This window comes from Motacilla alba, chromosome 1A, assembly GCF_015832195.1.
Source record: "Motacilla alba alba isolate MOTALB_02 chromosome 1A, Motacilla_alba_V1.0_pri, whole genome shotgun sequence".
Classification (NCBI taxonomy): Eukaryota; Metazoa; Chordata; class Aves; order Passeriformes; family Motacillidae; genus Motacilla; species Motacilla alba.
In genome coordinates this window covers 25,698,055-25,770,143 of record NC_052031.1, presented here as the reverse complement: position 1 = coordinate 25,770,143, position 72,089 = coordinate 25,698,055, and the positions used below count along the sequence as shown (strand labels likewise).

Here is a 72,089-nt window from a genome sequence, read left to right as displayed (position 1 = left end):
TAAGCATTGCTAAGTTTTATAGAAAATACCATCTTGAATGTCAGAAATTTAGTCTGCAAAACAGAGAAATTGTTGATGAAGGATATATGGGGCTGCAGTCCCTGAAACTTCTTATGACTGCCAGGCAGAAATAAATGACAAGAATATACCTCAAGTGCAAAGAGCTAACAAGCCAAATTTTAGAGGAAAAAAGAGGAATATAAACTAATTCATGAAGTGTAGCATAGCTTAATCAAAAGAACCATTTTAAATTTAATAGCCAGACATAACCAAAAAAGCCAATACATCTTTTAGCAAAAAAACCCCATCTCTGTATTAACAATCATGCTGTTCCTGAGAGGGCTGCATTGGTGAGCAGTTGCTGAGAGCATAGGCACTGAAATAACCTTGCATACCTTTGGCTAGGGAGTTCCAGCAACCTGGAGATGGGCAAGAGCAGGGATGGGCATGAGTTGTGGTCAGGCCAGAATGTTGGGGAGGGTGAAAGTTTGACAAGAAAGTCTCACAGATATGTATGCTTAGCAGAAAGATTTTTACATGTAGATTTTGAAGAAGGAATAGAGATGGAAGCAAGTTTTGATATAGAAGAAAAGAATTGCTGAGCCAGTCTTACTGGACAACCAAGAAAGGAAAGGGTGTGTTAGTTAGAAGGGGTTTTTATGACTTAGAGCAAAGGATAAACCCAGCTCAAACAAGAAGATGTTTTTACCAAGCAGAAAGATATCACAGGCAAAAAATAAGCAGATGTTGTAAGTAGAAAAAAGGTCTCAGAATTTTCCACTGCAAGAAAACTGAAAAACAACTTCTAGCCTAAACTGTAATGTACTAACTTTTAGTGATTGGAGAATAGTAACATGAATATGGTAATTATAGTAGTTATGATAGGCTATAGGTAAAAGTTAAGGTATAGACTAGTTCTTCTGTTTTAAGATGCTCTGCAAAGAAAAGTATGTAATTCATTTGTAACCTGAACTCAGGGTCTCCAGGCCTGCCTGCAGCTGGAACTGACAGCTGTAGGCACAGGCTCTGTCACCCACGACCCTGGACTGCTGTAACATCTTGGATGTTATAAACAGCATTTTGAAGAGCCGCCTGGAGTCCTGCATTTCTCATTCAGGCTCTTACACCAGAAGACCTGTTATGTTTGTCACACCCCAGGCCACAGCAGCCAAGCTGCCCTCCTGCCCCAGACCTTTGATTTCCACTGACCACATGGTTGTAGGGAAGGAAAGCCTTGACCTTTGGCGACAGGAGGGGAATGTAAGTGTTCTCGCATTTTTGCAATAGAACAGGGAGTTGCAGAGAGAACTCCTTTCCATTTGACATTTTCTGAAAAAAATAAATGGTTGTGAAGCTCTGTGAGGTTTGTGTGGGGCACCAGCAGGCAGTCACTAACACTGTATGAGAAGCTTTTTCCTAGGGAAACCAATATGAATGTCACACCTGCTGGTGGCCACACGGCAGCCCATCTCATGGAAAGGTCAAGCTATGCTACTCCCCTGCTGTGGCAGCCTCTGAAATGCCTTCAGCTGCACCCTACCTACAGCAATATCACCTGATGGAATGCAATCCTCAAAAAATGGAAATGTTTACATTCTTGGCATGGTGGCGGTCAAGGAAAACCACACCTTTGTCCGAAAGACAAAGAAAGCCTTATCAGCCTACCTTTTTGAATGGAAGGATGAACACACAACTTCACTTTTACCAGTAATATGACTATTCCCAGCAGGGGACAGTATGTGCTAAAATACAGCAGCAGGTGCCTAATTATACAATTACACCCACACACCCCTGTCACCCACTCTTTGCCATTTTCTTCTGAGAAGACAAGCAGAGTTTAAATACAGCATTTTTTGGTTCTGGGTGTAAAACCTCTTGCACAGCCCATTTCCTTAGGATCCAAGTTTGTATGTGTGCAAACACAGCCCAAAACCTCAGGTGAGCCCTAATATACACTACAATATTAAATGCATACTTCTCTTACTGCATCAATAGGGCATGCAGTGACCACGTGAATCCTTGAGGCTGGACATTGCTACCAGAGATGAAATATCATAGACAAACAAGTTTTATAAGTGAAGGATACATCCTTCATAAGTGGATCATAAAAAGAGCTGTGGAAATTGCCTGAAAGAAGTTGGTGTTAGGATGTGACTGTAAAACATCAGGTGAGGAAAAAAAAATATGCAAGGGAAAAAAAGAATGCATGACTAATACAAAGTGTAAATATGTATAAGTGGTGAGATAAAATTATATTTTCTTTTTATTCATTGTTCCACTATGAAAACATATCTTACTAATTTGAGAAGAACTAATATTTATTAAAACAGGAAGACTATTTTTATATGTACTTACATTGCTTCAGTCATACCACTATACCAGCTTCTTAGCTTGTATCTGTGTTCCAGGATATATTGTAGACTTTAATACAATCTGCCTATTCTGGAGAGCCAGATGTCATTTTCTGCAGGGTCTCCTTGGATCATGCCTGTTTCTGAATTTATGTGAACCACAACTTCATTGAATATGTTGAAAATATTTAGCCGTGCAAAGCTACACAGGGAAGTTACACACTGGTAAACTTACTAGGTTTGGACCAAGACTGGATCCAAGCCCATATCAATTGTGAAAACATGACAATATAATTTGCTGACTATGTAAATCTAAAGTTATAAGTGTCACAGAAGATGTATTTAGTGAAGTAGCTATTGGACAGATTTTGCATTTCCTTGTGAGGCAGATGTTGGTGCTGCAGAAGCAAGTAAAGCTTCTGTACCTCTTTCTTTTAGGCTCCAAGACTGTTGGACTGTGAAGGGCAGTCAGAGTACTCTTTTTTTTTCCTGCTGATAATTTAAACCTCATACTTGTAACTCTCTCTTCAAAGGTGAGAGTGTATGCTAGGGAATGTTAAGAATATTTGGTTTATCTATGCTTTTTTACCCAGATTGCTATGCATGAAAAAGGTTAGAGCCTACCAAAATTACTGTTTCAAGGACATTGAGCACAGGTTGTCTACTTCACAAGTAAGGCAGCAAAAGCATTTTGACATTAGGTTCAAATGCCAACAACAGCACGCTTCAGATTTCAAATTTCTTTGCATGATTTATAAGGAGCAACAGATAGGATAAAATAGAATCCTCACCAATGAAAACTAAAAATGAAAACACTTCTGTATCCCAGCCCACAGGCTGAATCTCTCTCTCTCTCTCTAATCCAAAGTATGCTACTTATTTCTTCATAGCTGAACACAGTAAAGGTAGTGGGGTCCTTGCATCCACCAGAACATAAGATCCAAGATCAGGATCCTGCTATGCACATCTGGACATGAAAAGAAATATGAAAATGGTCCCGTATACTGCCATAGCTGCTAAATGTGATACTCTCGCTTGCGGTACCTTATTTGAAATGTGGTGGCTGACTCCACGTGTGTGTTCCTAGAGGTCTGCAAAGCAAAACTAATTTCCTTGAAACATATTTTTAAGCCTCCATGAAAGAGTTACTCTGAGGAAAAAAATGCTTTTCTCACCATGGAAATTTAGCAGGACTGTTCCTGGGGCCTCAGATGCTTGGCTATTTGGGTCTCATTTCATTTTGGAGATGTATCTTGTAGACATTCTAGGCCTAGCTATGGGCCAGAGGCCAAGGAAAAGAACAATCCTATGTGGCTGACCTAAGCAAAAGGAGCTAAAAAGCATTCAAGTGAGCACATGGATTCAAACTCCAAAGTCAAATAAATGCATAGTGGGGCAACTCTGGAAAACAAGCCAGCCAATTACTAAAGGTTCATAACCACAGAAAATTTTGTGACTGTTTTTTGGAAAATATTTCATTATTTCTTGTCACAAGAAGAATTTTCCAAACACTGTATTCTTGTTACTTAATATGTTCAGAAGATCCCAGTTGAATACATGCCGATCACAGATTTTTAGTTGAATATAGTACTTTTTTTAATCTTGGCTTTCTAGAAAAATCAAATTTTGTAGACCTTTAATCTAAGCACACTTTTCCCAAACACCATACATTTGTCATAAATATTCTGATTCTGTACAGTTGAAATCAGAGGGAACTTTTACACAAACTCAGGCAAGTGGTGGGTCATCCTACTGCCAACAAGACCTAGAGCCACTTTTGCATTTTGTATCTGAAAGGTAATAACCAAAATGAGCACTTCAGGAATATCAGTTTGACACATCAAAATTGTGTTAGTCACAATTTTTTTGAGACTGAAGTAATGCAAAAGAGCACAGTAAATACCAGCTTTTTTTTCTTCTTGTGCCCTCACCACATGCACACAGTTGTTGGGTATGAAACTCCAGCAAATAATCTGACAACACAAACATGAACTCTTTAAATGTTCCAAATATCCTGATTACAACAGTATTAAATGTGTCCCTTTACTTGGGAACTCTGGTCTTGACAGTAACTAAAATTACTTTAAACCTCTTCTCTTTTTCAGACAGAATTTCCTCGCTCCTGCTGTGTGGCATCTACCACTAATCTGACATGCCAGAACAGTGGCAGAACAAAGAGGAAACCATTGTAAATGTATTTATTTTTTAAATCTGCATAAAATGACTGTTTCAGGGATGCACTATTCAACCTCTGACTGCAAAGTTTAGTCACCCCTAATCAGTCTTCAGTGTAGAATTTTATCAGCAAATGCAGAAAGGAGTGGTATAATTTTGTAGCTGCATCTGGAGGCAATGAAGTGTGGGTCTGTCTGTAAGGGGAAGTTACAACAAAATATGTCAGGGCATGAATTTCATGCACAATAACTGCTATGCTGTAAGTCTCTCTGTAGATGCTCTGCAACACTAAGACTTTGGGGGTTTATTCCAGTTTAGCTTAATCCATTTTCACAGTGGACTCCTACAGAGGAATTAGTGTCCACAGAGAGAACTATTTCTTAAAGGAATTCTGAGATATTTTCCAACTAGACAAGCACTAATTGTTAATATATTTTAAAATATATATTTCCCTATAGTAATAAAATAACAAACCTGAGTACTTTTTCAGAGGAAATTAGAGATCCTCAGAGACTAAATCACCCCCATCTGCTGTTTTGCAACCCGTGTTCTATGGCAGCCTCTCCTACTTACACATGCTAAAACAGTGCACGAACAAAGAGAAACTCTGGCACATGCATACATTTTCCAAATTTACATAAAATTAGAATTTCCAGAATGCATAATGTGCCAGCCATCTCGAAGTATTGTTAGTCTGACTTGTCTTTGAACTGGGTTGGTACAGTATCGATTATATATGAAATAGGGGGTTACTTTCCCTGTAGTACAGGCTGTGTTGCAGCAAATGTCACTAAAATATAAAAAAAAAGTGCCAGACTGCTCATATAAAGTGGCATGCAGAAAGCATGCATGTTCTTTTTTTTTTTCTTTTTTTTTCTCTTTTTTTTCTTTTTTTTTTCTCTTTTAATTTTTTTTTTTTTACTGAGGATTTAACTTTTTCATCAAGGTTTTGGCTTTCCATGCCTGAAAAATGTAAAATGTAAGCAACCAGACACATTTCCTGAAACTGAGTTACCTGTTTCACTGATCAGAAAGTCTTATGAGTTGTCCATCAAGATGGGCATCAGCCTGTGAATCACATCACTTCTAGCTGGGACCTTTCAGATACAAATATTATGATGCTAATGTGAGTGTTACTTAGTGTCAGAATTTTAGATTGATTTTCAATATCTAGAAATTTAATCCTCAGTCTGAATTGCTTCAGGTCTGCCCTAATGAATGTTACTGGCATATCACATCTTTATTGATGTTATTTTTGAGACAGATATGTGAGAAGAGGGACTACACAGAGACAGCATCTCCCTCCATTAAGAGTGCAGCAAGCCAGCCCAAACAATATCCTGTCTGCTGAGGCTATGATGTGAAATTTATTATGAAAGTTTTCTCTGCCTTTCAAGCTTAAACAACATTATCAAACTACCATAGTTTTTTGGGTTTATTTAGGACCCAAGTTGAGGGAAAACAACGTATTAATGCAGTGGAAATTGTTTGAAAATATATTAATATTACTGATATTATTAGTAAAAGGAAAAACTTAGTTGAGCAAAAATTGCCCCAGCATGTATTAAAAGGGTACCATAACATTTTCTAGAATGCATAGAACAATAAAATATGGCACATCAGCAGTATTTAAAACTGTGTTTTCCAAAAGAATCTCAATTCTTGTTGAATATTTTCTTGCTCTAAATTGTGCCAAAAATTCTAATTCATCTCTTGATATTCCATTTTTATTCTAATAAAAGATTATGAATATGAGTAATAGTTGTTTCATGTAACAGTTTTCAGGGTATAAAAATGTCATGGAATAGAAATTAATAGAAAAAAATCAAGATTTCCTGAGTTTTATTTAAATATTCCCACTGCACTTATTGGGAGAGAATAAATTTCATATGTTATGTGTTAATCAGATGAGAGCAAATCAATGGAGGGTCTCACAGCATCTCCTTATTTGTGAACTGAACATTTGTGTTATTGATATTTAGCAGCCTCTACTAAGCAGAGTTAGAGGACAACTGAGAGAGGTTTCAACAGCCTCCAACTCTTCTGAGGAACTTCTTTGCCTTTATCTTGTTCTTCAGTTCCATAGTAATAGTAGATCTATCCATTTGTTGGGTTTTACTGATTGCAAAATGGTTCTTAGCAGACATAAATTAGATGTTTATTTCAGTTTTTTTCCACGTAATGACACTGTAGATTCAGACCCTGGCCTTACTGCCATAAATGCCTGTTTTGAAGTTGAGAACATGATGCTGGAAAAGCTGCAGACATTATGCAGACATGTTGCTTTTGTACTTACCAAGTAATTTCTAAAATCGGCATGACTTTCACTATGTTTATCTTCCGAACATTAAAAGAGTTTGAAGTTTAAGGATTTTTTTTGTTTTGATTGGTTTTCTTACTTTTGCATTGACACACTTTCATTTTAGTGAAAAGAACTCATGCAATCAAAAAAATTGAAGTTCTAGAATTTTCATGTCCCCTCTATTCATGTATCGTACTGTTTCACCTGTACATACTGCATTTACATTTTGTGGTACAGTTTCTATTTTGTTGCACTATGACTTCATATATTCTGAAGGCCTTTTGGATGCAGAAAATACGTCATGGTAAAACTCCTAATAGCCTAATTAAGACAATCATCTAATGTGAAGAAGCCTCTCAAACAGGAAAAATCCCCAAACCAGCACCATACATTTATTTTACTTTCCTTTTCTAAAATATCCCAGAGACATAATGCAAACCCCAGTTTGGTTGATGGTAAAATGTGTCATGGCACTTCTTAAATGCTGATGGAATAACACTCTGTGCAGTTGTAAACTGGTTTTAGACAAGTAGTTTTCTATAACATAAAATTTTATTTTATTTTTGGTACACCATTTTTCATTAAGTTCTAGCTACAGTGATGCAGATATTTGATAAGGAACAACTTCAGTATTTTTATTCAGTCTAAAGCAGCACAATTTTCATGCAAACCTGCTGGAATAATGTAACATTTTGGCATGAGCTTCAGATGGTATTTCCACACAGAAAATAACAACCATAAAGGATCAAGAAATTTTATCTGTCTTTTGACCCACTGCTGTTTCAAAGGCAGAAAATAGGTCTGAGCACAAATATTGCACTTGAAACTGTATTTCTCCTTATCTTGGGAACAGTGATGTACTTTTCCACCATATCTGAATTTGTTTTACCCAGTACTATACTAACTTTTCCTTACAAAGAGCAATACAGTGCTAAACTAAACATCTGACTCGATAAAAGCTGGAATTACCTTCGAAGCCACACCCCATGAGCTGTGTTTCCAATTTAAAGATCATGTTGTCAGTACCTTGATGCCTGGGTGAAATGTTCCTGAAACGGGTGAAACCTGTGTTAGAGAATCCAAGACTACTTGAACACACCATCAGCACAGCACTACAAACCTGTCTCTAGAGTCTTGCAAACTCTGAGTTGCTGCCTGAGTGGCCACAACAAGGAGCACTTACTGCAGTTTCCAAAGACAGCAGGGAGTAAATAAAGGCAAATCCCAAGCAGCCAAAGATGAACGATAACAAGCTTTCTGAGAGGTCACAGCAAGTCACATTCCTGAAGAGGAGGCACCTATATTTACACAGGGAAAATTCTAAGGAGATATGAAATTGTGCTCTCTGTCACACACACAGCACCTAAAACTAGAAAACACAAGATTGAGACAAACAGACCATGCAACTATACCTGAAGTACTTTGAACTCATCAGGATACAAAAGATAAGAGAGAACTTAATAAATTATGATTTTTAAAATTGTTTTGAGGTGTTTTTATCCATGATGATAGAATTTGGCTATGGATTGTCTGTGCCCCAGATGCAGGTGACAGTGGTCCAGCAGGCCTGAGGGAGCATCCCTTTCTGGCCTTGGCATGCGGCTTTGGGAAGGTTTTGACTACTCTCCATATGTCTTGGAGATAGAATAAAGAAGTCTAGTTGGCTCCATGGAGAACAAGGTCATGCAAACCTGCAAGACACTTTCAGATCTGGAAATACTCACAAACATCACAGCAACACTCAGCTGATCCCCTGGAATCAAGCTGGCTCCTTCCACGACTGTTTGCTCAGGACATGTAGGATCTGAACAGGTTCCATGTATGTCCATTAATTTTCGCATACTCCACAGTACTTTCTACTTGCCCTGCAAGGACACTTTTAATTTGGGCCCAGTACTATTAGGTCGCACAAACCATCTCAGGCCCAGAAGACTGCCCAGCCTGGCAGGTTTTGGCAGATGCACAGAGCTCCTTCCTAGCTCTGTGGGAGCCAGAGAAAGTCCAGAAACATGAAGAAAACCAGTAAACCCAGCTGGACTCATCTGTCTTGGACAGATAACACAGTGCCTGAAGTCTCTTCAGCTATTTCATCTGTTTTCATACAACCTCAAGCACCGGTTGCCCATTATTTCAGAGGTGGGAAGCCATTACTTCTCCAGGATGCTTTTGTGTGGAATTAATGATTCTGTGGTTTTAAAAGACTGGCAAATGGTTAAACTGCCCTGCAATGCCTTCAAGGAGAGAAGGATTCAAGTGCAGAAACAGCTTGGTTTGCCAAGGTGATGCAGTGAATTGGTGCCAGAAGGATTAGACTGGAAGATGAAAATTTCAGAGGTTCCACAAAATTGAAGGGCTGGTTGAAGACTGAGGAGTAAAGAACTGAGGCACTGCAGTTGTGAAAAAGCCTGCATGTATTTGTTGTTTCTAAAATGAGTGCTGGGCTGTCTAAATAAGAACAGAAATACAGAATTGGACATCAGACATGTCCCCAGCCAGCAGCCACCATCTGCCTGCAGCAGTGCTGTGTCTTCATGCTGCAACAGCTCATGACTGCAAAATTAATGGGTCTACAAAGAGTTTAAAAGTATAAGTAGAACCCATTTCAAAGAACGGTAGTCCCAGAATATCTCTCAGGATGTCAAAACCATCAAGGTACCTGAGATCTGTGAGATCCTTTCCTCTCAGCCACCACAACTGACTCTTCCTAGCTATTTCAGTCCACACAGTTTTCTGACTAAAATCAAAATACTGTGTAGCACTTCCTAGTTCTCCAACCTGGCTGAAATTTGTTTGTTTGGTTTTTTTTGTTTTGGTTTGGTTTTTTTTTTTTTTTTTTTTTTTTTGTTTTTTTTTGCTTCAACTGGGACAAGAGCTGCAATCTCTCTTGGTCTCTTGTATGGATAAGGAATTTGGGTACCTCTCAGGGCACTGATAGGTCACATCCCACACAGAGACAGTCAGGGTAGGGAGGCCCCAGATGTGCCATTCAGGGTTGATTTTCAGGCATGTATATAACCATTCTTTCAACACACAGTGGATTAAACCAGCTCATTGTACTTCCATGTATAAACATTTTTTACTCTTACTCTACAATAAATGTAGGGGTGGTTGTAATATCGACTTGAAATAAGGAATTATCATCTTTAAAAGACTGAGGAAGACTGACCTAGAACACAAAGAGGTTATTAATGCTTTTGAAAATATACCACCTGGGCTTGAGTCAATAGGTAGTGAGGCAATTAATAAAGAGCAAGACTAACAATATATTTGTATTCTCTTTGTGCACAAAATGTAACTGAATAGACATAAAATCCATCCTGTTATTGTCTTTCTCTTCTTGTGGTTGTGATGGAAAGAAGATGAATGTATTTAAGAGTGGTTTCCTATACACTGTAGTCTTGTACAGTATCCCATTAACATTACAGAATAGGGTTGGTACTGCAATGAATTATTGGGACAAGAAGCTCTATACATACTTCTCTATCACTCAGTAGGGTATGTGACTTGACTTTCCTACAAATTCACCAACTTTCCACAGAAATAAAATGCAAATTATGGCTCCTCTGGTAGATTCTCTCTCTAGAAAAGCTGGAATCCTAAGTTTTAAAAATACCAGTTTGATGGAAATTAAAATACTTTTTCCTTAAGCCTTTCTGTCCATTTATTTTTAAATGCTTAGTTTATAATGTTACATTGTACTAAACCTTTTACTTTATATGAGATTGCAGGGTGCATGCTGACAGCTGGTTTTAGAGTGAATTGCTGCTGGAAGGACAGGTTGCCTTTTCCCCACAGTCCCAGCTTCACGTTTCCTTCCTCTCTTCATAATGGAGTATCTTTCTGTGCAGTCAGTTGAGTCCAGTTAGCAAATTATTTATTTTTCTGGCATTCCAGGTAGACCCTGGTATGAGTGCCAATTGCTTTTACATCTGAGTAGATGGGTGCAAACCAAATCAAGTTTGTAAAATCAATTTGTATTCCAAGGTAGGTTATTAGCTCAGGCACATTCAGTTACCCTGTTCCAAAGCAGAGCTGTATTCCAGCCCAGGTCTGTATATGTTTGTGCATACCTTGAGTGGTCCACTCCCAAGCAAGTTTGAAAGTTGTTTTAAAGTACCAAACATTACCTCTAGAGGTTTTTTTGCCAAAATAAACACTAAATCAAACAGAAGCAGACCTTCCTGATAGCCAATCTGTACAGTTCTGTTCAAACAGCTGGAACACCTACTCCTGTGAGTCCCAGTGCTGCAAGCCTGGGTGGGAAATCATAAATGAATTGCAATCTGTTTCACAAGGTTACAAGTGATGAAAGTTGCCACAGTTGCTCAATTCTTTGATGTTTAGAGGATCTTAGTGCTCTGAAAGGGTTTATTGAATTTGGTCTGATGCATTGAGCAGTCCTTTGTCTATATTCAAAGTTTATTATTTCAAAAATGGTGTTAAATGCTATATACATTCAAGTATGCACTTTTTTTTTTTTTTTTTTGACTGTGAAGCAACACAAATTCTTGGGGAAAAAAATGAGCACAGAGAGAAATCAGGTCCCTGAGCAAAAAATTTCCAGGCTACAAGTGCTACAAGTGACCCAGCCACAGATTATATAAAGACTTGCTCGATGAGCTCTCGTTTTTCTGCATATAAACACTCAGTTAATCTTCCATCAACCTCTTTTTGGTATAACTCCCACTTTCCACAAACTAAATTTTGCATGCTTAAAGGTGATGACAAAGAAAAGAAAATAATATTTTGAATCTCTATGAGCAGGATTAATGAGTGGGTTAAACTCAGTCCCTTTGAATGGGAATTTATTGATTCGCACAGTAACGCAAAGAAGAGAATGATGGAGAATTCACTTACTCACTTTGTCTAACTCTCTTTGGTGTGGTGAACTATAAAGAACTGGAGGTAATGGTTGTGAGATTGTGAAAGGAATATATTAGACCTCAGAAACTTGCATCATTTACCATTCCACCAATTCTTAGTTTCCTCTTACATTCTTTTATTGTTGGCAGCTTTAGGTGCACATATGCTATTTTAAATTCAGAATTTGAATAAATTCACAAAAGAAAATTATGTGCTCACTTTACAAGGTCAAAAGCAATTTTTTTTTCACTGACAACTCAGCCTGATTGTATTGGACATTTAAAATTCAATTTGTGTTATTTCTGCCAAATCTAGTACATAAGCATTAGCAATTATGATTTGGAAGCCACATTTAGCTGGTTTAGCTGTAATTCCTAATGTGACCATAACTATAGCATCTAAGTGGAGTACTGATAGCCTTGTTAAAGATTCATGCAGTGCCCAGGACACAGCTCTATTCTATAGCTACTTCAGTGCTGCTGGACTGACAAATATAGCATTGTTTTTCTCACTGTCTTGTGACTCACAAAAACCTCTCACCATAACAAGATAATACTTTTATAAAATAAGTTTTCTGAGCACAGCAGCATGGGACAATAATTTGTGAAATAAAAATAACAATAAATGAAAAATTAGCATTTAAAAAAAAACTGTCTGTAAATCTCATTCTCATTTAGCTTATTTTGGACTTAGCAAATGTGATATCTAATATCAAACTGCTTTTAAAACAGTGATGCAAACTTCAATTTCTGCTGTCATGTAAGTGCAAACTGTAATAACTCAAGAATTTTGCAATTACTATTCACTACATGATCTTATTTGTTTCTCATTTTATACAAGTCAACATCTTAAATCTTGGGAAAGCTATTGATATGCATAGGTGTGAGAACAGCACATCTGTGGATCCTTCTGTGCAGACACTGCAGGTGCAAATTCTGTGCTATGTCATGACCCACGCTGCCCTGCTGGCTATGATGTGACTTCAGCACGTATGAGACATTGCAGATACTATTTCTAAAAGCAGCTCCTGTGTCCATCTAAGATATCTGGCCCATATTCTGCTTCAGTTGAGCACCCCAAATCACAAGGCACATTCACAAATGTGCCAAATGTTATGCGTCTTTCCTGACATTTCACTTGTGAGCTGCCCTATCACTTCTTCCCACTGGGCAGCTTAAAGTCACATTTTGACTTCCAGCTTGCTGGAAGACCTTGTGCTGCAGCAGACCTAAGCTGCTACAGGAGTTTAAGAAACTAAGGAAATACTTCTAAACAAGTAGATTTTGGCTTCCTGTTCTGCTGGCTTTTTCTCTGCTGCTTCTTGTGCAACAGTAAGGAAAGAGGTGAGCAGTGCAAATTACATTTAGTCCAAACTACACGTCCTATATGTCCAGAACACTTTTTAACCCTGAGAGGCAGATTCTGCTACATTCTGCTGTCTTCTCAGATGCTTCAAGCTCTCCTTGCTAATAATGCATGTGAAACACAGAGGAAATACACAGTGTGATATGCTTGGATATACACTGGAGGACATAAGGCTGGGCTTTGGTGAGAGAAGTCATAATAATAAAGACATCAAACAGCATGCCAAACTTCCTCATTTCCCCAGCTGCACCTGTGGAAGGCAGACCCTGAGGCCATAGGGCTGTGCTCCCATGCCATGCCACTGCCACCAGATGTGCTTCCCATCATGCTACTCCAGCTGTGTGCAGGCTCTAGCCTGAGCCACCACCACCACCATCACAGCCGCCCCTGGCTGATCTTCATGGCTCCTTCTGGCCTTCAGCACTGGCCTGTTCTGCTGCTGTCTTTGCCCTGGAGCTGCTGCCAGGGGCTGTGTGTGCTGTGTGCCAGCAGCAGCAGCGGCACTGCCGGGAACTCGCAGAGCACACTCCCACACAGCCAAAGAAGAGCTGGAAGAGCATGAATGAGGGGAAAGGGCATCATGGGCCATGGAGAGGTGGGTCAGGCACATACTCTGCATCCAGTGTAGCAACAGCACATGGGTCTCAATTGTTACAACTTAATTTTTCATTTTTATTCTTCGATAAGTGAGACTCTGAAACTAGCTTCATATTTGGGATTGGTTCAGAATGTTTTATCTCACACAGTGCAGTCCCATTAGGATTGGAAAACATGTAGCCTCATAGCAGTTAAGCTGGTAATGAACTACTACCTTAAAGTATTTTTCCCAATTAAAAATAAAATCTATATTTTTATACAAATAAAAATGTCTTACAACTTTACATCTTAATTATAGTTTAAAAGTGCCAAATTCTTTGAAAAATCATTACAAGCCAGCCAAAGGGAGAGTGGAAAACAGTTTTATCATAATTACACAATTGTGAAGTTTTACAATAAAGAAGTTTCTTAGAATTTCTGTTTGTCTGAAGTGCCTTGTAGATTTCTTTACAGTGTTTTAATTGCACAATCAAAAGAAAACACCTGTTTGAAATTAGCATACATCCAAATAAAGAACAAAGACATGCATTTTTGACAATGAGAATAATTAACCACTGGAAGAGACTATCAAAGGATACAAAGCATTCTCATTCACTCTCCTTAAATCAAGAGTAAGTCTGTTTTAAAAGACACTGTCTCTTATTCTGGGATCATTTATTTGAAGTTCCATGATCCGTGCTATGCAAGAGATTGTAATAATGATGGTAATTTTTTGCTAGAGATGTCAGAGAATATTTTGGCTCCTGGGACAGTCACATAGCATATCCCTGAGCTCTGGCTCCTGTCAACTGCCATCAGCTTGCAATCCCTCTTTCCTGCAGATGAAACAGTCAGCAAGTTTTAGAGATATTTATCCCTATTTGGTCTGTAGCTTTCACATTGCCCCTAGTACAACCTTCGACCTCGAAACCTCTTTACTTGTTAGAATTAAAGTTATATAGTAGTTGCTCTGAGAGTATTTTGCAAAAGGAAAAAAAAATTGCATACATTTAATCAAACTCTAAGAGCCCAATTCAGAAGTGTTTTATGCATCTTTCATTGATTTCACTATCCCTATCTTTAAAAACATAGCTGTTACTTCTTAGACTTAAATGTTTGCACCTTGGTGTTCCAAGATATGTTCAAGCTCTGAATTAAATGTGGTCCTAAGCATGAACAGCTTACATATGTGCTGCAAAGCAGTGAACCAAATTCCACTCCAGTTTACTGCCTTTATACCCTAAATATTTCTCATCCCTGCTGGTCTGGCTGGGAGTGGAGACTCCACCTGCTTGTGACTTAAATAACTAGGGGATGTGCCTGCACTCAATAAAGGACAGAGCCAGTTGCCTCGGCATCTGTCACCCAAATCCAGCCCACCTGTGTTATATCCTCCAGGCTCTGCAGGAGGATAGATCCTGAATGGGAAAGCTATTGCTGGCCCAAGTAGTACTTACAAGCCAGGTAGGGATTTCTGCTAGGGAACCCACTCAGGTACAGTGGGATTATGCTGAGATAGTTCCTTTCTGCTATTTCTCTGTTCTGTCTTTTCCTTTCCTCTCAATTCTTTGATCTGCTCCTTGTAAACAGAGTGGATCTCCTGAGAGAAGCAGTGATTCACAGCCTTCTTGGCCACAGTGGCCACAAACCAATTGAATTTAAAACTCTGTTGACAGGAGCAAAAAAGCAAAACTCCAGCTTCTGGACATGATGAGGGCAGACTTCAGGTTGCTCTGGGAATTGGTAAGTATGGTCCCCTGGGAAAATGTTTTTGCAGGTGTTGAAGTCAATCGGTGCTGATCACTTTTTAAACATCACTCCCTAAGGGCACAAAAACAGGCAATTCCCAAATGTTGGAAGTCATGCAGGTGAGGCAGAAAGTCAGGTCAGCTGAGTTTGATTTCTTCTCTTGGAAATAAGGCAAATTAAGAAGGTGTATGCACAGTGGAAGCAAGGTTGGGCAACATGGGACAAATACAGAGATGCTGTTTGCCATTATAGGGAGAAAACTTGTGGAACCAAAGCTCAACTGGAGTTGAAGCTGCCAGAACTGTGGGGGACAATAAAAGCAATTTTTTCAGATATAATAATGGCAATTGGCCAGGTGTAAAATTAACATTGACCATTATAGGATGAGGACGGTTGCCTCACAAACAGGGACATGGACAAGGCAGAGGTGTTTCACATGTTCTTTGCCTCAGTCTTCAACAGGGATGATGGACCAAGGGGGTCTCAGTGCCCTGATTTAGAGAACCATGGCTGTGAGACTGTGCAGGATCTGCTTCTCCAGCTGGAGCCCTAAAATTCTATGGAGCATAATGGGATTCATCCAAGAATCCTCAAAAAGCTGCGGATATGAAACCTCTCTTGATGATTTTTAAGCAGTCTAGGGAATCCGGAAAGGTCCCAGATGACTGGAACCCTGCAAACATTGTCCCGATCTTCAAGGACAAGAAGGAGAACCCCAGACTACAGGGGTAGTCTGTTGACTGTCAGTCTCACTTTGGTGCCTGGTAAAGTTATGGAGAAAGTTATTTTGGGAGGTATTGAAAAAAACCTGAAAGACATTGTTTACAGCCAGCAAGAGGAAAGTCTTGCTTATCAAACCTGATTTCCTTTCATGACAAGGTAACCCACCCAGCTGACCAAGGGAAGCCAGTTGATGTAATCCCTTTGGATTTCAGCACAGCTTTTGATACCGTCTGTCACAGGATCCTCCTGGACAAAATGTCCAGCACTCAGCTGGATAAACACTTTATGTGATGGGTGAGCAGTGGGCTCATGGGTCAGGCACAAAGGCTTACAGTGAATGGGGTGACATCAGACTGGTGACCTGTCACTAGTGGGGCTCCTCAGGGCTCCATCCTTGGCCCTGTGCTCTTCAACAACCTCATACACGACTTGGACATTGTACAGGAGGGGATACTGGGCAAGTTTGCAGACGATACAAAACTGGGAGGAGCTGTTGGCTCCTTCAGCAGCAGGGAGGGCCTGTAGAGAGACCCCGACAACACAGAGAACAGGGCAATCACCAAAGGTATGAAATTCAACATTGGAAAGTGCCAGATTCTGCACCTGGGATGGGGCAACCCTGGATGTACAGACAGACTGGGGAATGGGATACTGGAAAGCAAAACCACAGAAAAGGACCTGGGGTCCTGGTTGATGGCCAGTTGAATGTGAGTCAGCAGTGCCCTGGCAGCCAGGAGGGCCAACCCTGTCCTGGGGTGCATCAGGCACAGCATTGCAGCTGGGCAAGGCGGGGGATTGTCCTGCTCTGCTCTGGGGAAGCCTCACCTCGAGTGCTGGGGGCAATTTTGGGTGCAACAATATAAGAAAGATATAAAGCTATGAGAGTGTCCAAAGGAGGGCAATCAAGATGGTGAAGGGCCTTGAGGGGAAGCCTCCTTTTGAGGAGTGGCTGGCATCACCTGGTCTGTTCAGCCTGGAGAAGAGGAGACTGAGGAGAGACCTCACTGCATTTACAACTTCCTCATGAAAGAAAGAGGAAGGGCAGGTAGCGATCTCTTCCCTGTGGTGACCAGAGACAGGACACGAGGGAGTGGCTTAAAGCTGTCAGGGGAGGTTTAGCTTGGATGTTAGAAAAAGCATGTTTGAGCAACAGATTCCCCGGGAAAGTGGTCACAGCACCAAGCCAAGAGTTCTTGATACACTTGGACAGTACTCAGGCACATGGTGTGACTCTTGGGCAGAGTGGAGAGTTGGACTCAATGATCCTCATGGGTCCCTCCAAACTTAGCTTTTTCTATGATTCTGTGAAATCATAGCTCAGGGGAGGCTTCTGCTGCACCTAGGCAGCAGGCAGGCACCTCAGAAAATATCCTTGTTGTATTTGTCATTTTATTCAGTGTTTTTAATTTACACTCATTTACAAGAGATGATTGTGTAGCTGCAGCCATAAGAATTTTGATATGGGAAAATATTCAGCCCAAAATATACAGTCTTCATAATACAGAGCACAAGAAATAACAGCAAGGAGAGGCTGTTAATAAGGTATAACAAAATGCTTTATTACTGTAACCTATTAAAAAAACTATAGCCAAACTTACCAAAAGCCTCTTACAGTGCAATTTGTTAGACCTTCCATTCACTCTCAGGTAAGATAAAACTGCTCCACAGGTTGTGTCCTAGGCATGTGGTTTTTAAATAAGATTTTTTTTTTTCATCACTGCTGTCCAATCCTCAAATTTTTACTGGAAGGATGTACCACTATGAATTTGAGTGAATCAATTGAAAGCATCACTATGAAATTTTCATCAATTTCTTGAAACTTCATTTGTGACATTGCAAAATTACACAATGAAACTTAAATTATGCACATTTAAAAATTTATATGAAATCATTTAAGGTTTTATGAACAAATCTATGTGAAAAATTTGTTTAAAGTTTATGTATTTCAGACTCAGATTTGTGGAATAATTTGGCTGGCTTGACTTTGTCCATCCACCTTCAGCTCTTCAGCACCTTCACCATTACCCAGTTTATGTACGTATTTATGTCTTTGTTTCCTTCCTTCAAGCAGATGTGGGCTCACATCACTTTTAAAGATACAGTCAAAAAGAATATGGAGTGAATACCCGATGAGGGGTGATCATACCTTGGAGGTGGGTAACTTTGGGATGCAGGTGTGTGTTAAGATTACAGTTAGGGTATAATCTGAGGAGAGTGATTTTGCCACAGTTGTTGGCTCAATAGCAAGACATCTCCTATCTCCCCTGGCTGACAGGTGTTACGCAGCTTGTCAGCTGCAAATCACCTCCTTGCAAGGATTCCAACAGAGCCTGGCCACAGTCTCTCCATTCTGCTCCACCCTCTATTCCATCCCACCCTCTATTCCATCCCCCTTAGCAGGTGCTGTGGTTGCAGATTGTGGTGTGGGCAATCATCATGGAATAGGTTTTGAGTATGCCAACTTCATTCCATCCAGGGATCAGCAAATGTACTTTATAATTTCTATACCATTATAATTTACATTAGGATGTCAATAAAACTTGGCTTCCTCTAATTGTATCCCCAACCATCTTTCACCAAGATGGACATCTGGAAAGGAAGTTGTCTTAATTATAGCTGTAATGTCAGACAAGAGGCAAATAAGGTCAAGAAAGAGACAAGTTAGGTATTGAAAGGTAGATGAAAGTTTTTGTTACTAACCTAATTTAGATTACCATTAAATTTTCTTTCAAAATACTGTCTTTTCTCATGCACTGAGGCCAAATAATGCTTATCTAAATATGATTAAGGTCTCAAATGCTTAAAAGAAGAACCAAGTGGATCTGAGTAATGTAAAGCCATGGTCATAATCCAGTGAATCATGTAAGGCAGGATCCACAGAGTGCCCCATGTTATGGTCTTCTGGTCACCCTAATCAGGAAACTTGGCATATACTGATGTAATTTCTTCTCAACTACCCCAGAGAAGGAAATGAAGGTGTTCAGAGGAGTGATGGGGCAGCCCAGTCATCCCCAACCTGGAGCAGGAAGCTCTCTAGGGCTAAGACTCCCCAGAGTATTGGCACATGAGCCACACTGTGTATACTGGACTGCAGCTTCTACCTAATTCTGAATTTATTTAAACTCACTGAGCACCTTTTTGTTCAAAAGTGGGATGAGTCCACATCCAGTGGGTTTCTGATATGTCACTCTGGAACAGCTCATTTTCTATTGCGTTGCATAGTGAGCACAGAAATGTTATTCAGGGCTCTGGCTTGCACTTTCAGCTGATGGGCACCTGAGCTGTCCATTGCTTCAAGCCCTGTGGACTGTTCTGAAGAAAACTTGCCCACAACACCATGACTGGCCTAAATATCTCATGGAACAAACAAACATGAAAATTGTGACGCCTAGTGCATAGCAGAAAATGTAGCTTTGTATCCACACAATTGAACACAGCTCAGCATTGGTTTATTAAAAATATAATTAATGAGATTACAGTTGTCATTAATCTAATTTATAATAATTTTTTTATTTATTAAATGTATAAATTCTTGACTTTTGCAGAATTAAAAGGAAAGCACATGGCAAGTCATGCTATTGCCTTATGAAATATCAGACAACACACTTTATAAAAAACACCATGTTTGCTTCTCATTTGATATGTCTACCTTACAGGATGATGTACAGCTACAGGTGTAAGTGTTCAGATTAGTTAATCTAAAAGGTCACGACTGCACTTGATCGTGTTGAGTTTCCTACATGGTATGTCTTCCAATGTTTGAGAATTTCAAGATAATAACAGTTTATTTAAACATTTCTTTATACCAAATTATATACCATGTAGTGAATAGCACAGTGAATTGCTGTACATGCAGTTTACCATGCACACGAGCATAAGATTGAAGGCAAGGACGCAGGTAGCTCAAGTGGTTGCTGATGAGCACATGAGTGGGTGTTTGTGAAACACACAGAGCTGAGTCCCAGCAAAGCAGACTGTGAGCACGTCCTGGCCACGCCACCCAAACACTGCCTGTACGGCAGCCTGCCCACCTCACCTGCAAGGTTAACAGAGGCATTGCCTCTGCCCCCAGGAACAAAGCCTTTATTAACTGGCTTTCTAATACTGATTATTTTTTTTTGTTGTTGTTATTAACTTACAAGGAGGGAAATGAAAAGATTTGTCTATGTTTGTGTCCTTTTCTGGAGTGTAGCATGGCTTATAGAACAGGGATGTGGCAATCACAAATTCAACCTGAACTTAGAAAAAGATAATTTTCCCATTTATAAATCTCTTGTCTGCTATGGAACAGTGCAGGCACATGACATGCTTGCTTGCTTGCTTGCTTTCCTCCTCTCTTTTCCAGCAATTTTTGTCTTCCATTCTTTTCTCTATTCTATAAGTTTTATTAGTAATTCTGCCATAATTCTACAAAAATGCTGCATTATATAGAGGGATTATACACTAAAATTATATCACAAAATTGTATAAAACTGCTTGATAAACCAGAAGTTTATCAAATAGTATTTGTCTTTCATACCTAATCTTATAAAGCTCTTATAAAAGCCTGATTTCTGTCTCCCAAAACATGAATTTAAATGGGTACAAGCCAAGACCCTTTGTGACTGCTGAGACACTTCCCATAGGCATTGCTAAGTGCGTCTAACTGCCCCAAGCCATTCAACAGCCTAGACCATTCAAGGAGGTATGAAACCTGCACAAGAGGCCTCCTGCTCTTGTCCTTTATCAGTCATGGATCTTGGCTCATTCATAGCACACAGGAACAGACAGGCACATAGCTTGTATGAATAAATAAGGAGTTTCTGAGGAGCTTAATCAGGACATTCCCCCAAGTCAGTCATTGTTTTTTTGTCTTTAAAGCATGCAGGCCTCTCCTAATTGTCCATGGTTGCCCTAAAAGCAGAAAGGATTCCTCCCTAATAAAGGGGACTTACTTAATAAGGTAGTTTTTGTCTTTTTCTCAGCAGTTCTCATTTCCCCTTCAGAGACCCTGGAAATTTTGCAGTATGGAGCTGCCTTCTGTCCTCCACTGGAGAAGGTAGTGCCAGGAGCACAAGCAGCTGGCAGCCCCAGAAAGATCACTGATAGAGAGGATCAGGAATTTCCACATAGATACAGCTTGTAGAGTGGCTTAAATGAGCCTGTATGCTCTATGATCTCCCTCTCATCACATATACACAAGACAGGCTCATGCCCTGTGGTCCTGAGGAATCTAAATGTCCTCCTGCAGCCATGCATACTGTTAGAAAATCAAAGAAGCTCCTACATGGCTCTGCACCATACCAGACAACACAGCGATTGTGGGAGTTGAACTATTTACCGACAGTTTTATATTTCTGTACTAATAAGCACAGGCTGACACATACTCTTGTTTTCTCCTGACACACATAGCTTCATGTCCTTGGGGACTGACCTGCATAAACAGCCATGAGGCAGGTTTGTGGCTCCAGCCTGAGGCTGTCCCCCCCTGGAGGATTATAACATCCTGAGAAGGAGGCTGTCTTTCTAGTCCTCAGAGCAATGCTCTAATCTTGAATCACTGGATATTAAGGTCAAGGGCAAGATATTCTCCACTATAATTGCATTAAGTGGCAGTTGATAAGTTGCAAAAAGAAGTTAGCGTGTATTTCAATTTTTATACTTTATATAGCTAATAACGTATTTGTGTTATCTGCCCAACCTACTCAGAACTTATTAAACTTTCACGTCTCTAGAGAAAGCTGTTCAGAAACTTTCCAATTAGACATTCTGTTTACTATTTCTTTTCCATTCTTGTCTGGAATCTAGTTCTCACCTTTTCATTCCCTTTTTCTAGAGCCACCCATACACACATGAACACACAATATCTCGTATGTACCACCAAATCACACATATCACACTTGTTGGATATCTCAGCTCACCTAGTTCATGTTCACTCTAAATGCAGAAATTATCTGTTCCCTTCACTCTTCCCATGTTTTTGACAAACACTGTCCTCACTCAGGCATGTGTAGTTTTGGTCAAAAAATCTCCCCTGACACCTACCTGAATTCTGAGTCCTCAGCAGCATCAAGACCTCCTAGATCAGAAAAACATCCTGAGTCCTGCCGTTATCCATATAGCTCTAAGGTCTCCTTTGCAGACAGTGCTCTCAGAAGAGCTGTGAGTGTTAAGAAGCTCTGCTGGGAGTCACAAAAGGGCATGATTGCCTGAAGTGGAACTGTGCTGGGATTGAAGCACTTCTGTAGGTCTAGGAGAGAAATTCACAGTTCATGGCTAGAACAATTCTCCAGTCCTGGTTTATGAGGCACTGATGTAGGCCTGGAAAAGTACATTTGTAGTCTAAGGAAGAAGTAGACCTCACTGAAGATATGTAAAGGTCTTGGTATTGGTTTTGTACTTTATCTAAATAGAATTTCACATAAAATGCATGAGTTATTCTTGGAACAAAGTTTATATCCAAATATCCCTCCAATCTATGGTTTAAGGAGTTAAACTTTCTCTTTCTCCAGTCCCAAAACTCTGGGTTTGTTTTCTGCAAAGGGTCCTGTTTCTGAAGGCAGCTGTTTAGGTACCTCAGTGCACGAGACGGCTGCAGAATATGGAACCTGACCTGAAAAAAGCATGTCCCTGCCATCCAGCAACTAGATCCCACTGGCAGGGCAAGAGTGTAAGACCCAACTCAGCTATCAGGGTTTTTTATTAGAAAATTTTGGCAGTTCCATATTTAACACATTGTCTGTTTTGACTCTCATTCATATGTTCAGTGACTAGAGAGTTTAGGTGTTTTATTCAGGGGTGTAGATACCACTGGGCACATAAAATTTAGTATAGTGACTCAGAACATTTTCATATTAACCTTCCTTTATGGATCTAGTTCATACTCTGTCCTCTTTATTCTTTCATTTCCAGTACTAAGTAGGCCTTTAAAGGCTGCAGCTTGTTTCAGAGCCTATCCTCTGTCGAGCCAAAAGTCACTGAATGATAAGAACCAGCAAGCAATTAGCAACAACAAGTACTTAGGTCATTAATGATGTAGCTTGTTCTGACTACCTCCTAGCAAGATATCTGAATGCAGAAATTCTTCTCTCTCCTCTCTCTTCTGCCCTGAATTTATATTTAAGCCAATTCAACAGATTAGACAGGCCACAATATGGAAATTAATTTATTTGTTACATGTGCAGTTTGGATAATAGCCATGGGACATACCTCCCATGATATGGAATGTAGATACACCTCATATACCTTGCAATAATGTAAGAAGCCTTTTGCAATTAGATTTTTTTTGATCACTATATTTTACTGGAGTTGAACCCTTTGTGAGCACAGGATTACCCTACCATATAGGATCACACCTTTCTGTTCCATAGCTTGAAGAAATAACTGGAATCTACTAGAAATTAAAGTATTAACTAGAAATATGTTACTGCGACCTTGTAGGGAAGCTAATTATGAACCATTGCAAGAGCACAACACACCACTTATTCCCTGAAGTAAGTAAAACCCAATATTTTGCCAATGTTATAAAGGTGTTTCTTCCATACTAGAAACAAAAGTAAGAGGATTTTTAAAGGATAGCTTATCAAATGATAAATAAAAAAAGATAAAATTACTTGCTTTGTTGTTTTAAGCACATACATACTTTAAAGTTCGGGCACCTGTGCTCACAGTCTAGAGTCCTGTTTTGCAATCATAAGGTATGATATACTGATTAAATATTTTAAATATAGAACATAAAATCCCAATCCAAATCTGAGAAATGCTAACAGTGTTCCACTTGTGTGTAGATGAAATATGCTTACTCTAACACTCAAATATTTACCCTAAATTCAAACTCTGAATGACTGTGCGTGTTAAAATGGCAAACCCTAATGTTTAACCTGTTGGATACAGGAATACAGCTGTTTAAAGCACACTTTCTGTAGAGATTGAAGTAATTTAGCCAAATGTTAGCTGATATTTAGGAATTGTTTAAAATATATTGTGACACATATTAAAAGCCCACTAATTTTTAATGAATGTCTGTATTAACAGACATTAATTCCTCTCTATTTATCCCTTGCATTTTTTTTTCAGGTCATATTGTTCCTCCTGAGCTCTCTGTAACATTTTTCTGCCACTGTCCAGAGACCGATTCAATTCATTGACTGTCCTACACCCGTGATCCTGGCCCCATCAATCATCCCTAACCCCTTTCCTTGCTCTCCAATCAGCTGAACTGAGCCTTTGACAATGAAACAAATATTTTGGGTTGAAATGCATGAGAAACAAAATTTTCACCTTGCAGATTACATACAGACAACTACCACATAAATGTATGGTTCTACTATGGTTCAAGGATATCTATGCTTCCATGTGAAGGAGAAAAAGGATCCTTAAAACACATGCTGCTTAGAATCCCCATGATTCAATAAAAAACCACAACCAGGCTTTTCTACCTCCATGCTGACTGAATTGTTCAGCTCTGCTTAAAATAAGGCATGTGTCCAAGACATTTAAAGTTCTTTAGCTCTGTCAGTGCTCAGGGATTTAGACCGTGTCAGATTAAGACCTCTCTAAAAAATGGACAGTACAAGTTCTGGGAAAAGAAAACTCCTCTGTGATGGGAGTATCAAATGATTCTCTAGCCCCAAATGTAAAAAAAAAAAAGGCCTATTCTTCTGTTCAGTTTAAGTCAGTTGAGAAAATAGGAACTAATCTATGTACAGTGGTGCTTCCAAACCCTGGTGACCACAGTCCTCCTCACAATAATATTCCTCCAATGGTTAAACTAAATTCTGCTGGATGAAAGGCCCAGGTTTGGTAAAGCTGAAGATATTCAAACATGGGTTTGAATACTGTGGCTTAGTGTGTAGAGCTTTTACATAACTGGTCAGGAACCTGGACTTTGATCCTTGCTCTGAAGTTTATCAATTTAATTTTAAAGAGCTATGTGGTAAATTAGATTATAGGGGCTTTTAACAGCTAACTGAATCTAAAGATTCTAATTTCTGCCATGGTTGTTTTAACTGTAAGATTAAAATGTGTCCAATGTCCTTGATTTTTCTAACTTGAGGAAATCTGGTACTTGACTGCATTGTCACACTTTCAGCAGGACAGGTGCAGGATGCTTTCTTCACTTTTTATCCCTCTATGTGAGGACTTGATTCTGTCAGAATATATGAGATGGTATTTCAGAGCTTCCACCATACTGAGAAGTAAAGCAATACCTGATGTCTCTATCCCAGTGAAGCTGAAAATCCGATCCACTTAGATCAGGGACTTGTCACAATGCAGGAAGTGAACTACCAGAAGCAAGGCAATGTTGTGCCTTTTGAAGATGTATAAACATCATGGAAAAGATAGGTTCTTGCAGCATTTGTTGTCTCCAGATAAAGGAAGGTCTGCAGTCATTACTTTGGACTTACACTGATTTAACTTCAATCCTGCTTTAAATCTAATCCTAAGCTTTTTATTGGATTCATCTCCTAATGCCTATTGAATTAATTTCTTTATCTCGATGAATATTTTCCTCATATATACCTTTGAACATCTGGACACAGCCTTCCATGTAGCTCCTTAATGCCTCTGGCCCATCCTATAACTCATTCATAGATTGCTGTCAAAAGTTGCCAGGGTATCCAGCCATCAAAACACATATCAGCAATAGATCACACACATACTTGCTCACCCCACTGAACGCACTGCTAAATGAAAATGTTTGGAAGTTTTACCCCCCAGCAGAACAGGAACACCAAGGTGCCTCCTGTACCAGAGTGCCCTATCATCCTGAAACATGTGAATAAGTTTTACATGGACTTTAAAACATTTATTTAAGAGCTAAGCTAACTACGAAATAATTTTGCTATTACATTGCTTCAGCCATTCATTACAACCAAGACTTTCACAGTTATGGTATTTCACAGTGGCAGTAAGGAAAGTGAAACAAACAGAGCTTTAAAACAATTATTTTTTATTTCTTAGCTTTTATTTCTTCATTTTTATGGCTTCAGCAACATTATGCAGTGCTTCTTTTAATATCCTACCTGTGATAGCATCTGCGGCCATCCTCTGGGAAATGGCTGAAGAGCATCATAACCTGTCCTTTCTTTTCTTTCTGGACAAAATTTGGGCTTGATCTTGTGTGGGACACCTGCAGTGTTGGGGCAGCAAAGCTGCCCGTGGTTCTGCCCCACAGGACTGCTGCACAGCATCTATTTGGGCTCTCCTGAAGGCAAATACTAGTCTTTTCTGCCTCACCCAAACCAGACATAACAGCCTCACTGAACAGCAGGGTCATGCCAAGTGTTTTCTCTTGGTGTTTGATTAGCTCTAGGTCGCAAGCCATAGGGAAAAAAACCAGTAAATCTGATTGAGACATGCTCCGCACAGTTATAGCATTCCTTTGTAAAATTTATTTAATGCTTTGTAGATATGCTCAAGCAATTCTGATGAAAAATGTCATTCAAAGGCTTTGCCCAGAATAAAAGTTCAGCAAAATTCTCAGTCATGTTACTCAGTCCTCATTTGCAAAACCCAAAAACTTTTGTGCATGTGAGTGATCAGTAAGAGGCCTGTGGCTGTGACCTTCAATCTTTACAGGGTGGAAACAGCACATCTGTTCTGCTATGTAGATACATCCTGGAAGTTACATGATGTTACTGAAGTCAAAGCCTTACATTTTTCAAACGGGGGTACTGCTGAAGCTCAAAGTCAGAATAATGAAATAAAAATTTGGAAAAATGTATTAAACTATCAAAGGATGCATTGCTTAGAGCATTGGCTAATTACACTAGCAGATGATCAACTGCAATGTCAGCACCAAAATACTGACTTAGGTTTTGTATTGTTTCTTGTGTTGTTATGTACCACACAGATTCTTGGGAAAAAAATTCCCAGAAAAATATGAAGCTTTAATGCAAAAGAAATTAAAGCAAGTAAATGGTGGGTTTAAGTACTACAGAGACATGAAGCATTGCTTTTTCATATCCTGCTAAGAAGCAACAGCTGTACTTCATTTTAACTTGACGTGCTTCAGAACTCATACTCATATAGGTATTTAATGATCCAAACATAATGGTCCTGCATAGTTTAATTACTTATATGAAGGCTCAACTTCATATGTAATCTCTTAATAAAGGATGCTGCTGTGAAAATCTTGCTTTGGTTCTAACAAAGAATAAACTCATTAACAGTGAAAATGCTCTGGTGGAATTGAAGATTATTGACCATGGATCCTGAGCACAGCTGACAGTCAATGTTACTCCTTCTTAATAGACTCCTTGTTTCTTCTTCCTTCATGGTATAGCCAATACAAGGAGAACAGGTAGAGTGCAAGGCAGACCGTTAAATCATAATGGTAGAGTGTTGCAGCAAATAGAAAAAACAAGAAGAAATAAAATATTTTGAAAGCAATATGTTTTAAACCTGGAGACTCACTAGGTAACTTAGGTGCTGCACTCTTCTGGTTAGAAATATCTGCAGAATCAGAAGCGTGTCGGCTTCCTTTCTGTGAGTCATCAAGCCAGTTTAGTGTTTTCTCCCCTGTTATTAAATGATCAGCTGAAGAGTCTGTTCTTCCATTTTCTTTGGTAGACTTATTAATTAAAACTTCTGGCCTCCATGACATCTCCTGTTGGAGCTCTGCTTGATGGGAAAATTGACCTGTATTCCTTCCTCTTCCTTCTCCAGAAATTGCTGAGTCTGAAGCAGAAGGTACTTTTCCTTTTTCAACTTCAGGAGAGAAGCTTTTGTTAAGACATGTTATTTCATTTCTTAAATTTAAATTGTACCCTGACTCAGCAGCAACCTTGTCAATGACTTTGTATTCAAAGTGTCTGTATAGGTGCTCCATGCCTTCTTCCACAGTGGGCCCTTCTGAAGATGGCACTGAGGAGGTTTTATACTGGTAACTAGGCACAGTGTTTGTGCCAGAAGGTGGCATTTTTGTTTCAGCTTTAGAACATAAACAGGAAAGTGTATCACCATGGCTTTCTTCCCTGTAGAGCTCTTCTGCTTTCTCACGGTATGGATGCTTCTGAGTGCTCAGGGGACTTTTGGGTACTTCTGAACATAAACCCTCCTGCAAACCTTTCATTCCCGTAGCAGAAGCCTTTACTGCTTCTCCTACAGGTAGAATATTGGCTTGTGCTTTGGCACATTTTTCCCTGCTATTGCAGACAGACTTCGTTTCTCCTTGCTGTGTTTCATGTACGCATGCATTATAAATACCTAAAACTGATTCCTTTTCAAATTCAGTGTCATATAATACACCCACTGTGTTGAGTTGACAAAGAGCATAATGTGAACCATCATTTCTCCCTTCATGTGTATCAAACGCTGTTTCCTTTTCCTCTGTGGGCCTGTCACTTAGTGCAGTCTCTCGAGGTAGCTTAGCAATTACTGCTTTTTCACTGCCAGGCATTTTTTCTGGAGCACTTTCTGATGTTGTTTTAATTATATAAGCTGTACCTGCCTCTGCTTTCTCTGTAATACCCTGCTCAGAGACTGAAGACTTTTCACAACTCTCTGCCTCCTGGCAGGTAAACAACTCCTTTGTGGAAGTCACGGTCTGAGGTTCCACGCTCCCCCTCATTCTCCACCGAACCTCACTCCCAGTTTCTTGCCACCTCTGCTCTGCAAAGTTTGCTTCGCTTTCCCTTCCGGATGGTCTCCCTTTATTTGTGTTGTCTGTCTCTCTGTCTTTTAACCTCCTGAATCCTCTGTGTTCCTGAGTGTCCTCAGGTCGCCTTTCATCCGCCCTGGTGGCCCCGGGTGCCTGCTTGTTCTCAGCTGGCAGAGGTGCTGGGTTCAGGGCTTTGGCATTGTGTTTCCTGTGTGCCTTGAAAGGCTTGGAAGCTTCCTCCTCTCCAATTGATGTCAAGTCTGCTACTTCAATGACTTTCTTCTGCTTCCCTAAATCAGTGCTCCTTTCTGACATTTCACCAACTCCTTTTTTTTGCGTGGAATCTGTTGAGACACCTGCATACGCAAAAGCGCTGCCATACAAATCTTCTCTTAAGTGTACCTGAACTTCGCTTTCAATCATCTTAATTTTTCCTTCATTTTTGTCAGCATCTGACGACAATAAATCCAAAGTTTGGTGAGACATTTGTGGTGCCTGGTGCTCCAGAGCTGGATTAGCATTGCCATCCAGCGTCCTTGCTATGTATGCATTTAATTGCACAGATTCGTCATGCTCTGGTAAAATGGTTTCTGGTCTCTTTTCACAGGCCCCTTTTGAGGTACCAGCAGCATCCTCACTGATGAATAACCTCTCCATCATCTTACTTCCCGAGGAACTATCTATTTCACCTTTTGAAATATCTGTGTGCCTCTCTCCTTGTTGGCTTGAGCCAGTAGCCATAATATTGATAGCCTCATTCTGCTTTGCCAGAGGAAAATGTTTTGTGGATAAAAGGCTTTCACTGGTACCAGTATGTTCCAAAGACCGCTCACAGCTGTTGACTGAGCCAGCAGTGACTTCCTTCCCTGGTAGCTGATTATTATAATCTCTTACAGAATACTTAGCTTTATCTTTTAATTCTTCTCCTATTGCATGTGAAGTGTTTTCAGATGAGGAACCGATAGGCACAGGGTGCAAGTCACTGCTTCTTTCTATACAGGTTAGCTTTTTCACCAATCTTTCAGTTTCACTTGGAAAATTAATTGGTTCTGTTGTATATAAATTCCTTTCATCTCTGGAAGAGGTATCTTTAGCTCCTGTGAAGTGCTGATTTAACTGAAACAATAGAATAGAAAAGAATGATGAAAAAGTGCTTTGCAAAAATGTGCCAAATGAAGGAGGCAGGATTTCATTATGGAAAGTTTTGTTTTCAGTAACAAAGCTTTTATGGAAACATGTTCCAAACCATTTGCAAAATTTGCATTGCATGTATTTTTTAACATAGGTAATGAGCTTTATGGTGGTGCTGAGAGGAACAGGAAATAAAATAGTGCTCAGAACCCTCTCTCTTTATTCATGAGTTCAGTAAGCTGCTAGTGGATTTTATACAAATTAAATCTGAAGAGAATATTTCCTTAAAGGCAGGCTAATTTGTTCACTATGCATTTGACTCTAGATTTGGAGAGAGGAAGCCGTTGGCTGAGGGGGGAGGATTGGTGCTTAAACAAGGGCATTCATACAGTACATCAGTGTCCAGTAATGTACAGTATTGTCCAGTAAAACAAAGACACATTTCACACTGACAAATACTGTAAGGATTATCTGTGCTTCATTTCTCTCAGGGACCATTTTACAGGCTTCAAACCAGACTGTTTTTAGACAATCTGGTAAGACATGAGTTGGAAATGAGATTAGCAAAGTAAAAGGCCAGAAACTAATCATTCTCCCTCCCAGCTCCCAAATATCATATTGTATTATTCAGCTATGCCTGCTTGTCACTGCACTCTCTTCTCACTTTAGCAGTCATACTGATAGCACTAGCTGATCAATTAGAGGCTAGCTTCTTGGGCACCCCTTTATACATTTGCACTTGCTGTAGATACCCCCATTACAGTTTCTCTTATTAATATGTTTTCTGCAAAGCCTCTGCAAACTATTAATAGTAAAACGTCACTCAAAGAAAAGTGAGGGAGCTAATGTCTCTGCAAATTCTGTTTTAATGACCCTCTGCCAACCAGTGCTCAAGTGTATTTGAGTTCTTCGGTGATGCCAACTGTCAGGATTTAACAGTGAGATGCCTGTGTTTTTTTCCCCTCCTCATAACTGACATTTGCATGATCTCAATAATTATATGCAAATCTTACGATTTCCCCTTCTTCTCACATAAGGCTCATGTTACTTGTCAACTGCACAGCTGTCTTGTGAGCCAATGCCTGTGTATTTCAAAGATTTGGTTTTATTTCCATGTATTATAAGCCTTCATTGTTTAATTCATTAAAGAGCGCACAGTGCAAATTAACATCTAAATTATAGCTCCCCCTTCATTTATTGTACGGACAAGTCTGGCAATTGATAAACAAATTGTTATATTTGATCCTCTTTTTTTGTAAAAGGGTGCACTGAGAACAACAAGGGATTTTAGAGGTCTTCCTTTGCACATTTCACCATAAAGAAAAAAGAACCAAAACGTTGACTTTCAGGCAGTGAAAGGTCCCACAATAGGCAACAATTTTCAACTCTTTAAAGTAAAATACAAGAAAAATTTATATTCAAATGAGAGGAATTTTTTCTCTCTATCAACAAGAAAAAAGGAACTGTTCCCATCTTCCTCTCTTATCTGATTCAGCATTCACATTTTCACAGGTGATAGCTATTATACTGTATGATTATGAATCTGTGCACCCAAATGATACGAGCTGAGAACAGACACTGGGAATAATAGATTGCTGTATGTGTGTCATTTATTGCCATTTTTTCTTTCATACTGAAAAATGCAAGGCAAACCACACACACACACACACGTGCACACAAATCCAAATAGATTGAATGTTCACCGAGTGTAAAATTCATTGTAAAAAATATAATATAAAATACTGATACAGAAGAATCTGCTAATCTAAATATATATATATACTTACTATACTCATATAGCTATCATTTAAAAAATCTCAGAAGTAAACAGTGCTATAAATATAAAAAAACTACAAATAGGAAGCATATATTTAAAAATATTCCCATCCTAGAGACTAGGAGAGGAGATTTTTTTAAATGTTAGCCTTCTAATTCCTTAGAACTGTCTTTTAGAGCCCCGGGTAAAGAAGTAAAAGGGATATGTCATTAATTTAAGACCAGAAAAAGTTGATGCACTATACCGAAATGAAAGCACCTTCTATTGTTGAATCAGTTAGAGATTCAGTGTAAGTACAGACCAAGGCTTTACATTTGTAAATTAGTACATCAGTCAGCTCTGTTAAAAGGGGGCATTTCACCAGCTTTGAAGCGTAAATGGATTCAAATCATTTAATACAGTAGATATAATTGTATAACACTTACCAGCAACTCTAATTCTTTTTCATCATCTTTGTGATCACCCTGGTTGTATTCTGCATTTTTGTCTTTTATATTTTCTTTAGCTAGTTTCGTGTCTTTGTCTTCTGCTTGTGAATAAACAATTTCTGGGACGTTTGTGTCTGAAGAGTTAAAAAAACAGTTGAATAATTTCCATGGTGTTGGCTGTTACACTATTTTTAATTAACATGTGCAGTAAGGAAGAACTAATTAAACCGGGTGTTGTACCTGAAGTCCTTGAGTTATTCCATGTGCCATCATCAGACGTTGCCAATATTTCTTCTTTTCTGTGAAACAAAAAGAAACTTCTTGTGTTATTCTGCAAAAATCACTGTTCTAATTTCCCTTAGACTCAAATATAAAGACTACTGGTTAATTACACAACATGTTAATGCTATTTTAAATTCTGAAAATAACAGCTACATAAAATGTAGCACTTTTTGAGTGACCTGATATTAAGGCTTGGTCATAAGAAAGAATTGGCTGAGAAAATGAGAATGTGTTGACCTTCAGATAACATTGCAAATCTGATGGGTTTTCCCAGGCCTTTTCTGAGAAAGCAGCACAAAGGTGATTAGATGGGTCAGTGACAGGAGAGCATAATTTTGGGGTCAGGCAAGGGTCTGGAAGGATATATGTGTTCAAGAGGCCAGGGCTCTCTCTTGCTTGTGTTTTTCAAATATTTATATATTTACAGAGATGGCTGAAAAAGACATCTTTGTTACCTGAAATAAATCAAAAGATTCTCCCTGCATGTGTATAAATCCTGTGGCTAAACTATGCCTGGCCAGCAGGAACGAATTCTGCTTCCCTCAGCCGGTGCAATTTTTTCTGTTGCTTTGCTGGCTGTGAAAAAAAAGGCCAGGTTCAACACAAAAAACACCTACAGAGAGATGCTGAGTGCCTGTTGACCTCATCAATATCAATTGATATCAATCCAACTGCTAGCAGTTCGAATTGTGTCCTTACAGGGATCTAATTTTTAGAGGAAAATGAAAAAATGTTAAGAGAATTTCACTTATGTAAAATGTAAATTATTGTATCACTCCTAATGACTTCTCTATAGGGAGAATTTTTTTTTCTGTAGGTCTTAATTTATGTGATTTTCAACCAGCTGTCCACCTCTGTTACTGAAAATTACTTTCTAATTTTCAAATATTAATCTTTTCCCCTTCTATTTTCTCCTAGTGTCTTTCATTTGAATTGATATAACATTAACTCTGCCACCTAAATGCTTAATTCAGAAGGAGGATGCTAAATTTATACACTATTAAAAGAATGTAGACATCTACTGTCATCAACTTTTTAAAAACCAGTCTTTATAGGGTTTGCCAGCCTAAGCAGACAGAAGCTCTTGCCAGTCTTGCATCTGATCTCTGACACTGGCCACTACCAGATACTTCAGGGGAAATGTAGAATTGTTGTAGGAAAATACTTGGAGTAATTGGTACTGCCCTCTTAAATTTCCTCTTGGCCATTTTTTTTTGTTAGAAGCTGTCCTTGAATCCCAAGATATAATGCTCTCTCAGGGATTCTTTTTCACCATTAATTGCAATAATGCTAAATATTCTTGCAATCTCTCTGAATGTCATGTCCCTCTTGAATTCTGGTATGTGCATAACCTCCATGTGGTTTTCACTCTTCCAATCACACTGAGTTGTACTTTCCCTGCCTGCAGTTGCTATAATCTGCATTTCATTCTGAAAAATGTGGCAGATCCACCTTTTTGAGTTGATCTGTGGAAGTTTTAAGGTAAACCATTTGTGCTTATTATTTATACATAGGTGTTTGGGGAGGGTGGTGGGTTTTTGTTGGTTGGTTGGGCTTTTTTTACTGTTCAAAGGCTTGGCTTAGCATTACATCTAGTTCCCAATTTTCTTTTTCCCTTTTGCATCTTTTTCACTCATCTGCTTCCATAAATCTGGACACTGTGTAGGCTGGGGGGTTTAACCACGATACAGATGCATCAAAACATTTAGGTTCTGTTAGAATGTCTGTAAAAGCCCCAGATTAGGAGCCAAGACATGTGTAACACATTAACTGAATTGTCACCCCAAAAAATGATCCCAAAACAACATGGGCCCAGCAGGAAACCTTCCACTGCTTTCCAGTGGGGAAAAAAAGAGCATTCTAAAGTGTCTGCATTTCTTTCAACATAGCTGACTACCTATAGCCTTCAGCCATATGGATGCCACAACTCTTGGATGCCACAACTCTTGGAAAGCAGGGATGGCACCACTTGCTGCTAGAAGGGACTCTGGTCTACTTCTTAAAGGAACAAGAGTTTGACAATTTTTTCATTCAAGAAGTATTCCCAGAAGAAGGGGAATCGTTAATGCCTATATCTAGTTTAATATTCTACTGCAAGCTAGAGTTCACAGCAACTACTGTGACATCCAAGTAGCAGTGCCACTTTCAGCTTCTATCACACCCTCGTGTTAAAAAACCCCACTGCATATCATTCATGCAAAAAATACCCAGATTACCAGAATACAGAACATTTGGGGGAAAACTGGAGGGTAGATTTGCCTACTCCTAATGGAGTTGGATGTACAAGCAGGATCCTTACTCTTAACCTTAATTTTCATACCTTGGAGAAAGGAGAAACTGAATTCTGCCTGGTTTCCTGTGTTACCTATGCACTGAATATTTTTTGTCTTGATTAAAAAATTTTCAGGGTAAAAATATAGGCACAGTGTTTGAATAAGGATGTTAGGGTTTAGTACCTATTTCACAAACTTTTAAAAAATACAGGTATAAAGATGCTTCGAAATGGATAATTATGGGTATGTGCCAGCATAGTGTTACCTTATCTAGCTTTTTTGTTCTAAGCATCTGTGTTCAGGCAGTCCTGTATATCATCCCTATTATCAGAGGTGAGAGATTATCACTTCCAATAGGAGATTTATTCCCTCTAACATGGGAATCATGGGTAAGATGGAGTGACATATCCTACAAAGGCACTTCTTTACCTCTGAAAGGGACTGATCATAAAGGGAACCTACATCTTGGGCCATTGTCTAAAGCTGCATGACTCTCACCTTGTAACTCTAAATTCAAAGTGGAATATAGTTATGGAGTTTCAGTGGTGGGGACTGTAACACTCAATGTATGTGTGATCTGAGCCCCTCAGTTTTACTTTTGCTGTGATTAGAGCAGAATTTTTCCTTAACTCTTGTTCTAGTAGCATCTGGAGCCCTGGTCAACAAGTTTCTTTTCACAATAGCCACACAGGTAAAGTATGGCAATGATAACACAGCCTCACTGCTACACTGCAGGGCTTGTAGCATAATTTCTCTCCTATTGCACTTAATTTTATAAAGATTTCTGGTTTATAGCCCATTATTTGTGCACACCTGCCCTGCAAATAGCTGAGTACAGGGAATGTCAATGTAACAGTTATTTTACTTAATTTAATTTTAGATCAGAAATATCTGTCCTCATATAATTATTCTCAGGGGAAATTTAAAATTGGCTTAAACTGAGGATATTGATACTGCAGTGTTTGAGGATCACAAGGAGCATAAACCAAAAGTAATTTAAATCACTATTTCAATTTCAGAAATGATACTTTGAGGCTATGGATGCTATAACTACAGGACAATCTCAAACCACTTGTATATCCTAAGGACTGAAATACTTCCCAAAAGACAATAAAAATTAGCCCCTTCATCAAACAGGGACAATTAGAAGGTGTTTGTCTAGTTTGTAAGCTTTTTCTCCATATTTCTCTGAAAAGGTCCTAGCACAGTATCAGAATTCCATGAGCAGATTTTTAAATTAGAATATTAATTAAGTTTTTGTGTCAGAAATTAATTATTGCACTTTGTTGTGAAGTATGTTCTACATTTGCCTACATGATGAGAGACACCACATTTGTATTCCGTTAAAAAGTGTTTACTTTTATTTTTAAGTGATCCAGGGATTCTTACAACAATGCAAGCTAGAAAAAAACCCATTATGTCAGATTATACAATTCCATTCCAGCATAAGTAGCAGTAAGCCTGCCAAAGCTCTGTTGCTTTTTCTCATTCAGCTGAATGGGACACATCTTCATAAAGTTCAACAGGAACTTCTGAATTTCTACCAGCTTAAAAAGTCCAAAACTTATGCCCATATGATTCATTCTTGATGAAATTATCATTCACTTGTATTGAGTTATAAAAATAAGTCAGGACTGAAAACAGGTTATCATTGTAATTTTGCATTAGAAAGAACATATATGAAGTTCAGGGGCTAGTTAGTAGGCCTGAGAGGACTGAAAATGTGACTGACATTATGTAAAGGAGTTCAGAAGTCCCAAAGTTATGTGAAATTGGCATCCCAGAGAGGAAATGTTAAACTTGAACCCTAAAGATGTGAAGAGTAGACAGAAAATATCTAAGTGACAAGAAAAAAATTAGCCAATAAACAATATTCCTTTGACTTCATGAAGGGTTGGAATAAAATGAGACATGTCAAGGCTTTTGAACTATCCCTTTTAAGTTAAATAAGAATTTTTTAGAAGTGAGGTTTCATCAAAATTTCAGACAATCTATATATGACCCCACAAACAAAAGACTTCTCATAAATTCTTCTACCATAGTGCTAGTGGTGGGGCAGATTCTTACAGGAAGAGAAATCTTGCAGGGCATAACTGATAGGAGCAGCAGAAAATTAAATTATTTCATGCAGTCTGGCAGCAGAACTTGTTGTTTAAATATGCTCCAATTAAGAGAAATAGATAATCGCCAACCCAAATATGAGAGATTCAACAGAGGAAAATACATATTCGTTTAAAACCTTCGCTATTCAGATCTATTCAAGTGGTCTTATACTGTAATAATATCAGAAAAGTTGAAAAATAGAAGCTATATTTAGGAAAAAGAAAAGAAATAGTGTCAAGGCAACTACAGGCCCAGGTGTCTTTGAAAGGTTTTCACAAAAGACTTAAAACAAAAATGAGAACAGAAATATAGATAAATGGAAAATGGCATAAAAATGCCAGACTCACCTGATAATATCTGTCTTTGATAAGATTACTATATTTCCCTTGTCTAAAAATCAGTTATCTGGACTTCATTAAAGCATTTGTTGTGCAGCCACATGGGAAATTTATTAATTAAACAGGAGAAGAGGGAGATGAGCATAAGAGCTGGGCGGTGGGAGAGGGGCTTGGTGGCAAGCAGGGTCCCAGGAGCTGGGCTGTGGAGCTAGCAGGCATGGCTGGGGAATCAGAGAGGACAAGTCATGTAATCAGACTTACTCAGTCATGTTATTACAGACCAAAGCACAAGAAGTCACAGTTAAATTAAATCTATGGTAGAGAGGAAGTTGGGAGACATCACCAACACAGAGGAGGATTGAAAGGAACCGGTGGCCTGGAGGATCGGAATAATAGATAAGGGATGAAATTCAAAATTATAAAGTGTCAGGTTAAACATTTAGGGACTAGAAAGATTTTATGCCACAAAACTAGGCTTTTGAACTTGGAAGAAATGGGTGAACAAGAAAAATTGGAGGGTTTTTTTGCCAGAAACCGTTTCCAAGGCACTGGTGTGAGATGAGATAGACACTGTGATATAAAGGCAAACCAAGCTCAGCAGCAATGTCTCAGGGAAGGTAGTCCTGGTTATGAAAGATTTCCAAGAACTGTCCATGTTGTGGCACCAGGCACCAATAAGAACTCCTCCAGAAAGTTTGACTAAAATGTCCAAGAAAGATTGATTCAAACTAAAACATGCTCAGAAGAGGCTTAGAGGAAGACTGGCAGGATGAAAAATCTATTTTAATGAAGGAGACAGATTGAGAAGTTCTATTTTCAGCATAAGAAAATAAAGTCTGAGAGGAGGAATAAATGCCCTCTATTGATACAGAAAAGGGGTAAATACTCAAAAGACAAAAAAAAAAAAAAAAACAAAAACAAACCAGCAAGACTGTTAATGCATTATTATAAAGAGTTCACGCAGACATTTGTTGTGAAAATTTAAAAGAAGATCTGTAAGCATTAGAAAAGTATATCCCGTAGTTTATCAATGCATCAGACACAAGAAACTCAGAAGAAACTGTTTTAAGTGTGGAAACAGGAATATATTTTTGTGAACAAGATTATGCAACACATTTCCCAAGGGAATAAGACTTCATGATCCCATAGTCACAGTCCAGCCCTATTTCAAATGCTCCTGCACAGCTATATGCCCTGAGAGTTATGCTTCCAGGATTTTTAACTATGGAGGAGGAGGTGTTTTGGTCTGGCCTGAAATATGTTTGGGACTATGGCCAGGAGTAACAAACTGCTTTGTAAAGGGTGGGGTTTATCATAGCTTGTCATGATTTTAATTCACACACCAGTATTTGGCTAAAGTTGTGTCTGTTGGTTTGGTACTCACAGCACCAGTCACTTTCTTCTGTGCTGTATCCACTTATGCTAGATCTTGCTATCTAAATCATATGATATTTATTTTTTAAAATGTGAAAGGAAAGGCTAAAATTGTTGGATTATGGAGTATGGAGAGATGAAAATGTGCCTGAAAAACTCTGAAATTAATACAACCTGATCAATTTTATACTATCACATATTTAAAAGAAAACGTGGGATAATATTATTTAGTCTGAAATTCAGAGAGGTATGAGGTTGTTAAAGTATTCAAAGAATGTATTTCTCAAATATTTAGTTAAAATATGTAAAGGGAAAAAAGTTTTTAACACTATTTTATTTTAAAATAGTCTTAGGTTTTGTAGATTCTTTTATGCTTCTGATTTTACTGTAGATTCAAAATCAAACCAAATCAAAATTCTACCCTGAAGGTAGAATTGAAAGTATTGAAGTTGAGGTGAAGCTAAAACATTCTTATGAAAAGAGCTGGCATGAAAAAAGCTGGCAAGACTGAATTTGTTAACCAAACCATAGCTACATTTTAATTTCAGGACAGAATTCTAAGCCCAAAAGTAGCCTCATACAGCAGCAATCTTCAATACAACCAGTGCTTTTGGATCTAGTGCCAAAAATAGCCAGCCTTGCTGAAGAATGATGCCACTGGGATGTAAACAACATGTGAGATCCCTGAAATGAAGTAGTTACATGTGTCAGCAGTGCTTTACTGAGAAGCAGAAGAGCAAAAAATAAATTAGGGCAGTTAAGTACTCATGTTTGAGCTGTCAGTGGAGCCAAACAGGCAATCCTGCACAGAACTGAAACCCCATGGAGCTGGGAAAGAGAATATGGGGAGGGAAGGGCAGGCAGCTCAGTTTGTTTATTTTTGTATCATCAGCAGCAGTAATTTCAGAAAGAAGTAGAGAAGGGGGTGGGGTGGAGATGACAAGGAGGCTGAGAATCACCTGTCTGTGCGCTGGCTTAAGAGGGCAAACACATTATCTCTCCTCTGGAGAATTTCTACCATGGAAGACTGCCTGCTGGAGGTGTGTCCAATGGCCTCACCACTGATCAGTGCTTGAGCTCCTGTTTCAGGACTCTTGAAAACTGAGAGGCCACAAAACATCCGCAGCAGAGACGCGTGCAGCGAGACACGTTTATGTGCCACCACCTGTGTGCTATGGAGAGCAGCCATAAAGTGCATGCTCATCTTCCCAGGAGCAGACCAGGGCTATGCACAGAGGCTCCAGCGCCCAGTGGAGTGCTGGCCTCACTGGAGCCAGCCAGCTGGTGGGCAGTAGGATCTGGCCTTCTCCAGAGTTCTGCCTGTAAGTTGTATCTGCCCAGGCTTTGAGCTCCCTGTGTCTGTAGAAAAGAAAGACCCTTGATAAAGCTAAGGAGCAAAATCATTGTTATTGCCAGACCTGGTGCTTCTTATCTGTTTACCTGCATATTTCATCTAAATGAAGGCAGAATATTATTTTTATGAACGGTATGCTCTCATTTGGAATTGACACTAATGCATGCAAGGCCCTTTCCCCCTCTTGTTTGTACCGTCAAATTAATTAGCTCTATTGTGACACCAGTATTTTTCTCAAGTAGTTCAAGGCTTGAGCGTTTTCCTTTCTTTTTCTAAAGGGCATCTTCAGTGCCCTTTATCTACCATAAGAATCATGCATCACTTGTATTTTTCACAACTAATGCTGTTTATTATAAAAACTGATTGTGATGTGAAGATTGTTATACTGTGTGGCAAATTGCCCAAACAATTACTGTAAATGCATGAGCCATAAACTGTACTGCCAAGGACACTGCTAGGTTAGCTCCTATAAAAGAAACAATTAGAGTCTGAGGTGAAAATAATAGAGATGAGATGACAGTTATTGAAAAGGCAGAACATCCAGTTTAATGTTGTAAATATAGGTTTGTAGATTACACTGATGGTTTTAAAGTGTTCATGACTTATTGAATGGAATAGAATATTCCATACTTTAGAATGGGGCCATAATTATTATTTCCTTTTAATTGTGATGTCTGATGCATTTGTGAGCAGTTGTTGAGAACATCTACACATTATACTGATTCTATTTCTAAATTACCATCCTGCTTCAAGGGTTGGAGGTTTTTTTTTATTTTACTTTCTTCGCATTTTGTTGTTCAGGGTCTGTTCTGAACAAAGTATTTTCTCTTGAGGAACGTGGAGTGCTTAGAGGGTTACAGCAATAATTATTTCAGTTTCAGCCTACACACTTCACTGCTTTAAATCATCATTAGAAGTTTCATCCCTCAGCAACTCCTGCTGAGACAGTCTTAAACTCCAAGAAACAATTAGATAAGAATAGCTAATCTTTATAGCAACTTGTATATAAAGGTATTGATAGGAATTTGCCAGAAATTAAGGGAATATAGTTTTTTCTTAGAAATCATCTAAATAAAAGGTTATTGCTATGATTGCTAAAGAATTTCAATAATTCAAACTAGACTTGGAGTGTATGAAGATTAGGCTGCATAACCTGTGGTATATATATAAAGAAAATGCAAGCAAATTGACATTACTGCCTGAGAATATTAAGCAGTCCTCTGGTGGTTTTTTTTTGTTTGTTTGTTTTTTTGGTTTTTTTTTAAGACAAGACAGGGATAAAAGAAAATTAAATAAAATTCTAATATTTGACCCGAGGGAGAGCACAAAAAAAAATGGACACAGAATTACGGCTGTCCAAGAAGGCAGAGGTACTGGGCACATAAAATCAGAACAGGGAAGGGTCTTCCCAGGCTTTACAAGAGAGGATAAAGTGAGCAGCAGAGCAAAGGCAGCAACAGCAAAGGGCAGTTGGTGTGAGCAACCTGTGTGAGCTCTAAACTACCAAACCCATTAGTCAGGGGAAGCTGGAAAAAGCTCTAAAGTGGCTCTGAAAGCAAGTTGCAAGGAAACTAAGTACTCATCTAAAACACTTTTCAGGGAAATGCTCTAGGTCGTTTTCAGGCTTTTGCATACTGTTAAAAAAGGTTGATCTTAATATGAAGTAGGGGTGTCAGAGCTGTGTTGGAATTTGATGGAGCTGTGCTGAAGTTCAGGGAGGTGTTGGGGAGCAGAGCCGGGGAGGTGGCAGAGCTGTGGGCCTGGCAGTGGCTGCATCCTCAGGCTGAAATAACTGCCTCTTTCCAAAACTCAAGGCAGAGTCTTGGGAACTAGACCTTAAGTATAGCAGAAGCCAACAGCCTCACCAATTAGAGACAGACCAAGCCTACACAGAGCAGTGTGGCTGCACAGAGCCAGCTCCACTCCTCGCTTCCAGGCTCCTCATGGACACTCCTGAATTCTGACTTCTCAGGTGGCTTCACCTGAAACATGGCCAATTCCCACCTAAAAGCATTCTGGCATCAAATGATCCCTCCCTGTGCAGATGTCATGTTATACATGCCTGAACCATAACACTGTTATTATATGTAATGTGTTGCAGTATCATGGTCTTCTGTTTATGCAATTATTTTATATCAGGAGGTATTTAAAAAATAGAAGCACAATGGAAAAATAATTTAATGTAAACAATGCAGGTAATCATAAATTAAAATGATGTTAGATTCAAAACAGATTGAGACCACAAAGGAAAAGCTTCAGAAGCAAAAACTGCAGACAAAATCAACATCTATAAATGAAGAGCTGTGTGAACACTAAGCAGAAATAACTGAATAATATTTTAAAACGCTTCCTTTACAACTGATCCTATTAAAACGAAGCTCTATGTAAAATAGGAGCCCTGATTGTGAATCTAGGCAAGATTGATTTTCTTATATGACCTTCAACTACCAGCAGTGTTAGAGAAGGCTCAACCTAGTTCTTAGTAAATAGGTGTCACCCAACAAATGGGACTGACACTAATTAGCTTCCTTGTTGATAGTTGGGAAGCAGAGGACAGAGGCAGGAGGTGGCGTGGTGCACTCGTTGTTAGAGCAGTAGGTGAGGGCATTTGCTGGCTGGCATGGCAAAGGAAGCTGACACTGCAGCTGCTGTTTGGAAACTACCCTGGAAATGGAAGACTTCACTTCCAGGAGAGTCAGGCAAGCAAACTTCACAAGCATTTTGAATGAAAACAGAATCACAAAGAACCTCCACTGAAATGTTTGAATTTTGAGGAAGACAATATTAACCTGTGGTATTTCTCCACCTTGAGGAAATACCCCTTAGTTTTTGTCTTCTTACCTAAAAAAAGGGACTGTTACCAGAAAGGGAGAAAAGGTGAGCCTGAAAAAGGACAATAAAGGACTGTCAGTAACTTCTATACAAGGAGAAATTAGAAAAGAAGTTTGGAAAGTGAAGTTGAAAAAGACGCTCAGAATAAGCAATATATGGTATTATGATTAATAGTATCAAGGGGGACAATTGATCAAGAGAGCAGCTGTAAGGGAATTTAAGCATTTTTTCTGCAAAGATAATTCCCAGTAGGATTCAGACAATGTTTGTAATAAATCTATTTTTATTAAGATTATTGGATTGGTGTTATCCAGGGGATTATATTTTCCAATTACTAATATTTTCATTTTTCAGCCTTAGTTTATGATTGAAGCAGGGACATGGGTGGCACAGAACAAAATGCATTGGCCTGACTTGGGATGAGAATAATCATTGCCTCAAAGCAAACAAAGTCCCAAGAAATTAGTCTTTATTTTCTAACTCATTAAAAAAGACCTTGAGTTTTAATAGCAAAACATTCATACTTTTTTTTTTTTTTTAAATAGAGATGTATATCTGTCCATTTGAAGATTTTAGTGCCATCCACTCTGAACCAGGAGCCCAACACCAGTTTGGTGCCAGGCTCAAACCTTTGAGACAGCACTGTCTATCCCCAAATCTCATGACTATAGGTATAAAGACTGCAGAAGAGCCCATTGCATAAAAAGTCAGTTATACTTCAAATTAAGGTGTAGCAAGTATAAACAGGAACATTGCCACTTTATTCAGATCCTTTCATAGCTCTGTCATGGTTGTTGCACCTCATTGTGATATCCCTGTAGCCATGTTGAAGCAGTACCTGTTCAGAAGTGTTACACACTGTTTTACATGCAGATTGGTCAGAAAATTCATTGAGTCCTTTGACAGAATGGGCTAAGTATTTCATAAACAGAGAACCTCTTTCCAAGAGATTCTCCAGGGCAGTGTTAGAAAGTCTACTGAGAGATCCATTGTGAATTAGTAATACAGGACTGTTCTATTTGGATATCTATCTCCAGGGCCAGGCTATTGAAAAAGAGGAAAAGGCGAGTGAGCAGTTTTCTGAGGGCTAGACTTGGCCTAATGTGAGAGGATATGCTTCATAGGTCACTATTTTGTCTGGAAGAGGTATGATCAAGTATCAAAATGGTTTTGTAGAAAGGAGCTGGGGCAAGTGTTCTCATGCTTCTTTTTCCCACTGCTTTAAAATATTGGAGGAAAGAAACTTTCAAGTTGTGTCTGTTTTGGATAAATCGTAGAGAAGAAAAATATTAACCTATGTTGCCTCTGGTCTTTTTCTGAATCTCACAGGGGAAAAACAGAGAAGGAGCAGTCTCTTCCTGGCATGTCAGAAGAGAGTATTTTCCAAGAGGCTGCCTGCAGTGCGCTGAGGCACGTATTCAAGAAGGTGGGAAGAGCCTTAGATAGACTGTGGAGAGATAGATGGCAGTCAGGTGAGACTAAGACACAGATACCAGTCCTGGGCAGGAAAACAGAAAGGGTGACAACAAAAACAAAACCTTAGACAGTTGTTCTTAAGAGTGGGAACTAAGATCTAAATCTCAGGAAGCAATTGTAAATTCAGTAAGTATCTCAATAGGATGAAAATCCCAGGTGTCATCATGACAAGAGACTTTTATAACCTTTTTCTTCAATTTTCACATGTTTACTACCACAAAGCAAGAAGGCAGCTGTGTGATAGGTATCAATATTTCTAAAAAGAAAACATGAAAAAAAACTAGGAGGTGCTGGTTCAGATTTACTAGGGTAGCTGCAGAGACTGAGAAACTCCCCAACCTTCTACCATAATATAAAGTGTTTCAGCCTAGCTCATCTTATATTTATCACCCAGCATCTATAAATGTTATTGCAGGGACAACAATTTTGCATCAAAGCAAAATGTAAGTGCCAATCCACTTGGTGCACTGAAGTGCAAGGTAAGAAAAACCTGCCAGCTTTTCCTAGTTCCCACTCAATTGTGTAGGCCAGTACCCTTTAGGACTACAGTTAGGAACCAGCAGTAATAAATCTTCAGGTTTAGTGTTGGAGTATCAGCTGGTTTCACTAATCAAGAGGAGAGTGGAAAGACACTCAGAAAACCAAGCCCCCTATTATGCTTTGGCATGTCAACTGATACTTCTTGTGTGTGTCACTGAAGGTCTAGGGATCAAATAGCCACTCCTAACATTCTCTCACAGTGTTTAAAAGGTCTTACCCTCTCCTTTGCCCTGAGGCAGGGTCTTCATTTAACTTTAAAAGTATTTTTTTGGACCATATTTCCCACCTTTTGTAGATAAAATATAATCCACATTCTATATTAAAGATACCATGGGCAATTGGTTCTCTGGACCTACACTGCAGCTGAATCTATTGCTTCAATTTCAGAGTTGCAGTGCTGGGGACTGGATCACAGCTTAAAGTTCATAATCAGAATAAACAGCTCAGATGACACTGGTGGTCATTGCGATGATTAAATATGACTCCAGTGCTCTCAGCTAATGTTGCACTAACTTTAAACATCTTTTCAAGACTAACATTTAGAAGAGTCAAGTTGAATGTAATGGAACAATTTTTTTTTCCAACTGAACATTTATGAACTGCAGTACCTGAATGGTGGACAGGAGCGAATATTGAAATGGTCATTTACAGCCTGGTTCAATTTGCAAAATAGATATCTTCCTAAACAAAAGAATCATTGAACATACAGGAGTTCATTTAGCAATGTAGTTCTATTTTTCCAAAGGTCCTTAACCAGCAATCTGAAAGAGCATCTGGTCCTGTAAATATTAACATTCAAGGATAGTTTTACACATGAAGAATTCTACTAAGTTCAGTGAGACTCCTGATGTCCATTAAATTATTTATTACGCCTATTGCAGGATCAAGCCAGTTGGTGAATTTAAAAGTTCAAAGAGTCAGCCATAGTGGTGTTACAGTATTGGTATATTTAAATAAGCTGATGAAATTGTAGTAACTGAAAAAATCTTACAAATGTAAAGTCAAGCAATGCATGTACAATACAAGTACTTATCATGGCTGAGAAATGACACCCAGATTACAGAGCAGAGCACTGGTTTTATATGATTTCATGCAAACAACTGAAAAAGCTTTGTAGCAACCAATATTTCTCACACAATAGAACACAAAATTCTGTTCTGTAGCATTGGTGAGAGCAGTTTCTAAAGCAGATCATGGAAATGAATGAGAAAACACTAAGAAATTTCAGTGTAAATACTCTGCTAGGATTGTCAGTACAACAACATGTTATTTTCACATGTTGTGCCCTAAAATTTTAGAAGCTTCTTCAAAAATTTCTAGTGCAATAAATGGATGGCAGATGAGTGGCACAGTTTATAACCACAAAAAGCAAAAAAAAATGTGACAGGTTTTCAGCTTTCAGGTACTCTCCAATTAGGAGACCACATGAAGAATGTGTCTACTGGTCTGTGCATGCCATTCTAATCCACATCTTCCACCTCTTTCTTTAACACTTCTGTGATAGCATTCAAAGATTTAAGCCATTAACCTAAATATCTATCTTCAGGGTATTTAATAAGTTTCATATTTCAAATAGTATACATGCCCAGATTTTGAAGTAATATGATTAAACAGATGGGGAAAAAAACGCATTGATCACAGTTTCTGGCCAAGTAGGATTGTTCTCTATAGAATATTTTTCAAATGGTTTATTTTAGCTTATATTAAATTACTTTGGAGAGTAAGGCTGCAGCAGTTTCCTCAAAAATAACACTTGAATTGATGTTAAGAAGCAGTACTAATGCTGAGTCAAACTCAGTTCCACATCTTGCTTTTATCCCACTTGTCTGAATAACATATTTTAGAGCACCTTAAATAATTATCCTGTGTCCCTGATAATCATGTTCTTCAAGTATGTGGAAAAGTCTTATTTTGGGGCCAGTCCTACCTAATTCTACAACTGAGAAAGACTGATAATGACCAGGAGGCCAGAAAAGGTCTGGGAATACTAAGTCACATCAAACACAGAGAGAGGAGTGTTCCTCTTAGCTGGCTCCCTGTGAATGGATAGCTTCTCCAGCAGCTGCTCTCCGGTATAAACAGTGACCGCAGTCACTTCCTATTAATAGCAATAAACTTTAGTCAAATCCCATATCTGTATGCTGATCAAGATGTAACTCATGACTTAAAATGCCAGAAACAACCTTGAGATTGAACAGAGGTACACAAAGAAGATGTGTGTTTTTAACACCTTTCCTGCTTTTCTTTTCCCTTCCTGATTATGGTGACACACAATCAAAAGAGCAAGGATTAAAAGGGAATGTAATTTAAGTGCCATATTTTAAATGGATCAGATGGGAATGATACAGTTGTTCTTCATAGCAAAGTGAGCAAGACATTATTTCCAAAGATCTTTGTCAAAAGCCTTGATTCTTTTTTAATGACATCATGAGCTTGTGGGAAAGGCCAAGAGGAGCAAAACTGCATTTCTCAGTACAACCTAGGCACTGGTCTGCCATCTGCCTGGGCAGACAGAGCACAGTGAGCACAGTGCAGTCCTGCCCAACTGCGTCTTCAGCAACTTTTACTTCCTTTGCCTCCCATCAGAAAGGAGATGATCAGCAGCTGAAGGAGGAAAGGAACTCATGCACAGAAGAAATTTTATCAATGACAATTTCTTAGAGACCATTCAGCATATATATGCTGTCAAAGTTGGCATTGGCAGCCTACAGACATGGGTTTTAATCTCTTCTTTCTCATTGTGCTCATAGAGCAGCTCTTGTAAGAGCCATTGCCCTATTCTGTGTTGTGTTTTAAAGTGGCATCATGGAGGAACAGAAAATGATGCACAATTACTCAAAAAAAGGTACACTTCAGCAATTGCAAAAAAAAAAAAAAAAAAGGCATGGGATCAGTATCAGCTGGATCACTGTGATACACAAGTGGATCAGTTCAAAGTGATGTATTTGTGGGCTCAGAGAGCTAAGGGAGGATAACCCTATCAGTTGTGACAAAAATACTAGCCTTCCCCTTCCTGGTCAGAGGACAGGAGTCCAAACATGATGCCCTCCAGTAAAACAATTCTCATGCTTATCAGCCACTTTCCTGGTGCTGTTGCTTTTGCTCTTGACAGATGGCAAACCAAGGCCAAGCACAGGAATGGGATGTAGCATTCCCAGTGACAGGGACATGGCTGCCATAACTCCATCTCTGCGCCTTTCAGCATGCAGGACTCTGCCTCACGCAGCAGCCAGCCAGCTCCTGTCTGATCAGAACAATGCAGGAGCCACAATACAAACATGTGGTCTAAATCTGAGGACTGGGAAGAATTCACATTCAGAATCATTATCCATATCCCAAAAGCATGAGAGTCAAAAAAGAGAAAAGAGTGGAGCTGATGCAATTAATTTACATTTTTCTGACTTGTGTATATATATATATATATATATAAATTTTATGTGTATATATTTATTTCTATTTATGTGTATATATTTTATTTCTATTTATAAATAGGATGGAAATTAGGCCTGTTTATTGGTGGAAGCTTTTCCTCTTCAGTCTTACAATTTTAGGAGTCAGTTTTTCTGCTGAAGTATATCTATGACTATATACAAGTTAAGCGAACACTTTCGTATAGACTCAAGCATAAATTAATTAATTTAAACATTATTTTCCCAAATTGCATTTTGTCCCTCTGCATCCTTTGAGGACTTTTGAAAACTACAAAAATTGTTAAAGTTTATGAGGACATAATTTTAGATTGTTAAAATACAGCTAGAACCAAATACTTTATTAAACTTTAAGAGAAGACTATTTGTTCATATCTAGACATGGAAGCAAAAGCAAATGAAACATGAAATGAAGAGGCAGACTTTTAAGTGATGTGGTTCTGAATATCCAAATATAGACAATTTTCAGCATTAATTATTTGATGAAGTTTTGCTTTTTACTATTTTTTTTCAGGTGCAACTTTTGTTGGTGAAGTTAATTTTTAAAATTTATTTCTCAGCAATGGTGTCAGAACTGAGCCTAATAGCCTCATTCACTCATCTTAGTCCTGGATCATGTTCTTAAGGGTAACTTGAAATAGTCATATTATTGTGTTTCCCCAGTAACTTCCTCTGAAAGTGAATATTATTTTTTTCTAACCCAACTAACACAACTAATCCTTGCTAATGACATTTAATGAGCCACACAAGTATGCCCTAGAGTAGATCAGACTCTCTGCTTAAAAACCATGATCCTTTCTTGTCTTATTTTTTAACTGCAGAGGTAAATTGCACATTTTAAGTGAAAGTACAAATATCTCAGAGCCAAGAGTGAAAACAAAATTAAAATGTTATTCCAATTTTATAATTTTGAAACCAAGTCCTAAATGAGTGTCCTTTAAAATTATCCTTCTACTCAGATTGCTATAAAGAAATCTTTAATTTAAGATGTCCAATTCATGGGTATAGACAGCAATATTCCATACCTGTAACTTGATTGTGAAAATCATAGATAAAATTGTTTTTACTTCTATCTATTTGCAATGCTGCAACTCCAAGGACAAGCTGGTTATGTTCGAGGACTCCCCCACTTTGCTAAATGTTCTATAATCAGCCAGCATAGCACATATAAATGCTGAGTTGATCATCCAAACTAAAAGTGAGAGGAGAGAGAGAGATGGGCTGATGGAGGAGAGCTGATAAATGGGCAGCACTGCTCAACACGAGATGAAGGAGTAACAGCCCATCAGCAGCCTCACTTTGCCAATTTTGGGGGGGTTTGTTTTTCTTGTGCTTTTTTGGGATATCAAAGCAAAGGAGTTTTAATGAGGGTCTGAAGGAGAATAATGAGGTACTTTTGCAGATGTCTGCAGGGTGTTCCTCCTCACTCAAAGGGGCAACATGTACAAAGACACTTTGAAAAACAAGTGAGCAATGGAAGTTGGCATCTTAGTTCTTTTGAAACAAAAGACCCCAATGCTGACCTCATTTACACTGGCAAAAGCTGTGACTCTTGTGAATTCAAAGAAGTCTCTGTAGCATAAAATTAGTCCTGGATTGCATACTGCCAGAACTGTCTTTCAGAAGCCTTGGTGACCACTGAAACAGTATTCCAAAGATACTTGCAGCTCATTTTTGCATTTACTGTAAGGGCTCTGTACATTTTTCTGCCACTAAAGAGTCTTGAAGGTGCATGGTTGTTAATTGTTTCACAGAAATGTGTAGTACATCCTAATGTAGACAAGAATTTGACCACTTTGGTTTAAATATTTTAAACATACATGTGTATATGTTTCTATATGAACAAACACATACACATAAATGTCTACATACATACATACATTTATACATGTATGTATAAACACATGCACACAGATGCATTCCTCTTCAGTCTAACATAGAGGGAGACAACTTTTAAAGTCTGACTAGAGAGTAAGTAATTTTATATTGAGAAGAAGACACATTATCTCCTTTCCCATTTTTTAAAACAGCTCTCTGTCTGCCTTACACATAAATCATTTAGTATATCCATATATCCATATAAAAGAATATTCCCCCAGAAGGAAGGCTTCTACAACTTTTGCTAGCACTATGCATGTTATGAGAAACCTTAGGGAATTAAACCTGTAGGAGTCATTTCACCTTAGATGTCAATGGAACCTGAATTTCAGGTTATTCCTGAAACCGTCTGGAAGCCCAGGGCTCACTAAATTGACACTCAGCTCTCCATGTCCATCATCTGTTTCTTGTGGGCTACCTCAGCTCAGGCTGGAGTCAGACTGCCTGCACATGCCTGTGGTGTTTGATATCACAGCCCTTCTGCAGGGCATCTCGGGCTATCCTACTTATCCAGAATGGGTCATGTGACACTCCTTAAAACACAGAAATTATGTATAAAACCAGACATAAATGTCAGGATTTCAGCACAGGACATGCAAAAGCATTGTTCCTTCTGCTCTGACATAGTGGGATGTTCCTTCATGGGAGTATCATCACCAAAGGACACTTGTCAGGAGAGCTTTTTGGACTGGCTATGAACCAGACCTTGGGCTAGCCTTGGGGTGGCTCCTACCCTGTGGTGTTGATACAAGCACTAAGCCATATTGTGCACCTCTCCTCACAGGGCTAATGTGTGATTAGGGCTGGCAGAAGTTCCCAGCACAGCAAGTCTGGTTTTGGGAACGAAGGTTCTGCACAGAGGAAGCTCTGGCTGTCTCCCTCTTCCTTAAGCTCTCACCACTACTGCAGTTCTGTTCCCCCTTCCCCACCACTTCAGTGCAGTGGAGGAGCACCAGCGAAATCCAACAGCACTGGCTTATTTGGAAAGAGTAGAGGAACTAAACCCCAACATAAATTCAAAAACTCAACATCACCTTAGTTCCGGCATTCAAGTATTGCAAAGGACATTACAGATAAAATACAAAATGAATTCTGCAGAAGTCCAACTGATTTATAGTAAATTTGGGGAGGAAAATAAATGAGAATTAGATTTTTGCATGCAACATTGTTTTGCTAACAGAAAGAACATAGTTAAAAACATTAGGAAAACAGAAGTGACTATTCTTAAGTGTCTCTCTTTATATGCGATTAAAGTATGAGTCAACAACTGCCACTTTATAATTAACATATTACTTGTCTATATTTAATCAGAACAGTATAGTATATAGAAGATATAGTCTATAAATTTTCTCTTTAATATATTACTGAATCTGGCTTATTAAACATAATTCATCTCACCATTTGTGAAACAGAAGCATGAACCAGTGGCAGAGAAAAGGAATTATAGCCCTAATACACAACTTGCAGAATAGCCCAGCCACTTGCAGAAAAGTTTGTACCAGCTATTTCAATTGCTAGATTCTTCCCTAAGTTATCCAATTCTGCTTCATGAACCACCAGCGCCATTTCTGTTTTAATAATTGCATGTAGAGAACAAACCATGAAATAAATTGTATGAAAACCCTGCTTTTGTTTTGCTTTTAAATTTTTGTTGACTTACAAAGGAAATGGATGTAAATTATTTTAACTGTACAGCTACCTTAGTCTGGAACAAAGATCCCATTGATGTCAGCTCAGTTTCTATCCTACAGAGATCAGAATTGGTACACAGTGCACAGAGGGTTTATAGAGCCTCGCACTACTTTTCAAATGAATGCCATGCATAAAGTTATGATCTCAACTAATCCGTCTGCAGAAAATCACTGGCTGATATGTACAAACATTTTACTAAAACAAGTCTTGGTCTAATTTTTAATTTACAGAAAAAAAAGTAAAATAGAAGAAAATAACATGGGCAGTCTTGACTCAAGTAAGCGCACATAGAAAGTCAGAATTAGCCAGCTATGTTCTAAATTACCAAAAATTAAGGTGTAACCTCACCTGCTTTGTGTTGTCTTTAAGCAGCCTTTAAGACTCCTATCTGTAACCTCTTTCTGGGATTTATTATCCACCTTGGGCACAGTTTCTTTCTTGTGACAAATCAGTGTGTAATTTTTGTCATCATTGTTTGCCCAGAAGGTACCAACTGACGTCTCGTAGCGTATACAGAATTCTACCTTAATTCCATCTTTCTGGAAAGGAGGCACCAAAGAAATCTTAAAGCAAAACTGATCCGTCTCAGTACCACAGGAATTAGGCATGAACTCTGCGAGGATGTCATAGTAACTGAGCCAGTTATTCAGTGTCATTCGAACATACACCTGTTTTTCAAAGGATACATTGAGGACTCGTATAATGCCGTTCATACAGGTAATCCCAGGCAGGAGCACGACTGACTCCAACACTACTTTCTGCTCTCGCACTTTTTGCAAAAGTTCTTCTTGAGAAGCAGGTAATGTAAACTGCTGGGAGAAAAAATATTCATCCTGAGGGAAAACTTCATCTTCTACATAATTTTCTTGTCCAGTATTAGGAAATTCCCAGATATCGAACTCTTTAACAGACACAAGATCAAACCCAAATGCATCAGCAAATGAAACTTTTCTTGAGATGTTGGTGGGAGTGTCTGCCTCCTCTTCCTCTGAAGCTGAAGAATTCCGTCTTCGGGGACATGGGGAGAAACGAAGTTTAATGTCAATATTAACATCTTCGTCGTCTGAAGTGCAATCATTTCCAGTGGGGACTCGTAGTAAATTAGCCCTGTTAATCTGACGAGGTCCTTCAAAAGACTCCATTGGGCTCTCTGATATAAACTGAAAGAGAGCTGTACAACTAGTAGCAGCTGCTATTTGAGATACTATGATTTAAAACAAGGATTAATGTTACAGTTGACATTGCAAAAGGGAGTCAGGTCTATTAATAGATGCTATGGTGTGCGAGCTATGTTGGCCTTTCTCCATCTGACAGTATTAGATGTTACAGTTTTGGTGATGCATTTGAAATATTGTATTCCCTATTTTTATGTGGCTCTATGTGCTAAGAAGAAGAACAGCATTTAAAAACTGTCTTCTTTGCATGGTTAAATTGCACAGAGCTATTTTAAGATGATCAACTTTAGTTGCCCAAGAAAATCATCATATTGCACTAATGAGGAGCTATTCTTCTCTAATTGGGATGTATACTTCATGATGTAAAAAGTTTCTATATTGATAAAATATTCCTATATATATTTTCAGGCCCATTTTTGCAATATTTTTAGATAAAATGCAATGTCACTTTCTGCCCCAACTTTTTACCATGCTGACCCAGTGAGCCAGATACTAGGACTATGCCAGCTTTTTCTAGCTAAGAAGTGGCCATCACCCCTTCAGTGAACCAGGAATGCAATAAAACATTGAGGTGAGTACACTGGCAATGAACTTGTAATGTCCCATTGTAAATATGGCTGAGCTCACCATTAATTAGATTATGAAATTATCTTGTGCTAAACTGCATTTAGCATCATCCAGGCAAATGGAGAGAAAAGCAACTGAAAGAATTAACTTTAGCAGCCAGCTCTGAAACACAAACCTGTTTCACACAGCTACAAACAGGAGGAAGAAAGAAGTAAACTTCTTAACATGTGTTCAACCTTTGTGCAGAACATCTTCCCACGATATGAAATGAAACAGTGGCTTCTTAGCCAACTTATTCAGATAGCATTTGACTTTCACTTTCATGGTACTCCATGCATAGAAAGATTCAGTCTTTATACAACAAAGATCTCAATCTCAAAATGTCACCTTTTTCCATCACATAATGTATGTTTCCTGTTTCCCTTGCCTATATCAAAGGGTAAGCCGACACCATAATCTAATAGTACAGTACAAGTTAAGATCTATAGTAAGACTATCTTGAAATTAATTATGTCAGAGACTGACAGCATTAGAAGCATCATCACAGATTTCTGTACAGTTTAGAAACCTAATTTTTCATTTAGGACACTTTGAATCTTTCCTCCTGTTGTTATAGTTTCACTGGTAACTTTAAAGCTCATCTGGGTACGTCTATTTCCAGACAATAAGGTAAACGGCATCTTATCACATGAAGGATCTTTTCTGATGAAGGATCCCCTCCACACCATGAGAACATCTCCAGGTCTTACCAATGCTCCATCAAAACCCTTCAATAGCCATCCCACCTGCTACTGCAAAAACATTCCTAATTCCCTAATCATACTTTGAGACAAAGGAATATCTGAAGAGATTTTAAAAATAGCTTTTCACCATAAACTACACAACTCCTACACTCCAGGAATGTTACTGACTTTGAGCTAGTGCTTTACAATGCTGTATTTTTTTAACAAAAAGAAAACTTGTGGAAACTAGTTTTGCCTCTAGACTGCATGAAAACAGGTGACAAACTGGTTAAAGAGAGTTTTGATTTATTGATTAATGTTGCAATTTTTTCTATTCTTAGTGGTTGCTGAAACCAAACAGCGATTTGTCTTGGCCCATTCCAGCATTAATTCAATTAAGGAGAACCTTTCCAGAGGCTTCAGAAGCTATTAGACTAGATCTTATGCCCAAGCTAACAAACAAATCACTGCATTCCATCATGCTGTGACAAGGACTGCTTAGGAAGGAAGGATAGGCTGCAGATGTTCTGAAGACAAAGACATACTAAAAGACATATTTTTGTTTATATCAATTACTGTCAGTGACATAATTAATGGCTATTATTCTGTATCTCTCTATCCATCTTGCGATTCACTCAGTTCAAATCCTTTACTTGTGTCCTGGGTGTAAAAAAGTATGGGAGATGGGAAGAAAAGGTCTAAGTGATCGACATCCAAGTGATCACTGATAGACAAAGTCTCCAGTCTCCAGTCTCATGCCATTATCTAGTTAGAGAAAGAGCATGTATTTAGTAAGGGCAGTCAAAATAAGAAACAGAAAAATGGTGTACAAGAAATAATATGAAAGACGGAAAATATTCTGCCTTTGTATAAGAAAAAATACCAATGGCTATGAGGGAGACCAACAAGCACAACTGGGAACAGAGGGAGACCATAATCTATCTGAAAATATGTCTTATCTACAAGCTTCATCTTCTTCAGTGCAGAGGGGAAGAGGTTTGTGTCTGTTCTCCATTTAATTTAGCTCTTGTCTGAACAGTTTTCACTGAGTTAAACTTCTCATAGAAGTCCACATATTTTTATCAAAAATATACAGAGTTACACCAAATTAAGTGCACATATAAAGATTTCATTAACACTGTAAAAATTATACAATGAAAAAGGATATAATTTTTTCTCTGTATCTTTTAAAATAGTGTCCTAAAATACCTAAATAAAGCAACAGAGTAGCTATTTCCTTTCAAAGTATAACAGCAGCAGGTTATTTTAGAACAGTTTAATGGGATAACTTCTTTAATGACTTCTTTATTGAAGCCTCATTCCTCTGACACATCAAAACCAAATGTTGAATCAAGACAAATGGTTCCCAGGTGTCCTTAAACACTGTTTAAATAAAGTGGAAACAACAGATAGAATTAAAAGTAAGTAGAAAATAAGACAGCTCTACATGAGTTAGCGGCTCTATTGAACAGCATAGTAAACATTAGAGGGAAAAACACTACAGAATTAGCAGGCTTTGGACGTAATTAAACACACAATAGAGCAATAAAAAACATATTCCAACGTTTTTGTCATATCTATTATTAGCAGTGACCAGTTTTCCTTTCTTTGCCTTAACTGGAAGAAAAGAGGCTATACCTTCGCAACAAGTGGAAAACAATTATGTCTTAAGCACGGACTAAAGATGAGCAGTATAAAATCTGGTTCCACTTGGCTTCCTAACAGTGTATTCCCCAGTGCCCTAGAAAACTGCACTTCTTTAGCAAATGGTATGAGATATATTACCTCCTGTACTGCTATTAAATAAATCTATTAGGATAAGGCATAAATACATTTTCTCCTTGCAGAGAACACTGTTCTAGCTGACTGTTGAATGGTCAAAAACGCTGAACCAGAGGTAGAAGAAATATTTTAAAGGTTACATACTTTAGAAAGAAATATTGATGGCATAGTTTGAGAGGTATTTTGAAACAACAATTAATTCTTTAATTCTACATTAAAGCATGTCAAGCTAAGAAAGAAAAGACAATACTACACTTAAGCAACATTTTATTTCTAAATCCCATATGACTGTAGTTAAATTTTAGTAATAAAGGCTGAGTGAGGACAAAGGATGCCCTCAATTGTTTTCTGCTCTTTGTTACAGATTGTACGCACTGTCAGACTTCTTAACAAAACTTTGGCCTCTGACTGCAACTGGTCTACTCCATGACCCAAAGTAGAAACTAGACCACTCCCTAAAACATGTACTTGTTTTCACAGAACCAAGCAGAAAAATTTCAGGCTTTGTAAATACATTTATAAAAAAAGAAACATTAGAATTAATGTAAAGGGATAGCCTGGATTCATAAAATCAATACTAAGACATTGAAAAACCTCTCTTTAACCTAAATTAAGGGCAGAGAAAAAAAACCAGTGAAATTCAGAACAGATTATAGTACTGGAACATAATTTCCAAATGCTCTTTTATCCTCATTCATCTTTTTAAGAATACATCAGTTATTGACAAATTTACAAAATAAACTATTTAACTAGTCTGGCTGATAAAGCCAGCCCCTTCTTTTTATGGTACTTTGTGGGAAATCTCAGATTTCTAACCATGCAGTGTTTTAGCAGCTTTGAAGAGAATGTGGCAACAAAAATGATGCTTTAGTAAGGTGTGTGCAGACATTCAAAGAGGGATGTTCTTCCTCGGGTTGGAAAAAGTTTGCACAGTAAGAATATACAGTGTGCTGTCCCTGGCTCTCATTCTTCTTTTCAGATAAAACTGGACATTGAGTGAGTGAAGGTTGTTTCTCTAATGTAAGAGCTTTGCCAACATTTCAAACAGTGGCAAGAGGGTTCCCACAAAGAATAAGGATGAAACAGGGAACTTGTCTTATTTTTTTTTAGCTGGGATCTTGTTTAGGGCAAAGACATGAATTTTCATCTTTAATGATAAGACTCAGAGGAAAATAAAAGCCAACTTCAGAAATAATGTGCAGAAAGAAGAAATAAGCAAGACACCCAGGAGTTTGGGATTAATATCTTCCTTGGTGGCATATCTGAAAACCAAAGACTGTCATCTTGGAGATGCAGCCCTTCCAAATGTAGGGGTTTTTTCTCACCCTTTTGTCTTTCATTCCCTGTAGGATCTTCCTTCACTTACTGAAAGAACTGTTCATCTGTTCAGATATGGAGCCCTTTCAACATAATTTTTCTTCTTTTACAGGATTTGAGTTCAAGTATCATGCATTTGACTTTTGGGCATTTACTGCATTTAAATTTCTAATTCTTCAGACTGGCTCCTTTTAATAACTTCAGTTTCCTCAGTTTCTGAAAGCCTCTCCTTAAAATTGAAAACTCTAATAAATATTGTTTTCCTTATTCTTATGTAATTGGTATATTTGTAGGCACTCACTTGTCCTTCTTTACAATCCTTCAATTTACAAAGTCTCTACTAAAATAGCAGAACATGTGGTTGATTCTGTGTTTCTTTCTTGGAGCTGTGGGGAAAGGAACGCAGTCAAAGTCACAGTCCTAGTAGTCACAGTGAGCAGCATTCATTCTCCAGTGTACAACTGCAGTGTTTCATAAAAACACAAATTTCAGTAGAAATACCCTAGTATAGAGAATCTAGTATTCTGAATTAAAATCAAGTTTTTTATATTATTATTGTAGGAAACCCTTTAAGTATAACCTGCTTAAAGTTGAAACAGCAGAAATGGCATGATTATAATAAATAGTCTAACGTGCCAGATCACACATTTCAGAGATAATCTCAATAATTTCTGCTATGACTTGTCAACCATTCAGCTGCAAATAAGAGAGGAGGAGAAAAAAATGGGTAAATTAATCATCAGAAGGTTATGAAAAACTACCAGTAACAGAAAGATGATGGCAACTTTAGGATGTTCCAGGAGACAATTTCTGGTAGGGATAGAGCAGGTCAAATGAAAGCTTTCAAAAGAAATGATTGCTGAGACAGAAGACCAAGAAAAAAACCCTGTTAAATAGCTCATCATGTCATCACTAGGATTTTTGAACAGCCAAGGCCGTTAAAATACCAGGTACATCCCATTCACAATGATTACTTGAAAAGTGTTCTATTAAATCTTGCAAGCAAGCAGGTGGCGATTCTACTCTGGCACAGAAATATCAGATAACCCATGTGATCTGTAGTGTTGCATTATGAGCCTTGTTTTCTTATCTAAAAACATCAGGCTGCCAACTAAAACACGGGTTGGTCAATTTGAAACCCTACACAAGGCTTACAAGGGCCCAATCAAGATGATCAGTCAGGGTATGAACTTCAGGAGAAAAGGGATCACTTTAATAGACCACTTTAATGTCCCTCTCTCTTTGACAGAACTAGCATCTGAAAGGAGCAACCAAGGCTTATTTTCAGGACCCAAAAGAGCTGGAACAGTAGCATCAACTTCAGCCTTGTAAAGTTAAATCTTTGATGCCATTGTTGATATCTCAAAACACAGACCTCATTTGATAATGCATATTTTGGACATGGAAAGTGACCCAAAAGAAGATACATCCTCTTTCAAAACTTGCTCCATGTTGTTTCATTTTGCTTTAGAACATATTTAATAACATTCCTAGACTAATCTCATGACATCATAGAATCACGGAATCATGGAAAGGTTCCACCCCACTGCCATGGGCAGGGACACCTTCCGTTAGACCAGACTACTCAGAACCCAGTCCAACCTGGCCCTGAAAACTTAAGCGGGGGGGGGGGAATATCCACAACTCAGGGCAACCTTTTCCAAGATGAGATGACTGTCTTTTCCTTAACAGTGTCAGACCTCAGGAGGCTGAGGGCCATGTCAAAGTTCAAGTGACAGTTTGTGCTTTGGGGGTGACAGAGCGCAGAACTCTCTGCCTCTGAGCAGTAATTGCTCCCTCAAGCGGTTTCTGGGGTTGGCAGGACTGGTCACTTGCATACTCAGCATGAAAGCTAGTTGCTGTCAGAGAGTTAATAAGAACAAAAGGGGAGCAACTTGTCTTTGGGGTTTTTTTTGGCTTTAATTCAATTTCACCCAGAATAGCTACACTGCAGCTATAAAATTTGGCAGGTAGTTTCCTTTCACACGGTACTTTCTATTACCAGGTAAAACAAATGTTTATTGTACTATATACAACATGTTTGACTAAGTGTAGAACACAGGAACCAACATGTTGGTTTCAGTTTGTTCTGCATATCACTGGAAAGTCTGATGCTTTCGCAACTCTATCTAGGCACCATAAATTTCTCATCAATCATTATGTTTCAATGGGGAACACTGAAGGGTGTTTTCCCAGATTATAATGAAGTGAGAGGCTAACGTCATGGTCTGTTTATCTTCGTACTTAACAGAGTATAATTATTTTGGTTTTTTTTTTTCATTCAGCTAGGACTTGCACCTTGACTTTTGTAAACATTGGCAGTTCGGTTTTCGTTGTTAAGGATGTTGACTTAGCAGAGTATAAAATAGAAATCTGGGTACGTGAGAGCAGCACATTTGAAGTCCTACTTTCTTTTCTCCTGCTGGTTATATTCAGCGGACCAATTATTCAACTGGCTGCTTGCAGTGAAATATCAGAACGCTTAAAATAAATGCTGGGTTTCAGGCCGCTATAATGAGTAAAGACTCTTCTGGAAACAATGAAGGAAGTCTAGACATCTGTACAGTAGGAGAAGAAGAAGGAAAACTGGCTCAAGGGATTCTACCCCAAATTCCCAGCTCTCACATACATGCCAGAAAGGGTCTTCCTGTGACTGTGGATGAAGGAAGATTTCTGGATAAACCACCTCTGTCATACATAGCTTTGATTGCAAAGGCGATACTTTCTTCTCCCACAAATAAACTGAATTTAGCTTCTATCTACAAATATATTGAAGATAATTTTCCTTTTTACAGGAACAAAGGTCGAGGTTGGAGGAACAGTGTAAGGCACAACCTTTCACTAAATGATTGCTTCATCAAGGTGGGAAGATGTGAGGATGGCAAAGGAAACTACTGGAGTATTCACCCATCAAACTTAAATGACTTTGTTCACGGGGACTTCAGGCAACATCGAAGGTCACGAAAGCGAGGGCACCAAAAGGAGGTAGAGCACTGCCTTGCTGTGAATTATTTCACACCATGGGGACACTATCCTTCCTGCCCAGCACCAAATTTGCTTTACGAAACACATTATTTTCTGGATCCGCTGTGGAAACTTCTGTACGCTGACAGACTGCAGTTTGTGCATGAATACCGAAAGTTTGTGCATGAATACCAAAAGTGGAATGTAAACAGTCACTTAATCATGGGGAAGTTTTCACCTCAATTACAGACTGATAAACCCCACAGCACTTCTGGGGACTGGTATTATGGATCTCCTGCCACTTCAGTTATGCAGCAGAATATTTTCCTAAATATTCAGCCAGGTTTACCTAACTCCCTTTTATTCTTTTCTCAATAACAGCACCAAAGTGAAGCATTCAGACACATCTGTAAGTACTAGAAAGCATTTGAAGGGCTTGAATAACATCACAGGCAGCTTGGGACTCTGTCAAGATATAATATACATGTTGTACAATTATTAACTTTTGTATATGTTTAAAGACATATTAAAAAAGCTTGCTTACTTATATAGGTCACTGATTATCCATGATTATTACCTAAGTGTATTGGCTTTGAAACCACAACAATGAATTTTTAATATTTCTGCTAGTCAATGGCCAGGCATAGATTACTTCAGTATAGAAGAAAATCTATTCACGCTGACTGCCCAATGAGATGATTTTTAAATTGTTTTGTATTAATCATATTACTGTATACTACTGCTCTATTGGATTCAAATTAATACACATATATGTGTATTTATAACTACATATTCAAATATGTGCAACCATATATTTACTTTACATTATATTGAATAGAAAGGATTAATAAATTGTTCCTTTGTCATTTGAGAATGTCTTTGAAATTGTACTTGTCACCTCCCATACTGCTGGCAATACTGAATTATTCTTCTACCCATTTAATATTATACATTGGTTAGTACTCAATCAACACTATTAATTCTGATGCATTGTATTGATCAAAAAAATCTCTGTACAGTTATATATCTTTAACTTCTAAGTTGTATACTTGTTCTTGTTTGAATAATTGTGCAGATTAATAAATATTCCAAGTGAAATACGACTGCAATATTTTCTAAAATATGTTTTTATGTTCAAATCTGCTTTTTAAATGCATGGCCACATATTAATTAACCTACTTAAATGATTACTTAAAGGCAACATGGCTAATCATGAGTTTACCCATTAACTGAGTATAATTCATTTAAGAAATTTTCATTTTTTAGATATTTTCACCTATTGCTTAGGCTTATATCTATATTTTTAGTTTACATAGTCACACTTATGTACATAACTATAGAGTGTATGATGTTATCAAGTGCTCACTTAAATACATCTTTAAAATTTATGTATCTATCCAGCAACCTCATGGTAGCAGAAACTTATCAAGTTTCACACATGGAAATGTAACAAGCATTATTGTGGAAAAACCCAGCTGGGCTAAATTATAAAACTAGAACTTCCTTTGACACACTTGCTCACAGAAAATGCAGATGAAGGCACTGCAGTGCCTCAGTCATGAAATGCCCTTGCATGTGGACAAAACCTGAGAACTGGACAAAGGTGGGGGAGGTGGGATGGAGGTAGAATGGGGAGACTGGCTAGAGGAAACAAAGAGCTCAGACATGTTGATCAAGGAGTTGTGGGAAGCCCAAGGAACATAAATTGTGAATGCCAGGCAATTATAATCAGATGAGAAGGAAAGCTAAGTCTAAGAGTCAGGTCAGGCTTGATGAGTGGTAGGTGGGAAAAGTCTCTGCCTGCTATAGTTTATGTACTGGATACACTGTAATATTTGTAATTCTTTAGCTGTCAGCAAATTACTTTAAAATTACACAAGAGAACAAGATACTCCTGTTTGTTCTCACTGGGCTTCCTTGGCAAAAGCTTGTGAAGTACACCTGCGGATATTCCCAGAATGACACAATGTCATTTAACTTCATCTTCCCTGCTAAGTAAGAGCTGGAGAAGGGTGCTGTAGTGTACAACATGACACACTGCGTGAGCTACTGTGACCTATCACTTTCCAGGCTTTCCTTTATGCCGGAAGTAACCATTTTAGTTTGCTTGGGAAAAAGAATTGTATTTTACCAGATTAGTGATGATGGTAGAAATGTGGCATGTACCAGTCCTTATGTAAGCTTCCAGATCTTTGCTCCAGTTTCCTGTGGGAATGCAATAGTAGTAAATCACATGAAGGAGACATTCTTCTGCTCAGATGCTCAGATTTTATTTGAAGACCACTTTGAAATAGTTTTCATACCAGTAGTGATACACATACCACAGCAAGAGAACTCCCATCTTAGATATTTCCACTATGATTATGTAGCTGTCCATATGCTTTCTTACGTTTTTTGTTTTATTCAATGTGTTTTAGCTTTGTGTTTGTTTGTACAGCAAATTCATGCCATATAGGAGGAGGATTCTTTTCAAGTAATAAGCAACTATTTATTTTATCCTCATCAGTCAGTGGGTATCCATTGCTTTCTAACTGTGCATCGTTCGAACACTGCTCTGAAGACAAAATTACCCAATCACTATTATATTATTATCCTTTGAAGCCATAATATAATTTATTTCCAAAATAACCTGAGAGATGAGGAACATCTTGAAGCACAGCACTAAAAGTCAGGGGTCAACTGTACACATTCACTTTGGACATCAGCTTGTGACACTACTGTGTAGCACTTTTGTTCTCAAAGCCCAGCAGCTGAGCTCCCATTGCCCTGGCTTTCCACTCTGTTCAGAATCCTCCCATGACACAAAGCAACATGGAAACAAGTGACCATCTTGATAAGTCCCATTTCGACAGGTTATCCTGCAGCAGATGAAAGAGGCAAATCCATATCTCCAAGGCAAGCTGCAATTGCTATAAAATAGAAAACACTTTCCTCCTGTTAACACCAATAGAATTTAAAGTTATTTTACAAACAATAACCCGTAATTTCCTCATTGCATTATTTTAATTATTATAGAAAACAGGTCCACCTTGGACCTTTGAAATATGAAATATGGCAAAACACCAGATTTTTTCATACAACTACAGGCAATATTTTAATGCCTTCAACTGAAGTAAGGGCAAAGTTATGAATACACTATTTAGTCAAGATGCCATTTTCCCCTTACCCTAGTGTCTGAAAGCTTCACATTGCAATCTTAATAATGGGGTTTTTTTGTTGTTTTTTTGGTTTTTTTTTTCATTTCAGCTGAAGGAGTAGGGTTAGTATGTAATTTTGTGATGAAAATGTCAAAGTAATAATTTGAAAACAATTTGAAGTAAAATTTTCAAAGAAATAAGAAAAAAAAATCAAGTTGTACATGTTACCTGAATTCTAAACCCCCAAATATACTTAGCATAGAAAAATAAATAATTTTCTGATCTTGAGATATAATCCTCCAATTAGAAAGGACACTGGATTTCTGATACAGGAAATTACCATTTAATGAGAGGACAGAAATGTTCTTGAAAATTAAACAGATTAATTACATGCTTGCACAGGAATTTATGAGGCAGTACTTATGGTGTAAGAGATTCCCTAAGAAGCAAAACCAACAGTTACAGATGCTGAATTACAGCAAATCCAACAAGAACACAATATCTGAAAACTGCATGTTGACAACTTCAGCATTTTCCAGCTGAAATATTATACTGGGGTTGATAAAAATGTCAGGAAGACAGAATTTCAGCATTTTGACTATAATCCTCTGTTATATCCATAAATAAGACAGAGGTCATCTTTTTTACAGCAGATCTACTTTAGGAGTCCACAGATGCAATGCCAGTGTATGACATAAATAGCTGGGATGGAGGTCAAATATGCTCTCGCAAATAAAAACTGTCAATTGCTTTAATCTTCTTTTTGCACTAAATAAAATTTTGAACATTTGCTAACACTTTAAATAAACTATGTCTTAATGAGGAGCCCTAAGAGAACTGGGCCTGAACATGAGAACATTCAATTCAGGTAACAACACACAGGTAACAATTTTAAGCCAGATAATAACACTAACTTTGCAGTTGACCTTCACCAGATTATACAAATATTTATTCTAAAGCTTAAGTTTTAAGATAGCGCTGCCTGATAAGCACAGAATGTTAGCATACAGTTAAATTTCTGCTACATTTGCTGCCCAGCAAGACTTCTGACTCTGAGACTTGTCCTCTTTGCTATTGAAAATAGCCACTGTCCAGGGGCACAAATGAAAGCTTTGTAGAAAGGGAGGCCTACAAGCCCTCTAGCCACTGACTTATGCAAGCTGACTTACGCTCATCCAACAGCTACCTGTGTCTTGTGCCCCCTGAACAGGCTCTAGAAGCTGACCTTTGGAGGCAATGGAACAGAAATGCCTCATCCAGTGTGCTGAGGCTCATGTACATGGATACATAAAGAATTTGTCAGGTTTGGCCTGTAGTGACACCATGAGGGAAAAATAGAAAAAAAAAGGGAAATACTCAAAGCTTCTTTGAGAGATGGTGTAATCAGAAACGAGATTATGAAAGTTAAAATGTCCCAATCACATCACACCGAAACTATTTGGGATCAATAAAGGACACAGATATGGTTGATTGATTTAAGTGTGGCCTCCTGTAGCTAATTCTTTTAATTTTTTGGAAGTGTAATTTTAATTAGGATCTTCCCAGGTTGGTATAATCTGATTTGTGTAGGTTAAAAATATGAAAAAAAAGTTTAAAAGTGTTCCTTATTTATATTACACAAAAGAACAATAATCACCTACAAATTTAACACTTTCTGTGTAAAGGACAGTTTCGTGACAAATGGACCATACAGACATGAGTAAAACTACACAATTTTTGTACCATAGACCAAGTTTTGAACCTTTTTGCCAATACTGACTCCCAACCAGGCACATCCCATCATGTGAGAAATGTCCTTGGAGAGGCTGCTGAAATGGTTAAAAGCCACCATAGACGCCATGGACCACCTTGCCCCTGTAATATGTTGGTATAGATGATGTGACTACAAAAAGTTTGAGGTCAGACTCTCCTGAGTCCTTTAAAACTTTTTTTAGTCTGTATTTACACAGACTAAAATGTCCTCAATGTTTAATGGGACATTAGATATGATGACCCTGAATGACTCCTCTGTGTCTCACCTGTTCCGAGGATCTGGTCATCAGCACTAATTATGTCAGCTTTTCATGCTCCTCATGCTCCTTCAGCATTTACTCTGTCTTTCTGTTTCTGTGTTCCTTTGTTGTCTTCCATTCCAATCTGAATTTCCCACTTCAAGTTTTCCTGTGGCTCTACTGTGCTACTTTCTAATGTATGGCTCAGTTAATAGTCAGAGAAGAACCCTGGACCCCAGTATTCCCAGTTCATCACAGGCAAAATGACACTTATGTCAACATGCTGGAATAAGACTTTAACTCCTGAAAGAACAACACAGAAAGAAGCTATAGCTGCTGAGACTGATTCTATCAAAAGCCAGGAAAAAAAGAACTAATTTCATTTTAAGAAACTGACCATGAAGTAAAAAAACCTGAGGCTTGCATACCTTATTTCTATCATAAGACCATACTGCACTAATTTTCCTGTGTGCCTGATAGATTTCTTAGCTCAACCTATAGTAAATTTGACTCAATAATAGTTTCTAAAAAAGGTAATGAGAGTATTTTTACAGAAAACATATGTCAACTGAATTTGGTAATCCAGAAGAGTTTACAGCATTAACTAAGAAATGTTACACATGAACTGAACGAAGTATATTTCAGTACAAGAAACATTTTAAGCAGCTCAATAGTAGGCTGTTGAGATTGTTTATCTAATACAGAAATGTTTTCAGACATTTGAAGTATGCATGTTTGGGTCTGCACACAAGCACTTGTGCATATTTATGAGTGCTCAAAATCTCATCTTTAAAAGGTATAACTTTGCAACAACTTGAAAATCTATACAGCAAGTACAATGGATGTAAAAATCCCATCAATGATGTTCCAGTATTAATAGCTGGTGTGTTGGCTGCCTTCGCTGCTCCTCATATTCATGATAGAAAAGCTAGATATGTACAGATGATTATTCCATCATCTTATTCCATCATCAGTAATTCAAAGATGAGATTAAAAACTGTAATTCTGTTTAATCCATGTAGCCCATGACACATTCAAAGAAAAAAGGTAATGAGAATACAACTCATGAAGCAGAAGTAGAAATAATGTCATAAAGGATACTCCATCAGCTAAAACCTCTAGATGTACATCTGATTGCTGCAGATGAAGAAATCATTGTTTAAACATCAAGCACCAGGTTCACAGACAATTCTGAAATACAAAGCAACAAATTAAAGAGCACACAGTAAGAGTCAGAATCAATCAGGACAAAATTTATGTCATGCTTGAAAGCCTTACTAGAATTCATACAGCAATGCTTCAGTTAGTAGATCTTTTGTTAATTGAGATACAACAATACATACCAAAATTTAGTGAGAAATGGCAGATGTGCTACTAGCTGATAATTACTTTGCAAATCTGAATCAAATAATAGCTTTCTAACAATTAGAGTAATCATAGTAATTTTAAGGGTGGAGAGAACAAGGATGATATCAAGTTTGCGATATAAAAAACTGGAATTAATACTTGAATAATCTCCATCATTAATCAAGAAATAAATCCATCTTGCAAGTGGATTTCTTGAGAGCAGTTAATAACTGCCATCACACTTTCCTGAGCCTGCAATCCAAATATAGATAGAAGAATGACTGATATTAGTTGTCTGAAAGTGACAATTCCCTTCTGAATATCACCAGAGCACGTGATGTGTATAATATGAAGTTTTGAAGTTAAATGATCTTATAAGGAAATAATTCAGCAGCTGGCTTGATGACTACTGTGCATCACAAGCATAGGGACATTAAGACTTTGGTAAACCTGTTGTACCTTAAGGTAAGATGGAAAAATAGTGCTATTCTTTGATGTGTATATATTTAAACTAAAAATCAAAATCTGTTTCCCAGCAATTTTAAAGCATTTAACTACATTCCTATTATATCCAAAAGATTTAAACCTCAGTTTAATGAAGATGCACCACCCAACAGGTCATGGGATATTTCCCAGGCACGCTGATATTCCTGCAGAAGCTGTTCCCTCTGCAAAGGTTTGGAACTCACAGTCAGTGAAAATTAAACTGGATATTTTATGTTCCCACAGTCCAGTAGCACAGGGCAGCTTCCTGCAAGGAGAGATATCTGAAAATGCAGTCCCTGCTGCAGCACATCCTTCTGTATTCACTCCAAATGCATGGTATGTCAGGGGCCAGATAAGAGATCTTCCTCTGCCTCTCCTCATAGAGACACAGACTCTCACTCCTTCTTTCCCCAACTTTCTTTCCTCTTTGTTTCAGAATATAATCAAATTCAGGACAATCTTTTGGTCCTCTAGGCACCTGACTTCTGAATGTTTGAGTGTTAGTAGCACTGCAGCTTGTTAAGAAAACAATCTAAACAGAAAAATTAAAAAAAAAAAAAAAAAATAGAAAAAGGCAAGAAAAAAACCACTTTCTTCATAACTCTGAGAACACAACCTGAAATTTCATTTGTCAAATTTATATTTTGGTTTATATTTTTCCCTAATAGCATGATTCTTAACTTATGGAAGTCAGCTATACCTTTTGTGCCAATATAACTGCTGCTGTGAAAGGCAGCAGAAAACAGGCACAAAGTGGAACAGTGAATAAATACATTGTTTTACAGACTCAGAACATGCCCAAAAGCTTTTTTAAAATCCACCATGAGTGTGCAATCTGACAAACTCCACAGAGACCAATGACAGTTTGTACATTTGGGGTATCAAACATTTCAAATAATTAGTATGGGGAATGAGTGTGAAAGCATAGTCCTGTGTTTCAGTGACCAGAAGACATCTATCCATAAACAACAAGAACAAATGAACTAAACTCTGCTGGGGAAAAACCAAGGTGCTCCCTAAATCTTTGGAATTAATAAAGCAATCTATTAGCAAACAAAAGCAGAGGCAAGTTTCCAGCATCCAGCATACCAGTGAATTGTTTCCTAGAATGGCAGTTTGATGTATGCATGTGAAAAGCAGCTAGAACGGCTAATTTTTTTAACTGCACTTCAACAGAACACTGTCACTTGAAAGACCAAGAAGAAACATGGCCTAACATGGCCAGTGGATGTTACTGTGAATTTATGCTGTGATTTAAGCAGTACTCTACAAGAGACAAATATCAATAAAAGAAACAAAATTTTAATTCTACTGGAAAGCAGAATTTTTTAAAGTAACTTTTTTTCCAGAAAACTATTACAGCAACTACTCTGAAAACAAAACTACCCTTTTGTTTGCAGAATGGTAAACTTCTCTGTAGTATCTTAACAAAATACTTAAGAATTTTCCACATTAGTGATTGACTATTCCAGGCAAAGTACCTATGTACACCTATTGGGAAATAATGGTTTCCAGGATTTACTGAAGAGAGCAAGCCAGTATGGACGAAAAACAGGGCCCTCTCTGCCTATATGAGTGAAGACAACAGCCTCAAATATACTTTTATGAATTTTTATGTTCTGTGGTTTACAAGAGAGACAGACAGGGTTTTCTGTACCTGCTATGTCAAACTGCCTATTTTCTTAACTAAGTGGCAGAAATTTATCCAACACATCTAATATACCTGCCTTTTTGACAAATATTTCATTTGATAAGTGAAACAGACCATCTCCATGTTCCTAAAAGTGCCAATACCATATTTTTGAATAAAAGAGGAATTCAAAATGTGTTAGCCCTGGTTCAGTGTAGATCATCTAACAGTAGTTTATTATCCCAGTCTCTTACAGGTATTTCAGATCAGGTAAGAATCTTTTATTAGCATCAAATGACACTGACTTATTGGAGGAGTCAAAAGGACACATGTTCCGAGGGAAAGAGAAGTAACAACAGCATGACTATTGAAGGCTGATAACAAAAGAAATGCTCCCAAATTTGCAGAATGGGAGCCAGTGAGGGTCAAGGTTAATGTGACTTTCCAGGGATGCTGAAGTGAAGAGATGGAGAAGACAACAGCAGCATGTAAGGAAATGTTCCTCACTAAAGTTTTCCTCTATTTTATCTCATCATCTGACTTAGAATCTTTCTGGCCTTTTGTGGCATTTTCCTGTGTCATTCTCTGGCAGCTACTTGCCCACAAAGAAGCCCTGAGAAGGGGAAGAGCCCTTCCCTGTTCTTCTGTGTCCTCTGAATTGCTATCTTTGAGGATTGTCTTTACTTTGGACTTGGATTTGGAAGGCTCCACAAGCTTCTACTATTAGCTGTTTTTTAATATTTTGCAGTTTGCACACCAGTGTAAGGGGAATTGTGGGAACCAACAGGACTTCTGAAAAACAAGGTTTTATACAGATGGAGTCACCACACTGAGTTTGTGGAAAGGACAGGGCCACTTGTTCAATGGGGAGAAGACAGGCAATGGGGTGGAGAGGGATAGGCTCTGGCATAAAGTCTCTCCGTTCCTGAATCAGAGAGATTGCTCACGCTGGCTTATCACAGACTCTACCTGCTTCTCAAAAACCTGGTTCAGTCAGGAGAAAATGTAAAAAAAGAAGAGTGGCAGTGACCTGGCACAAGCAGGACCTGAGCCACCCCATTCTCACACAGTTTCATCACTGCTTTGGATCCGTCATGTCAATGGTGTGAGAGAGAGAACTGCAAGCAGTGCTCAGAACTCAGAAATGTACCGCCTCACAAAATGGTGATCTGCCACTCTAAAGGAAAAGCTATATATTAGATAACGTCACAGACTGTCAGACTTGTGACCTTTAATTAAAGCATGTACAATCATGCTTTTCAGTCCTCTCAGCAGCGATACTCAGCTCAAAATGAGATATTTTCAGAGGCAGAAGGTTGGCTGGTAATGGGTGTGAAGCAGGGATGCTGGGTCAATCTTTCTGAACTTCTGGATGGGTCTTGTGAATTAGTGGCATACTGCTATCCCAAGTTGTGCCTTATATCAGTCTTCATAGAGACAAGTGACACAAGACTGACACAAGAGACTGAGATGGAAGATGAAACCCTTTTGTGCATTGACTGGGTCTGAACCAAGATACTGGGCTGTGCTGGCAGTCTGTGCCAACAACAGTCTAACTCAGAGGTTACTCTGCGAGTACCTTACAGAATCATAGAACTATTTCATTTGGAAGGAATCTTCAAGATCATTTAGTTCCAACATTCATGTCACGGGAGGGTATACCTTACAGTAGACCAGCTTGCTCAAAGCCCTGTCCAACCTGGTCTTGAATGCTTTTAGGGATGGAGAATTCACAACTTCTCTGGGAAGCCTGTTCCAGTGTCTCACCATCCTCATGGTAAAGAATTTATTCCTAATATCAAATCTAAACCTACCCTCCTTCAGTTTAAAGCTGAAACACCTTGGCCTGTCATTACACGCCCCTGTAAATAGTTCTTCTCCAGCTCTCTTGCAAGTCTGTGTAAACAGATGCAATTCATACTGCATAGGGGAACTGCATATGTAGTATAATAACCTCATCCTTTCCCCAGATTTTCATAGCATCAGTGCTTCCATTCCTCCAAACATGGGTCACTTGCTTAGAACTGTCTATAAGGGTTGTCTTCATTGCAAATTGTAGTGGTGGGTTTCTTTGGTGACATGGTTATGAAGCTTTGGAAATAACTGCAATTCCCATTCCACTGGAAGTTCACTGATAGGGAGCCAGGGTGGGATTGTAACCTACAATTGAGGCACTTTGTCCCATTACCACCCCTGAAACCATGCAGTCACTGGATTTAGCTTTTTTCATGTATCTACCATAAGAATTTGTTTGCTTATCAGCCTTACACTTAAGGTTAATGCTGTTGTAAGAGAATTGAAGAATAAGAACAGAACCAAAAATAAGAGCATCACCAGCACCTTTAGCAAAAGCTATGTGTCTTATTGCAAAATGTAGTATGTCCTAAAATTCTTTCCTGATGCTCCTGTTTGTCAGTGAGTTAAGTACATGGTGGTTTAGGGACACAATTTCTTCATACTTATCTCCTATTTTCATCATTTGCATGCTTAAATCCATGTGCAATGCACAGTTAATTTACCCCACAGTGTTCCCATGGAACATAATTTGTATGCACATAAACTATCAGTGTAATATCTGGAGATGAAATCCAATGGAAACAGTTTGCTGTGAAATCCAGTCTTTGTTCCCTCATTTTTCTACTTCACTGACTGTTGCTTCTTCCAAGTACTCCTGGAGATCCCTTGCGCAACCCCTCATTATGCTGCATTATTACTTAATTTGGGAAATAAACTAAAAGAATTTTTTTAATACGATCTAATTTCCCATAACTTTTGGGATGATGTTAAGACAGTTATTCAGGAAAGAAAATGTTAATCAATTTCATTTCAAAACCACATTGAAATTCCACATAAATTGGTGCCAGAGTGCAAATGCTTCTCAACTGGGAATGGCGAAGGGAGGGAAGAGAAATATATGCCAGCTCTCAATTTAATAGAAAGGATGTGAGATCCGTTTTATTTGAATCAAATACTATTTAGCAACTTAAGCATCCGGAGCAGATCTGATAACTTGGGTAAAATGTATTGATTTCTGTATTGATTTTTCTAATATATCTTCTCTGGGAAGGGAGTTACAACTGAAAGTAGCAAGTGACTCAGCTAATGCCAGCTCTAAGTAGTGTGCAGATGTTCAGATATGCAAGATGGGTCACCACTAAATTCCAGAATGAGACAGGTCCTAGTCTTCCACTTGGGAGGCAATACATGGTTTTGGTTCTTTCTCTTTTCGCTTGCAATGTTTGATTTTTTTCCGATATGAAACTTATGCATTTTTCCATTTCTATGAAAAAGTGGCTTTGTTCATAAACTAGATGTTTATATGGATTAGATAGTATATGGCCTTTATTCTACAATATATTGACTTTAACCTTAGGATCA

At 38.3% G+C, this 72,089-nt stretch overlaps 2 protein-coding genes across 2 annotated transcripts; one reads left to right on the top strand and one right to left on the bottom strand.

Moving 5' to 3' along the window:
* Positions 1–26,018: 26,018 nt before the first annotated feature.
* PPP1R3A (protein phosphatase 1 regulatory subunit 3A) lies at positions 26,019–52,783 on the bottom strand. The gene is made up of 4 exons (XM_038154726.1): positions 51,942–52,783; positions 32,264–32,322; positions 32,021–32,157; positions 26,019–29,803 (listed from the first exon to the last, which is right to left on the bottom strand). Exons 1-4 carry the CDS (start codon positions 52,733–52,735, stop codon positions 27,323–27,325), a joined length of 3,471 nt encoding a protein of 1,156 aa, XP_038010654.1. The 5' UTR covers positions 52,736–52,783; the 3' UTR covers positions 26,019–27,322.
* Positions 52,784–59,552: 6,769 nt separating this feature from the next.
* On the top strand, positions 59,553–61,218 carry LOC119708255 (fork head domain-containing protein FD5-like). The gene has a single exon (XM_038154410.1). It carries the CDS (start codon positions 59,671–59,673, stop codon positions 60,496–60,498), a length of 828 nt encoding a protein of 275 aa, XP_038010338.1. The 5' UTR covers positions 59,553–59,670; the 3' UTR covers positions 60,499–61,218.
* Positions 61,219–72,089: the final 10,871 nt, after the last annotated feature.

Excerpts from the sequence above, each read along its gene's own strand:
- PPP1R3A (XM_038154726.1), bottom strand. The coding sequence starts at position 52,735 with ATGGAGTCTTTTGAAGGACCTCGTCAGATTAACAGGGCTAATTTACTA. Across the intron at positions 32,323-51,941 it reads TTAAAGACAACACAAAGCAG|AAAAGAAGAAATATTGGCAA; the intron begins GTGAGGTTACAC and ends TTTGTTTCACAG. Across the intron at positions 32,158-32,263 it reads GAATAACTCAAGGACTTCAG|ACACAAACGTCCCAGAAATT; the intron begins GTACAACACCCG and ends TTAACTCTTCAG.
- LOC119708255 (XM_038154410.1), top strand. The coding sequence starts at position 59,671 with ATGAGTAAAGACTCTTCTGGAAACAATGAAGGAAGTCTAGACATCTGT.